A 72,089-nucleotide genomic window follows, 5' to 3' on the forward strand; every position below is an offset into this window, starting at 1 on the left:
CGTACGAATATATATACATGCATGGAGTGAGACACATGAGTGTGTACAGTACTACAGGGTAGAGAGAGAGGGAGAGAAAACTCATAAAAAGGTCGATGACGAAACATGGAAAAAGGAAAGAGAAAAGCATATGTACCTGTATATGCATACAGGGAAATGGAAATGGAAGGAAGTTCAAAAATCTAATCTATACAACAGAACAAATAAGAAATATGATATATATATTATTGATAATTATACTTATATAAACATGTGTATACACACCCAAAGATTAGACCAGCATATGTGGAGATTTGCGAAGTCACCACAAGTGTCTACTCCCCCTCCCTCCCAAAATATAAGTATTTTTTAGAATTTGACACAGTCTTTGAGATGTTACTTTGATCAACAATATTTATAAAAATAAAATATTTTAAATAAAAAGAGTTGGTTATTATGATAGTCAATGACTTGAACTTGTGCGGGCGGGTTTTACCACCAGGAAGACAGAAAGCTAATTAACCAGTTTAGCTATTCTCACTTCACACATACTATTTTATTTTTACAAAGTGTACATTAAATTTGGGTTGGCATATTTGTAGATTGATATTGATCTTTTTAACAATTTTTATATCCTTTTAAAAATGAGGGGATGTACCCCTGGAAAGACATTTTCACATATGTAATAAATACTCACTTCGTCGCACATAAAAAAAAACTAACTTCTATTCTAATTAAGAAACTAACTTTTCTGTAGCTAGTAGTTGTTTTTTTAAGTTCATATGCATATACATACTCCTACATGTATGATGTAGAGAGAGGAGTGGTCAATACTGGAGAAATGATTTTTGCTCGGTGGTCCGAAAACCACAATAATCCTGATTCGAATAAGAACCGGACAAAAGATCATTTGTAGTCCCGGTTAAACGAGTACGTGTACTTCTTCCCTTCTATAAATACCAAATCTAATATAAAATATGATACATTTTTCTATTATATTTATAATACTATCATATTTTATGAGACGAAGGAAGTAGGTCATCGGGAGTCGTGCTGGCAAGGGTGGGGCCCAGCTGAGGGACGAGACCGGGGGAGGAGAGGGGGACAGGCAGGTGGGTCCCGACCCGGTGCCATTGCCATTGCCATGCGAAGGGACGCGTAGCTAGGTGTGTGGTCCCATGCATGTATGCGTTGCAAACGTTGCGTTGTCCCCTCCCTGCCCTAATGCCTCCAACGCCTACCTCCTGCGATGCTAGCTGCCTCTGCTCCCCCCCCCCCCCCCCCCTCTCTATCGCATTCGCATCGCATGCTACAGTACAGGCCTCATCTCCCTTTCGCAGCAGCAGCAGCGTCCATCCATCCGATCCATCTATCGACCATCACACTCTCGTCCATCCATGTCCTATGTACTCCCCGTAGTACATATAACCACCGGTCTATTAAGCTTCTTGCATTGGTCAATGTATACATATGCATATATAGTACTTCGGTTTTATAATGTAATAATCTGGTATCCGATGAGATATATCCCTAGTACTACGAATTTGGACGGAGAATCTGCCTAGATTTGTAATACTAGCTAGAATGTGTGCAATTCGGTGTACTAGATTACTACTACCTCCTTGCACAAATGTATGACGTTGATTAACCAACGTCAAAAAAAATATATGGAGGGAGTACTCCCTCCGTCCCATAAAAAATCAACCTAGTATCGGATGTGACACATCCTAGTACTACGAATATATATATATATATATATATATATATATATATATATACAGATTCATCATACTAGATTATGTCACATCCAGTTTTAGATTCGTTTTTTATAGAACAGAGGGAGTATATTTTAAGACGAAACTAGTATATATATAGCTGTATGTACTACCTTTGTGTTCTTAGCACACATACTAGATTCGTTCCCGAATATAAGCATTCCTACAATTCAAATTCTATATGCAATGTAAGTTTTTTTTTTACATTGGTTCCATTGCACATGAATAGGGGAATCCAAGAAATTAAAAAGGTTCAAAATTTAATCAATGAGGTGAATGAAAGAGAATATTTCCCTTTATCCTTAATCATTCTTAAACAACCTAAAAATCATCTATTTTGAACTATCTTTTGACAATTGGTTCTTCCCCATTCACCATGAACTTATATATCTTCATAAAATGCAGATATGTATGGTTTTACAATATTTGGAATCTAAATCATCTATTTTGCGTTAACTTGACACCAAATTAACAAGAGTTACCATGTAAGTTAAATATATATTAGATGTACATTGTAAAACAAAAAATAATACCATTATTATGTTGCCCTAAAATTGGGGGGTATTTGCATGAACTGGTTTTAACAGTTGAAGGTGAGTGCATAAAATGTATGGTTTGTAGCCAACGGTTGATTTATAGACTCAAAGAATGGTAACATAGACTTTGGCTCTGTTGGGGGGAGCTTCTAGCTATTGCAGCTTTCTCTAGTAGAAGCTCCAATTCTTCCAAACAATTTATATTGTCAGAAAATGAACTACAGCCAAAAACTGGGTTTTATAACTTCTCTAGATTCTTAGAAGCCATAGCAAACCGCAGCTTCTTAAAATTTTGAGCTCCCCAAACAAGACCTTTAAATGCACAAAAAAGGTACTCCTCCGTCCTAAAATATAAGCATTCTTGAACTTCGACACAGTCTTCGAGATACTACTTTGACCAACAATATCTATAAAAATAAAATATTTTAAATAAAAAGAGTTACATATACGATAGTTTGATTAATGATAATTCTAATAACATCAATTTTACATGATTGAATTTTTTAAATTTTTTTACTATTAATAGTCAAAGTTAAAAATGATTGACTCAGTACTATGCTAAAAATGCTTATATTTTGGTACGGAGGGAGTAGAACAATGCGCACTAAATAACACATATTCTTGTAACTTGCATTAACCCACCACATGATTGTTAGGGTATGTACGTAGCTACATAAAAATGTCATTGCACGTGCAAGCTCCCCCTACACTACACTACACTACATACCCCCACCCTACCAATCATTCAACTATACCTATATAATTTTCTCTCACTCCTCTCTCTAGCTATATATACCACCCTCTACCATGTCCATGGACACCCAACATTCACAGACATTCATAACATACTACATATCACCTAGAGTAGATCAAGCAAGGCCCCTCCATCTCCCCTCTTCCAACACTTGTTTTGCTCCCCCCCCCTCTCTCTCTCTCTCTCTTCCATTCAACCTTCCAAACTCTCTCACTCACTCATCTTAGAGAGAGAAAGAAGAGAGAGAGAGTGAAGAGAAGTGAAGCTATCTAGCTAGCTAGAGAGAGAGAATTGTAGAGTGAGAGTGAGGGAATTAATTATCAAGAAGAATGCATAGCAGCAGCAGCTACAGAGCCATGCACCCTCACCTGTACCAGAGCCACCACCACCACCACCAGCACGTTGCTCCTCCGACCAAGCATGGCGGCGGCGGCGGCGGCGCCGGCGGCGAGGAGGACGACCAGTCCATGCTTCTCCTCTCGCTCTGGCCTCCCGGCCACAGTAGCCACCACCACCAACACCACCACCATGGTGCGGCCTCGTCGTCGGCGTGCTCGTCTGCGTCCATCTCCGCCGCCGCCGTCGCCGCCGCTCACTCTGGTGGTGGTGGTGGTGGTGGCCATGGCGCCGCCGCCGCCGCGTCGTCATGGTTCAACCCGAGCCACTACCATGGCGGCGGCGGAGGCGGAGGTGGGTTCTTGTTCCAGGAGCAGCAGGAGCCCAACGTGAGCATATCGCTGTCCATAGCCCCTCCCTGCGGCGTCAGCGGCGGCAACGCGGCGGCGATGGCGGCGGCAGGCAGCTTCGCCACCTCGCCGTTGCCGCAGCAGCCGGTGGCGTCGTCGGCGGTGGCCACGGCGGCGGGCGGCGGGCAGGCTCCCAGCCAGTACTGGATCCCCTCCGCCGCCGAGATCCTCGTCGGCTCCACCCAGTTCTCCTGCGCCGTCTGCAACAAGACCTTCAACCGCTTCAACAACATGCAGGTAATCAATTAGCTTCTCCAATCGCCATGGACGCCGACCAACTCGAGCTCATGTAATTCTTGATGCAGATGCACATGTGGGGGCATGGGTCGCAGTACAGGAAAGGGTCGGAGTCGCTGAGGGGGGCGATCACGGTGGGCGGGGCGGCGCCGCCGGCGTCGCTGATGCGGCTGCCGTGCTACTGCTGCGCGGAGGGGTGCCGGAACAACGTGGAGCACCCGCGCGCCCGCCCGCTCAAGGACTTCCGGACGCTGCAGACGCACTACCGGCGGAAGCACGGCGCCCGCCCCTACGCCTGCCGCCGCTGCGGCAAGCGCTTCGCCGTGCGCGGCGACTGGCGCACCCACGAGAAGAACTGCGGCAAGCTCTGGTTCTGCGTCTGCGGCTCCGACTTCAAGCACAAGCGCTCCCTCAAGGACCACGTCCGCTCCTTCGGCGGCGGCCACGCCCCCCACATCGTCGAGTCTTCCTCCACCGGCGCCGGCGGTGGCGGCGGATGCGGCGGCGCCGGCGCTGATGACGATGACGATGAGTACTACGACGACGACGACGACACCGTCTCGCTCTCCCGCGCCACCAGCGCGCACGACGACGCCGACATGATCGTCGTCTAGCTTAATTATTTTGTGTTTAATTAATTACTACTTTGGATCGAGTTAGTTTGTTGTTGTTGTTGTGGAGGAGGAAGATGACCGTACAGTCTAGCTAGGTATAGGCTACTAGTAGTAGTAGACTACTCCTAGATGGCTAGGCTAGGCAGCCATGGGTGTACGGCCAGGGAGTAGCAGAGCTAGGGTTAGAGAGAGAGAGAATGAGAGAGAGGGAGACAGAGATGTGTACGGTTTGGTGTCATGGTCATTTCTTGTACCTGTCAGTTTGGTCTTTATCTGCGTCCAAAGTTCTACCACTGTTTCATTGTGTCTCGTGCTCTCTCTCTCTCTCTCTCTAGCCACGCTTGCTTCCTGCTTCTCCTTCAATTCCCTTGTCAAAGACACATCCAAGATCAGCGAAAAAGCTACACCTTAATTAGAGAGAGAATCATACACATACTTCCTCCGTTTTAAAATAAACCAACCTAGATTATCTAAATTCATTCTAGTATATAAGATGACATACATTATAGGTTGGTTTATTTTATGATAAAAGGAGTATAGAGTAGCATAGACGGGAAATTATTTTTAGACCCTCAAGGGGATGTCCCCTAATTGTCTAAAAACCATTCAAGTAGTTATGAAAAAAATTGAAAATTGATGACAATGTTCATATAACATATATATATATATATATATATATATATACACGACTCCAAAAAGTTTAGATCCAAACTCAACTCACATATTGAAATATAAAAAAATACAAATTCGGGTATGATTAGTACTGGTACTATATATACCCAAATTTATCTATTTTATAACTATTAGAAAAAAATACATTTTTATATAACTATTTGCATTGAATTTAAAAGAAAAAGGTATACAAGAGCACATCCACTCGAGGGATTAAAATCCGCTCCCAAGTATATACTGCTACATGATCAACGTACATGCATGTAGAGAGAGAGAGAGAGAGATTGAGATGTTGATGTGGTGGATATGCATAGCATATATATGCATGGAAAGAAGGAAGAAGAAGAAGAAGAGAGTGACAAATATGCTTGTGTTTTGTGGTTTGCTGGGGGGAGACGACTTGTCATGTCGACTGGAGGCAGGCCGGGGGTGTGTGTGTGTCTAGCTGCATGCAGTCCGTTTTGGTGTTTCAGTCACAGGGTCCTTTTTCCAGCTTGTCTTTTCGCACGTATTTGTGCAACCTCGCTAGCTCTCTCGGTCGACGACGACTACTAGTACTACTACTGATACTGATAGATCATATATATGCAAGATCCAAGACAAGAGTGGTAAGTGGTAACAAAAGAATCTCCTCTCTTTCTCTCTCTCTCTTTCTCTCGACCAGAATGTGGTGTGTCATGTATACATACATGATTGATGATTGGGACTACTGACCATATGACTTTAGTGAGCAAATTTTGATCATGGTTTTTTTTCTTTACATATTTTAGAATGTTGGGTCACAATCCAATGGGGGTGCAATCTAATCCCTATATATCTACATCTTCTAGCTCTGATCCACGGGATGGAAATGGTACGGAAATTTTTCTACCGTATTGATACTGTTTCTGTAAAAAAAGATAATAAAAAAATGATATAGCTTAATTTAGCTAGGTATATAAAAGGAAGCAATATGTATATATAAATGTGTGTTTAGCAAACACATAGAAATAGCAAAATTGATGCATGCGCTATATATACACCAACTAATGCAACTCACAAATTCTACTAGCTAGTCTTGAGGAATATGTACACATATGTGAATATATATACAGATGCAAGACACAGAGAGAGATGCTGGATTCATATAGAGTATATGCTTGTTTGTGTTATATATACTCCTATGTGAGAGAGTAGCGATCGAGAGATGCACATTTATGCAAGAGAGGCAATATATGGGAGAGGGAGGTGCACAATGCATGGAATGGAGATGGAAGAAGCCAAAGTCGTGAGTTAGATAGCCAGCTTTTGGCTGTGGCACTCACTTGGCGACTTCTCACTCCTCTCTCTCTCTCATCTTTCACACACACACAGACACACACATAGTAGAAGGCAGAGAGAGAGAGAGAGAGAGCTGGAAATAGGTAGCTAGGCGTTCGTCACGGCCTCCCATTCCCCTCCTTTCTTTACCCAGCCAGCCACAGCCTTCTCCCTAGCTTTTTTCTCTCTCTCTCTCTCTGAACTGGGCTAGCTCTCTCTTCTGCCAAAGCTAGCTACACACTCCCTAGCTAGCTCAGAATTGCTGCAGCTGCTGCATGCTCGCTCATCTACAATCTCTGTCTGTGTGTACATGTGTGTGTGTCTAGAGAGAGAGAAGATGGAATTGGATGGAGAGATGCAGATGATGCACATGGAGATAGCTGCAGATGAATGCATGGGTCTGTCTGCAGCATGCTGCAGTTCATCAGGCAGCAGCAGCAGCCAGTTGCTCTGCTTTGCAAGCCATGTGTGTGTATGCGAGGCTGGCTGGCTTGTTCAAAGTTGAAATGAGCAGGCATGCATGCAGATGCAGCCATGAGCTAGGTAGCTACTAGACTGTACATGTAGCTAGCTCGCCATGCCAATGCCATGCCATTCGATCGATGGTGGTCGTCGTCGTCATGGCCTCATCTGCACGTAGCAGGAGGCAGTTCGGGCCGGTGAGAGAGACGACGACGACGAGGTTGGGGGGTGCCGGCGAGGGCGACAGGGAGGCCTCAAAGTGAGCGCCGGCGCCTCGCACGCTCCGCAGCGAATCATGCTCTCTCTGCGCGCCTCTACTATCTCCTTCCATGTCGTCTCGTCAATTCCATGCAACAATGATTTTACTGCCCTTGCCGGCTTGAATATTAATGCATATATGCATGGGATGGAGACGGACAGGAGCGTGGCGGGGGCTCAAGCATTCACTACTAGCGTGAGAACTATAGGAGCCTCGTCCGCGATCCTTCCACTGAATCTTTTTACAATATGTAGATGTGAAGGGAGCTGTAGCTTTGTCTAGTTTGTTCCCTCTCGCTATTTCTTCCTAGATATCTACCGGCCGCTAGAGACGGATTTATTGCTAACCAAACTTACACCTACCTGCTGGCTTTGCATGTATGGTACACCTTGCACAAATAACTACATTTCTGTATATATAGATGGATGTGTATGTATGCGCCTTCTTTATATCACTACTACACAAACCCTAAATGGTACCGGTTGGAAAACCCCCTTAGGTACCGGTTTTCCCAACCGGCACCACGAAGACCACAGATAACGGAACTGATCTGTGCCGGGTTCCAGAACCGGCACCTTTGAAGTCTGGAATGCAAAAAAAAATGCCGGCTCGATGCAAGCAATTCCCCCCTCCCGTTCAACCCCATTCTTGTTCACACAAGAACCAAAGAACCCCCCCTCTCCCGAGCACAAGAACACAACATGAACAACTTCTTCAAGGAGAACACAACATGAACAACTTCAAGGGGGACACAACATGAGCTTCTCCCTGGCGTTGTTGACTCCCCTACTGGCTAGATCTGGCGGAGGAGAGGGAGCCGCCCGCCGCCTCCCACTGCCACCGCAGCCGCCTCCCCTCCTGCCGGATCTGGCGGAGGGGAGGGCTCCGCCCGCCGCCTGTGAGGAGAGAGAGAGAGAGAAAGAGAGGCACGAATGACTGGATAAGAGCAAGAGAGAGAAGCAAGAGTCACGTGCGCGATGAGACCGAGAGAGAGGGGCTCAACGACTCGGTCTTATCCGCTCCTCGGCTTATAGGTGCCAGTTTTTAATATTAAAGGTTCCTAAAAAAACCGGCACAAAATATATAATAGGTGTTGGTTTTTATTTAGAACCGACACTTATAATTACTTAAAGGTGCCGGTTTTTTGCGATTTTAACTCGCGGAGGTGGAAAAAGACTTATAGGTGCCGGTATTAGCACTACCGGCACATGTAGTGGCGACACCTATTTGATGTTTTGTAGTAGTGTATATACATGATTGACCACACATCTCGTGCGATATTTCAAGTTTTGGTGTATCTTCTTCTTTTCTATCGTTCTTATGTACTCCTATTTTGTCTGTATATTGTTTTAAGTTTATAAGAAAGTAGATTTTAAACCCTTGAGGAGACATCAATCCAGTCGTTTGTTTGTATGTTATCAAAATAGTTATAAAAAAAGATATATTAATATATAAGTTAAAACCCGACTTGTACAGCTTGCAACAGAAAGAACAAAATAAACTCACAGTCAAATTTATTAAATTTCTTTTGTAATAGCTTGTAGGAGTTAAATTATCAATTGCATGCTTATGGAGTGATCAATTTATTATCACAAATTTATCAATGTAATTGGATTCTTTTCATAACCATTTAAGCAAAATGTAAATTAACAAAACAAAATATCAACTCGAGAATCGTTTCGAATGCATGGGTGCAGTAGTCGTGCAGCTGAGACGTAGTACGTACGTGCATGGGAACCAATAGGAGGCGCGGCCTCACGGGATATATATACGTGATGTGATAATACTACATGCAGTAGTAGGCGTTGTTCGACCCATCACACATCCATGCACGCATGCATACATGTATATCCGTGTACAATACGTACTCAAAACTCACTGTTGATGCATGCATGCAACCCAGCGTACACTAGGCACACGTACGCACAGTAACACACACACACACGAGAGAAAACTCTATCTATTTTTTAATAGATTTTTAATAGATGATGTGCGTTGTTGACTTTTGAACACATGTTTAACCATTCGTCTTATTTTAAAAAATTATGTAAATATATAAAATATAAATCATGCTTAATTAAAGTATGATAAGTTATAATTACATAATTTTTTTTGTTAAATGTGTGATAAAAAAATTAATAGCTTCATCTATTAAAAAGGATGATGTAGTATATACTCTTCTTGTCGATGGGTGAAAGGTACTAACATGCATGCATGCATGGTTCCATTGAATGAACAGTGTGTGATCATACTGTTGCAATGCATGCATGCATGACACTGCAGCAGCAAAGCCAGCATGCAAGAGCATATATACACACACAATCACAATGCATGCATGCATATATATGGCTCGATCTCTCTCTCTTTCTGCCTGCACTTGTTGTTGGGCGTCGTCGTCGCTGCACGATTTCATCGGTCGGAATTCATGCATGCATGCATCGTACACAGTGCACGTTTGCCGGCCGGTTTTGCTTTATGCATGCACACATTGACACATGCATGTATACATACACGGTCGATGTAGCATGAAGCATGCATGCATGCATGCTGCAGATGCTAGCTAGCTTGTTACTAGTGGATAGATGCATGCATGCTTCTATACGTACGTATATGTAGGAATATATGTGTAGGCTGAGTTTAGTTCTAAATTTTTTCTTTAAACTTCCAACTTTTCTATCACATCGTTCTAATTTTAACCAAACATATAATTTTAATTTTAACGTGAACTTAACACATCCATAGTACTTATGATCGATAGACATACATGGTTTCATATATGCATGCAATGCATGGACCATGTACCGTGCAACTATATATCTCTGTACATGTTCCTACCTATCACATCCATCCTTACTATGTGCTAGCTCACTGTTCCTACTACCTCTCTCTTGTTCTACTTCTACTCATCACTTTCTCTCTCTGTCACTAGCTACTGTGTAGTCTGGTGTGTGTGTGATTGATTGGTACAGTGTGTGTGAGAGAGAGAGGGGACTAGTCTGTGAGTAACGTGTGCAGCGTAGTCATGTCACCGATGCGTGGTGTGGGCCCACCTGCCATGCATTTCGAACCCAAAACTGTCACTGTCCTCTAGGCCGATATGCAAATCACACTAATAACTAGTTACACTGATGATGGAGCTAGCTAGCTAGGACAACAACAATAGAAATCTCCTTAATTTAATCACCTAGCTATCTCCTCTTTGCATGCAATGTTGGAGTAATCGTTTATCTTTTAATTTAGACCTCTATTTATATATGTACTCCCTCAATCCATAAATATAAGGGATTATGCTATCTAAATTTGTCCAGAAATATAAGAGATATTTTTTATCCCGAGACAAGAAGTGCAACGTCAATCAGTAAATAATAAATAGAGAATAGTACATGTAGACCGAGTTTAGTTCCAAACTTTTTCTTCAAACTTCCAACTTTTCCATCACATCAAAACTTTTCTACACGCATAAACTTTCAACTTTCTTCAAACTTCCAATTTTAGTCAAACTTTCAATTTTAGCGTGTAACTAAACACACCCGTAGTACTATTCTGCAGCTCCCAACCTGCTAAACTTATCTAGTTTATTTTTAAATGTGTACTTTCTGCACTTCATTCATTCTGCTAATGAGTGTCAATCTTTTTCACACTACGAGATGGATAACATACATTTCTTACTCTTTTTAATTCGGACTATATTGGGCATAATACTCTATATTACTGGATGGAGGGAGTATTGGTTAATATATATATATATATATATATATATATATATATATATATATATATATATATATGAAAATGATTCTATACTCCCAGGAGTACGTACATCTACTCCCATCCACCGTTGATCAGTAGCCACCCACGATCAACCTTGTTAGCGGATGCACTCACCGGACCCGTTACCATTTTTTTTAAAGAATATTCTCCTAATGTTTAATTATCCCGCACTAATCGGTTCTGAACAGGTCGTATAAATCCCTTGGTTCCCATCCCATCCGCGACGGCAACAGCTCGCTCTCTCCGCTGTATTCGGATCGAGCGCTAGCTACTGGCGACTCGAAGCGGAGTACGGCACGATCCATTGGGGATCGAGCAACCACGCTGGCGGCAACATCCATCGGTGATTTGCTAGGATGCGGCGACAATATTCATCTGCAGCAACACGGCGTTCCCAGGCGGCGCCGGCCCTTGTGGCGACGGTATCACGGCATCGATCCATCGGCTCTTCCTATCTAGCCATCTGCCCGTGCGGTGACGCTGTCTACGCGGAGGGGGCGGTGGCTTCACCTTGGCTGACTGATCGAAGCTAGCGCCGGTGACCTTAGCGCTCGTGCAACGATCAAGGCAAGCCCTTTCTTCCTTCTTCCGGTTTTGTTTGATTAATTTTTTCCTGTAGAACGATAATACATAATCTTCCTTTTTCTATTGGGTATATCTCTGTTATTGTTTGCAGACGAGGATGCAGACATGCATGAAGTATGACGTTGATATATAGAATGATTAAGCCTCTGATGAATGCATTTGTTTGGTGCATGCAGATGCGAGACACATCTATCGTGGGCATAGATGGTGCTGACAACAGAACACTCCAGCATGTATGGTCGTTTGGCGACGGCGCTGAGTCCATGATTCCGTTGATCCAGTAAGCTGGCACATTAATACTTGTTTCCCTCTCCGGCGCGTGTTTGGCGTGATCCCATCGATGCTAACCGATTTGTTAGCCTGCATGTAGAATTGTCTATTCAGAATTCAGTGCACTTTTAGCGTATTTCATTCATTTAGCTTTATTCAGAATGCAGCAACCCGATACTTTGCCAGTGATTGACGACACTTCTTTATCAATCATTGACTGATACAGTTTATTCAAAATTAGCAATCCTACACATACCAAATTTACGTATTGTTCTATTCTATAAGACAAAAATGGTACGTACTATTACGTGGAAAAAATTACCTGTACTACTCCCTTCATTTCATATTATAAGTTGTTTTGATTTTTTTCCTTATCAAACATCTTTATGTTTGTTCAAAAAATATACTCATCAAAAACTATATACTGGTACTAACTTGAAAAAAAGGTATGTACTGTTACTAAGTTAAAAAAGGTATATACTGCTACTAAGTTTAAAAACAGTGTGCACTCCTACTAATTAACTTACTATAAAAAATTATATACGGCTACTAATTAAGTTTATGAATAGTATATACTCATAAAAAGTATATACTGGTAATTGAAAAGTATGTAGCATATACTGGTACTAATTAAAAGAAGTTATATACTTATACTAAGTTAAAACAAGTATATACTTCAACTAAGTTTAAAAACAGTATGTACTCTTACTGACTTACTAAAATAAAATAGTATGCACTACTACTTAAAGACTACTACTCTCCCTGAAAAAAGGAAGAGCTATCGTACCTAAAAAAAAGTATTTGGTCTAGTATATACTGAATCCTACAAAGAAATTAAAGCGGTACGTGGTACCTACAACCAACCAGTACATGATCTAGTCCAGTATATACCGGATTAAAAAAAGTATATACTGCTCTCCTAATTTAAAAAGGTATATACTGTTACTAACATAAAAAAGTATATGCCATACTAAAAAAGATCAAGTATGTACATACTGGATATTAAAAAAATGCATACAGTCCAACAACAAAAAATGTAATACGGTGTACATACTAAATCATACACATAAACACACAGTATATACCGGATACTAAAAAAGAAAAGGCATTTTCAACGTTGGTTCTGGTACATATATATATACCGAATATTATGAAGCAAAAAAAAGGTGCACTGCAAACATAACTACTTTGCATGCAACAGGCGAACTAATTTTCAAATTATTAGTTGCATGCATGCATCCCCGATTGTTAATTACATCATTTATTTATTAATCATTTTTTTTCAATCCGGTAAATTGGATCCTATTGGATATATATATATATAAGGCACAACCAACAAGTCTTCTCATCTATATCTAATTTACTATTCATATCAAATGTCTAATATTTATCTTTGTCCAAAGGAGAAGATTACTACATGCATACTACTCCTAGCTCATCGTTTTCATGCAAACATTGAAGTGGCAGGTAAAACACAAAAAGCTATACTCATAGCTTAGCTAGGAGGAGCTAGGTTGATCTTATCATGAAACCAAGGTGGTTCCCATGTTTGCAAATAGGTTAGCATTTAGATATATGTTGTCCTTTGTTGTGCAAAAGGGGTCAGCAGCAGGTCATGGCTGATGTACACTGCATGGTTTTCTTTTTTAGTTTTGGACCGGTGGGCCCACTGGCCAGGCTGACATGGGTAGCAGCCAGGGCACCATTTCTGGAGAAGAACAAGCACAAGAGTCTGGTTGCATGGATGCAAAGCTCCAAGCTCTATATATGCATGGCCATGCACAGCCTGATGCTGATGCAGAGACACAACACACACAGAGAAAGAAAGAGAGAGAGAGAGAGAGAGACCATGCAGAGGCCGGCATGGCAGAGGCTTGCATGCATTGGCACTGTACCTCCAGCTTCTTTAAACCGCAGATAGCCTGTCTCTCTGCACTGCATGGTCCCTATGGATGGCATTGGCTGCTGCCAAGGCAACAGAGATAACTCTAGAGGATCAACCTATAGCTCCTCTGAATCCCCATATGCATCGCATATGTAGGATTTATGCATTTAAATAACATGAGCTGATCTCTGGTTTGGACTTGGGCATGCATATGCTCTCTCTCCTACCTCTAGTCATCTCTCTCTCCCCCCCCCCAATTTTGCCTTTCTCTCTCTCTCTCTCTCTCTCTCTTGTCTCTTTTACTTTGCTTTTCTTTTTTTTTTCCTTGTGTGAAACTTGTGTTTTCCCTCAGTAATTTCTATCTATGATGGGTTAGATTTTTATTTTTTTGTTGTAAATTGATATACAGTAGATGCTAGTACATATAGTACATCAAAAGAATTCAGACAATGCATGACATGTAGTTTGGCAAAGTTATGCATAGTAAATATACTTTATGGCAATTCAAAGCATACCGTTCTGTGTGAGAAAACTAAATACTTTTTGAGCTGAAATTGTGACTTTGGCATGCAGCGATGAAAATTCCTAATGGAAGTAGAAATAGCTAGGCAAATAGAACCTTATAGATTCCTTGTAATACCATTATATTGTGATATAATAAAACTTTTATGTTTACAAATCTACTACCTCTGTTGGTTGTATAAGGTGCTTTTTTAATTTTTACTAGTCCTTAGTTAATGTTAAACTCTGATAATTGATTTCTCATAAATATATTACAATAGCTACACAAAAAACCAATAATGTGTGTGCAAGGACTTAATTTGAAATGTGAATATTTAAATATTTTTATATACTGAATGTACTTGTAGTTTGACAAATTAATTGTCAGTCAAAAATAAGAAGTTTGACTTTAGGATTTTCAAAACATAATCTTTAAAATCAACGACGACTGGCCTGGGTACCTCTAATGTTTCCAAATGCATGAGTATATGTACATATGGTCGACTTGAGCAATTAAATAGCTTTCTTTGGAACTAATTAAATAGCTGTATGTATACTTTCTCATAATTAAAACAGTTAATAGTTCTAGAAAACAATTAATAGAATATTCATCTGGAAGGATTACTTGGCATTCAATTCATTCGCCCATGCATGTTGGTAGGAGTAATTCACAACATTATCATGGCCTCAGGGTAGTCCCAACCCTCCACCTAGGATGGTTTCTATGGCATTAACTACATTGTCATGTAGGACTTTTAGTTTATGTGGCACTATATTAATTAAGAGAGAGAGAGAGTGAAGAGAGGAAGAAACTGGGTCTCATGTAAGTCCCAGCTTCAACACGAGAACCTACGCACTAGACACTATCAAGTTTTGCATTAGGAGAGAATAGTGTCTTCATAATAGATGAAGAATAAATATGATTGGTAGAGAAGAGAGATGATGTATTTATTAATGACCCACTTTAAGAAATCATGGGTTGTGGAGTGTAGTTTCTATTGTGATGTCTTATTGACATGGCACCATAGACATTGCTTATGGACATTATGGATTGGGACTGCCCTCATGGGAGATTTCAGGCTGGGCCCATGCATGCCAATCATTGCTTTGGAAGGGTACAATAATGCATGGCATTCCAATAAAGTATGCATGCATGACATGTATGGGGACAACTGGAGATATAATTGAGGAGACAATCCTATATATATAGAGTATTAGATTATGCTTAGTTATATGTGTTTTTTATTTTCCTTAGGCATCTCCTGGAGGTGATACTTTTGTCTATCTAGGCGTCTCCTGGAAGCTTCCGATGTTTGTGGATAGCCCCGGGCCCGAAAAAGTTTAGAGCAGGTACAATAGCAGGCTATAAGACAGCTATAAACATGTTTTAAAGAGATAAAAGAAAAGAGAGAAGAGTAGCGGGCTACAGACTTGTAGCTAGCTGCAGCACGGACTCCAAGACGTAATGTGTGTATGGCATGTGGGACCAGGTATTAATAGTATAGTAAGCAACTATTGTATGAATTGGCTATTACATTGGCTATAGATGATTTGGAGCTAGTAGTGGACTATACTATTAAACTATAGTATAGCAAGCTTGCTCTTATGAAGATTTTACTTTGCCTCCAAAAGGAGAAAAAAGGGATAACTTTTGAGTGGATACGGAGCTCAATGAAGACGTAGGATAGTTGGGATTGGAACCTTGGTAAAAAAAATCATTTATCTCCCTCTCTCTTCTACCGCTTTGTGTATTTTCTTCCCATATCTATGCTATTCTATTCTATTCTATTGAGAGTTTTCTTACCTAATTGTTAGACCTAGTCATGAAAGTTATGTGCATTGAGGCATCTCGTGGGTGTGCTCATGATAGAACACCCGGTATCTTAGACCGAAGGTTTTGACCCAAAGACTAGGGGTTTTGACCCAATCTGATCTGCTATGTGAAGTTATTTTAGGAATTTAAAGAAAATCATATTTACCCCCTCTAGGCGACATTAAGGTCCTTTCAGTCTGGATTTGTCAGCCCGGATTACTATTGTCAACAACCCTCTTGATTGATTAGAAATCATAGAAAAAAGTGTGAAATGGACCTATGAAACTTGCAGAACGAATTAGATACTATTACATGATTGTAGATATATTATACAATAATCTATTGTCAGAATTTCTATAACTATTCCACCTTTGTTGCTCATCTCTTGACTGATGAATACCATTAGATCAAGATTCAATGGCCTGTCTATTGTCTTGCACCTATAGATAGAGGAGGCAGGAAGAGAGAAGGGAGGGAGATAACGGACTTAGTGGCGCCAATATGGGGTTGGGAGAGAGTGGCGGTAGTTGTAGATGACCCGGGGACGAGAGAAGTGGGGAGAGAGAGGGAGAGGTTTAAGGTTATAGATACATCATGAATCTTGAAGCTAGCGATCATGGCCATTGGAGAAACGACTTCTGTTTTCCAAATTTTTACTTGACAAATAGGCAATAGAAAGCCCCTAACTATTTGGATCACATGAAAAAAAAACAGAGACATGAGTGCACCACTCGAGACATTTTTGCCTACCTATAATAAGTGGAGTTTTAATTCTTCACCAGTACATGAAAAAAATTGATTGTCAAAAAACTGTCTATCTTCTAGATACACTCTTACCTATGATATGACTTCATGTAGCAAATGTAATAAGATGATATGGAGGGGAAAAAGAGCTACCTCTCATTATATTCAATAGTCCATCCTTGAAAGAAGGTGTAAGAAGAAAGTAGTGGATTGAAAGTAGTCCAACCGGGACTAAAGTCCCGGTTATTTCACCCGGGGGTATCTTTAGTCCCGGATTTAGGGTCTCGGTAGGTCGGTTTACAACCTGGGACTAAATGGGGTTGTAAATCAGGACTAAAAAGCAAATCCCCAACAGTGCAAGTGTATCAGGGCTAGTTTACTATATACATTATGCACGTTAGCTTTAAACCGATTAGAAGATGATACGGATAAAATTAGATATAGATAGCAGTCACCTCTCTTATCGAACTTGCTCTCATGTACATGTGCACAGATATCATGCCGATCGATCGTCCAGCCTGAAACGCTGCAAGATGAGTGCATGCATGCATGTGCCTGCCTGCACTTAATTAACTTTGTACTGATCAGTTTAGCGATAGGTAGCCTCGACATTAACGTATATGTGCCTAGCTAGCTTTTGCATGCATTGCTGATCGATCGATCGATGGATTGACGCTGCTAATTTTTGAAAGCTGGGTGATGATCATGATGATATATGGAGTAGCAAACAATATTATATAGTTCATGCTTGAAAAAGTGGCGAGGTGTGCTCGTAGAAAAGGCCGACAAGGTTCATCATTCTGATGAAAGTTCACGGCAGCCATTGTCGTCGTCGCTGCTGCTGCTGCAAATTAAATGGAGAGACTTTAGTACGTTTGTGATTTCAGAGCCATGTAAAGGCAGCTTGTAACTGTGTGCTTTTCATGCTTTGCCTCGGTAATGTAAACATACACTGCATATATATGCCTCTCATTTCAATCTTTTTTCGCGCGGCCGGCCTATCCATGGGGAGCAGCCGTGACGACATGTATTAATTAATTTCATATTAACGTGCCTTAATTCGAAAACTTAATCTATTTCTATAATTCAATATATAGATAATATATTGGGCATATTGAGCATATTGTAGCATGCCGCATATATATTATCTATATATTTAATTATAGAAATAAATTAAGTTTTCGTAGGCACGTTAATATGAAGAACTGATAGTGGCATGGCCATTGTGTACATGTATGTGTATATATGCACACAACTACTACTCATGCATTCTAAAAAAAAAAAAGGTGTGTTTAGTTCTTTGGGTGTAAAGTTTTTGAAATATATGGACATATATTTGAAGTATTAAACGCAGACTAATAACAAAACAAATTACAGATTTCGCCTGTAAACTGCGAGACGAATTTATTAAGCCTAATTAATCCGTCATTAGCAAATGTTTACTGTAGCATCACGTTGTCAAATCATAGCGTGATTCAAAAGATTCGTCTCGCAATTAACATGTAAACTGTGCAATTGGTTTTTTTTCCATATTAATACCCCATACATGTGTGTTTAAACATTTGATGTGACGTTTTTGACCAAAATTTTTTGGTATCTAAACAACACCAAATATCTTTGGAGAAACATGCGTACACTTGCAAATTAAGGCTGCGTCGTGCAGTATACCATGTGCAAGTTCTCATCAGTCATCAGCATGCATGCAGGCACGGCACAAATATCATATCATCAGTGCAAGTACATGTACAACAATTTATTAACAGAGACCTAGCTATATACTACTAGTAGCTAGCTAGCTGTACGTAGCATAACATGCAATGCAAGGTAAAACAGTAAATTAACTCACAGAAGAAATAACACCAACACCCTCCGTCAAAAACAAAATCTGAAGATATAAATCTGGAATAAATAAATAAAATTTTGAGATAAATGTGGACATATATACTCCCTCCATCCTAAAAAAAGACAAACCCTGAATTTTCGTGTCCAACGTTTGACTGTTATGAATTTTTTTATAATTAGTATTTTCATTGTTGTTAGATGATAAAACATGATTAATACTTTATGCGTGACTTATCTTTTTAATTTTTTTTTCATAATTTTTTCAAATAAGACGGATGGTCAAACGTTGGGCACGGAAATACAGGGTTTATCTTTTTTTGAGACGGAGGGAATATACCCTTATCATATCGATATTCATCCCAAAATAAAATAACTGAGCGAGTAAGAGCAAGTTTAATAGTATAGCCCACTATTATCTCCAATTTATCTATAGCCAATCTAATAGCTAATTCATACAGTAGTGCTTACTATACTATTAATATACGTTCCCACCTGTCATACACACATTACGTCTTGGAGTCCGTGCTGCAGCTGGCTACAGATTTGTAGCCCACTGCTCTTCTCTCTCATCGTTTATCTCATTAAAATATATTTATAGCTAACTAATAGTCTGCTATTGTACATGCTCTAACTAGCTACTTCATCCGTCCCAAAATATAGCTACCTAATATAGGATAGGACATTACCTAGTAATATGAATCTGGACAAGAGGCTGTCCAGATTTATAGTACTGGGTAATATCCTATTCTGTACTAGGTAGCTACATTTTAAGACGAAGGAAGTAACCGTTCGCAATATGCAAGGTGTGCATACTGCAAACAAAAGATGCAGCACTGATCATAAGTTGCCAGAAGTCAGAAGAGCTGAGCATGCATGATGGATGGATCGATTCGACCGATCATCGGCGTACGTCACCAAGGCTGTGTTTTTTATGTTGGGAATCCTTCCTCCTCGATACGTGAAACGTGAAACGGAGTCACGGATTAACGTATAATTAATTAAATATTAATTTTAAATAACTTAAAAATAGATTATAATGATTTCTAAAGCAATTTTTTTATAAAAAAAACGGTTTGGGTAATGTACGTATGCGTGAAAAAGAAAGGAGGAGATATTAGGAAAGTGTAGTGTAGAACACAACCTAGCTAACCTTTCAAACAGCACACACATTGATATATATATATATATATATATATATATATATATATATATATATATATATGCGCATAAACCCATGCATCTTTCTTTTTCGATTAGTTAAAGCAGACTTTAGGCTTGGTTTGGAAAGAAGAAATTCAAGAGGAATTGAATTAAGGGTCGTCACTTTGATTAATTGGTCCAAATGAATGGTAGATTATCTAATTTAATTTGTGATGATATTTTTGAGGTACAAATTAAAACGAATAAAATTAACTATTACAAAGTTAAACAAGTATTTTTTAAAAGTACCCTAAGCAATTTATGTATAAAAAGTTAGCTAAGAGTCATACGAATATAAGTAAGTGAGCCTATACGATAATAATTAATTTGTAAGAGAAAAAATAACTAAGAGAAATCTTGCAAAACTCCTATAAAATTCTTGGGTTCGTCCAAAATTAATGCCCTTAATTCATGTAATGAAATATGTAGACATCTAAAGATATTAATTCGATCGCGTATATGGTCGCGAGCAATATTGTCTCGCAGTAGCTAGTAGCTAATACATACATATGTTAATTTCTTTAGGATTTTCAAGCGCTGTAAAAACAGTGGACCTATCGCTATAGAATTGTACTTCCTTCATCCTAAAATATAGCTACCTAGTAAAAGATGAGATATTACTTAGTGCTTGTAGTACTAAGTAATATCCTATACTGTATTAGGTAGCTACATTTTAGAACGGAGGAAGTACTTCTTAGAGATGGACGGGCCATATACATAGGCAGGTACGGTGGGCCACCACATGCATTTGCTTTAGAAGGATCCATCTCCATCGCCGGCCTCTTCCCTACCCTTTGTGGGCCCACCCCAACATCAATTGGCTTTGGGGCCCACTGGCCCACGCCACATCATGCCACCCCTACACACAACACGCACTGTTTCACGTCCCCTTTTCTACTATCTTTTTCTTTGTTCTTAAAATTAATCTATCTCTATAGCTAATCTCTCCTTAATTTCACACATTATATATTAATTACAGATTGGATGGACATACCCCATTTACTTGCAAAACTCTCTGCTTTTTTTAGAGAGAGAAAGACTGGAATGTTCAGAGGGAGAGAGAGTGGTGGTCAGAGAGAGAGAGAGAGGAGATGGATGGATGCATATGTGTGTTTTGATGTTTTCAGATGTTGGTTTGGTGCAGGGAGAACATGGGGCTCAGATCATGCAGGGCGAGGCCATGCATCTTTGTCTAATGTGCAGAAGCCTACCTACTTTTCTGCTCTATCCATTTTATAATATAGCAACCTATATCTATATTTCTATATTTCTGAACTATGGGAGTATCTATGTTAGTATCCTAGCATACAAAGAGCCAATCTTGTGATCATAACTAATTCTACTTCCTCATCCCACAAATTTAGGATTAAAATTTGACCAATGATTTCCCGCGGAATATTTCATTGATATAGCTATAAGCCAATATATTCTATGTGCAGAAAAAGTATAATAAACTATGATTCTTTATGGTATATATACTTCTAAATAAAGTGAGTGTACTTGTATTTTGACTAGCTATTTGTTGGTCAGAATTCACAATCAAAACAGGTATTATTAATGGAGGAAGTGCTATTACAAAGGAAGAAAATTCAATATCTATACAAACGCGCCAAATTATTTAAAATATATATTATACTTTCTCTATAACTATTATTTATTTCTAAAATATAGTATTGCATTTCATATGCATTAATTTGTAGCCTATCATAATATGGCTCCACCACAATGGATAATGTAGATACTAACATGGTAATTAATGATGGAGAGCGAGATCGGCATTTTCTTTTAGCCTGGTTAAAAGGAGCCACCGATTAAATTGGAGGTAACAACTAGTCCTCTTAGTAAATTCGCTCTTATATTTGTTGACGGAGAGAGTACAATATCCTCTCCTAAAGAAAAAAAATCTTCGTTCTTAGTGTCATGTGCGCGTCTTCTTTATAATGGAGAAAAAAAAACTAAAACCCAGGAAAAAGGAAGATACAAAAAAGCCAGATAATTAGGGCCCCTTTAAATCACAGGAATGGAAAAATGGAGGAATAGGAAAAACATAGAATTCTGATAGGAATATAAGTGTAAAACAGAGGATTGCAAAACACAGGAAAAACGTAGGAATGATCGTTTGATTGGACCACAGGAAAAACACAGGAATTTGAGGAGAGATAAGGACTCAAAGGATTTAGGGTACATTCCTTTGATTCAAAGGACTTTGTAGGAAAAATTTCTATAGAAATAAAATCCTCTAAAATTCATATGAATTTCTTTTGAATCAAAGGGCCTTAAATGGACAGGGAGACAGAAGAGAGCGCGTGAATCGACTCAGCGACCGTTCCTGTAAACATATCATCAGTTTTGTCCCACTGAAATCTGCAGGCACTGTCAAAGGGAAAATTTCATATCGTTTTTTTTTTCCGTAGCAAACTTATCTTGTTCCACGTTTAGAATGTCGATGCAGGGGAGACAGGACTGCCGTGCAACTGATGGTACAGAAGATGGCTGATTTGAAACAGAAACAATTAGTAAAATTATCCAAAATTCTTATCAAACCACACAATTTAGCCAGAAATGCTAATGTTGCTAGAATTACTGACTGATTGCTGCATACGAGATTAGTTGTATTTCACACGTGCATGGAGGGTTGCAGCAGATAAGAGATCGGCAAGCTTAATTGATAACCTAAATGGCAAAATTAATCAGCAAAATTAACCAGTAGTAACCCAAAAGGCCAGGTGCCAACGGCAGACAGAGACAAGCCAGTAGTACACTGAAATTTGCATTGCTTGCTTAAGAGTACATGCCACTTGCTTCGACAATTAGCAGCATCTTACATGTTCCAAGTCAAGTCCCAGGTTTAGCACGAATAGAGTTCCAAGTCCTCGTTACAAATCTAAGAGCAGACATACGAAATATCTTATGTTTCAAGTAGCTCTCAGTACAAGCATAACTACATGGTATAACAGCATAAACTAAACTAATAAACTATCACCATCGCACGTTACAACAACGATTGTAAACTCACCCAGCCAACAATTTTTACAAGCATCACAAGATGCACTTCGATGGATACAAACCTGAAAAAAATTAATGAACATTCAACAATTGAAAAAAGCTTTTTACAGTTTAGGAGGACAGTATCATGTTGGGTACACGCTCTGAAGAATTGATTTGTGGGTGGATGATTGCAGCTAAACACTTCCACATGTTAAATCCCAACAGTAGAATCATCCGATTGACACAGTTGCGATGACATCCTCATATGAAGCTGTTCATACAGAGAACCACAAGGACATGGGAATGATTAGCTTGAAATATTTAGGAGTGTCAATTCACATGCTATTGCAGAATTAAGTTATATTGTTTGTCTAGGCACGCAAATGATACAGGAGACAATCTACATGAATGTAAATAATATGCAACTGCCATGAATACTAAAGAAAAAACAGAAAGGAAATTTCAAATAACTCCTTTAGGAAATGGAAAAGGAAATTTCAAATTAACCTTTAGAAAATGGAAAAGGGGTACACGAACCACTGATGCAGAAAATAAACCCCTACCGGATGCTCTATCTGATGATGGTAAAGGCCAATGTTCTGCTTAAGTAGTACAGTAATATGTTCCTACTCCTAGCATAACCAACCTCAACAAATAATATAAACAGAAAAATAAAATGCCTGGGTATGCACACTATTTTTGCCAATACCTTCAGATCGCTCACACTTCCTCAGGACCATCTGGATCCTGAAAATAACATATAAGGTTAAGTTACTTTGCCAGAAGCAAATGATAAGGTTCGGTTATTTAAGTCAGGCTTCATAAACAGCAAGTTCAGGTAAACAGTCAGGAAACATCAAGTAAACTAGGCCCAAGCTCAGATAGTGAGCATTATTTACTTCTACACTGTAAGCTACAAACCAAGGAATGATGGTGCGATAGATGCATCAAAGTTATTCCAAGAGCAATGGAGGATGAGGTTCAATCAATTGTTATCATATTTCAAGATTCCAGTGAATTTTAGAGGAGGGTAAATTGTCTAATTGCTAAGGATTCCTGCATAACATATTGCTGCTAACAGAGGTATATACTAGTTCAGTTACAACTCCTTTTACAGTGAGAATGAGTGCAGGTGCTCATAGGTTCACAAAAACATTTCCTAAGCTCTTGGTCCTCAACTAGAATCGTAAACAAGCACATTAAATCCTAAATATTATGCAAGTTAAACCTTCAATAAAAGAACATCTTAGACATAATCCTGCTAAGAGCCCAGATCAGGAGGTTATACGCAGCCCAATCAGTAAAAACAAAAAAGTTTGCGGTTGACACACTCAATGGGGAGCACAAGCGATGTTGCTGACAAGAAGAAAAGACAGGTCCATCCGAACATGTGCTATAATGATGTGGAAAGCTACATTCGGCCAAAAGTTTGTATAGAATGTTGTTCTCCATTACACTTAATGCTACCACCAGGATACAGAAGTACTATTATCCTTTTTTTACATAAAAAAAATCAAAGACGGCAATGCTAAACACTATTTTTTATATAAAGTAGAGGAAAGACCTACTGAAATAATAAATATATTTATGATAAAATTGGATTATACAAAAGGTCTGCATGACGTAGAGGATAAAGTGGACAACATCATGGAAACTTCAGGCTATGGTTGCTAGAAATATAGAGAACTAGATGATACCCCGCATGTTGCCACGGTAGATCCAAATGTTAAATAAGAAAAATAGGACATATTTATAACTTGGTTAATGCTAAGAACATCATACCGGTAAGAAGTCCCAATCTTCCTCTGTCAAATCAAATTCTTCAATAGTTGCATCGGTAAACAACAACTACAACAATACAAAACATATAAAATTGTTTTTCCCGAAATTACACACCCTACACTATGCAAGCCATATGTTGACAAACTCACTGTATGTATTCCATTGCGCTCATTGAAGTCATATATACTTGCTGCGAGATACCTGAACAATGAGATAAATAATCAAGTGGTTATAATGGATCTAATCTCAAAAAGTTAAAAAAGAAAGAAAGAAAGAAAGGGAAATCAACTTCCTCAATCAGATGTACTAAAACATCTTGGAAGTTAAAATAAACTGTGCATCTACTCTCAATGGTTTTGTTAGATGAAGTCAAAACTAGTGATATACATAACCACTTGGAGCCAAAATGTTACTCATAGGCAGCCATGAAAAACTAACCCCATTTCCAACCTTAACACCGAGTTTATCAATCCAGTAGAGAGCAGGTGTTGAATTGGACAACTTATCACATTTTCCCAAATAGTATATGATAACTAGATAGGTAGATTCTCAGATTATAGGAAAAATACATCATCCGATGGTTAGAAGAATCTACAGTTACCAAAGCTTACATGCTGTGACGTCGATGCCACAAACGGACAATCTCCCCAATACAATTCTCCAAATATGTCTTTCTTTTCTTCCGGACATGCTGATCTTGTGACAGATTTCCATTATGAAGTACAATTGAGTTAACAGGCTTTGTGATGCCAAGCATTTTTCGACAGTTTGAAGATCCACAGTGACAATCTTGATCAGCTCCAAATTGGACAAACCTGTAGGTAAAGCCGAAAATTAAATACCAGGAGTAGTTCCATATACAGAAAATGATGAATCATTATGCCCGAGTGAAATGAAAAGAAGTCAAGGATAGAACTAGAACAAAAATACTTGTAATCATAGGTCAGCTCCTCCCCCGTTTTTATGTCACGAAGAGCAAAAATTCCAACTCTTGTCTCTCCCTCAACAGTCCTGAAACAATATAAATACTAGTCGTATATCAGGGTAATGTTAGAAGAACGGCATATATGAATGAGCTGACAAGAGTATAACTTACCATTTCTGCATCTCTGTGTTTGGCTCACAGCTATGATTTATGAAGCGCGACATGTTTCCTTTGTTGGTCGCGTCGATCACCATATTACTACTGACCTCACAAAGATAGAAATTAGTGTCACCCTGCCTCTTCATTTTCCATAGTCTCTGCTCACATGTTCTGTCATCAATAACTACAATATGTTTGCAAGATATGTGGATATTAGTTTTTAGCTCCAAGTTATTGTATATTGTAACAGTTTGAAAAAGATTTACTGGAGGATATGATAGTCCTCCAACCCACAATCTGGATTCTGGACTTTAGTTTGATTACCAATATGTTCAATGTGAGAACTCATATCAATAGATCGAATTATCGATCTATCTATACCTATACTAATCGGACACTCTGAGGAAAATCTCACGTTTAAGCACAGTAGTGGATAAAAATCTGGTCATTAATCTAGGTGGGACTAAACCATGACGACTTGAATTAAAAGAAGAGTCCAAGTGAAGTAAGTTACAACTTGCTTTTTAGTAATTTCTAAATCCATAACTAAATTAACAGGATACAAGGTTGAGATTCCAAGACAGATACAATATTTATGAATTCTGAGTTTTGGAATTACTAAATATAAAAAAACTCAAATTGCAACTCCAAGACAAGTACAACTTCTATATTAATTCCAAACTTAGAATTTGTTTCATCAAGAACAAATAAGATTAGAACTACGTACAAACAACAAATTTATACTCCCTGTCCCAAAACATAGCCTTGAACTACAAAGGTAGCTATATTTTGGGACAGAATACGACTTACCAAAATTGAATTTTGAGACTTAAACCAGTTACAGCTTTGTATGTAAAGCTTTTATTCATTACTTTCGAATCTCAGTACTACAATTCATATCTTGCAAAACAAAAAATCAAGGACAAACAAAAATTAAGACTCCGTGACAAGTAAACCATTGTATATATTAATTCTAATTGTTTAATTATTAAAAATGAAAAAAAATAGAAAGTAAAAAAATAAGTATTACTGTGGATTCTGTATACTCCCTCCATCCCATAATATAAGGGATTTTGGATGGCTGTAACACATCCTAGTACAATGAATCTGGACAGACCGTCTGTCCAGATTCATTGTACTATGATGTGTCACATCCACCCAATATCCCTTATATTATGGTAAGGAGGGAGTATACTTTTGTATAGAAGTAATAATAAAGTTGAATTGTTTTGATCCTTACGTACTTACAAATAAAGTTTACGTATGTGCACAGGATGTAGAAAACCATACCTTCTCCAACATATTCGATTACAAATTCTCCTTTTTTAATATCTTCCTCAGCTACCACCCCATTGCCACATTTCTCTGTCTAGAAGAAACTGTTAGTCATTTAGGGTATAGATAAAAAAGGATAAATCTGCACTAAATACTAAATACAGTATAGAAACATGGGAAAGTAGATTTGGAATGTCAATCATGAGATCACAAAGATATAAAGGAATTTGGATGGCTATGGTACAGGATATGCTGACGATAGAATATGCCTCTATATGAAGGCGATGTTGGAAGGTATACTACAAATTAGTTAATCGCGTATTGTACATAGACATAAGGCCAAACATACAGAAAATATAAAGGGATATGGATATAATGTTTCTAAAATGTCTGATTATTAAGCAAGTAAAAAGGCACTGTATTATGAGTTGTAAATGATAGAACGAGGATTTGAAAATTGTGAAACAAACAGGCCAGACAAATAAGGAGCATGGGCAGCAGAATGAAGAGAATTCCTGACCACACTGACCTAGCACTATTGGGTAAGAAATAACCCATCCCTGTCCTGGTCAAATCCAAAGAAGCATAACAGTGGATATTCACAGGACACCAAGGAATCATGCTATACTAGGAAGTAGGAATGTATTATGAAACTAGGAGAGCAGACAACCAGATTACATGGATGTTAAAATCATGAAAATCACCATTAAAATCAGGTTGGATTCTGCCTAGGGGGGGGGGGGGGGCGTTTTACCTGGTTACCGTACTTGAGGGGTATATAATAGACATTACTTAAGAAGGAATGCCCAAACAAGGAGGTTTATTCCCAATCGTATCGATATTATACCGAAAGTTCTGAAAGAAATTAATAATCTATTTTTTCTTCAAGCTACAGAGAAATGTACCTTAACTTTGCAGGAAAGATTTGTCAGAATACCATAATCTGATTGAGATCTATCCTACCATAACTGGATTCATAGTTTAAGTTTTTCTTCTCATTTATTTCATATGGCTAACATTTCCTTTATCATTCACAGCGTCCTATACTCGTATACTACTTTATAGTTTCCACGAGAAAAGCTGACATTTTTAACAAGTGTCCTATACTCCTATATTACTTTACAGTTTACACTTTACACAAGAAAAGCTGACATTTTTAACAAGGAACACATAGTTGAAAGACTATATTTCTATAACATTTATTGCATCAACTTTATTAGCATCAGCTACAGCAATGGCATATTTATCCACAGTCGGCTTAAATGGTAATCTGCCAACTCAACAATGGTAGAAAATTGATTCAATCATACCTTAATTAATTTGGTTTTCCTCAAAGTCCTATGCTGGAACGGTTTGTTAGCACATTTATTCTCACATTTACAGGTCGACGAACAACAAGAGAACAACATCCTGCATCACAAAAATACAGTATTTTAGAATGCCTCAACACTCAATACCAATAAAGTTTACAGGTTATTCTAATAAGAAATTTACCATTTTATTAATGAGGTTAGGTTCAAGACAAAAAAAAAAAAAAGAGCAGACTCAAACACTCTAGGTTGTATCAGTTAGGAATATAAAGTCTTTTGCATATATGGGTTATCCCTTTACATGCTATAGGTTAGAGTCCTAACGCTATATGCACTCTATATATTGCCTCCTTGAGGCTATTATTCAATACGAGCTATATTCATAATAGTATCATGGCTATATGATGGATGCAAGTTGGAGCAGAGAGGGGGGAGAGAGAGATTACCCGCATTGGCAATCTTTGTCACAAGTTGCGGATGATCCAGAAGGGGTACAGGAACAAAAAATGCCATCATCCTCAACGCGTTTCCGAGTCATATAAGCATCTTACGTAGAATTAAGGACAACCGTAATGCTAAATAAAATTTTAGACAAACAGAAAATTTTACAGCAGTAAAAGGCAAGTCCTCTGTTTACATTGTGAAGTTAAGATGTTCCAGCCATGCAATTGTAAACGAGTAATTGGATGGCTATGTTATAAAAAATGAGATTCAACAGATTGGAATATTGAAGATACCATCTTAAGCAATTTTGAAATACAACCCCATGTGAAAACACGTTGTTGAAGCCGTTGTTAAATGCATCCCCGTGACAAGACACATTATTGAAAAAACAAACCACTGACTTTCCTATGCTATATTATACTTTGTAGTACATTAGGATTTAGTAAATTTTCGGATATACAACCAATCTAGAATGCTACAGCAGAGACTGATAAATATACACTCAAGTTTGTAGAACGATTGCTCCAAGGAATGAAATTTTAACCAGAGACATTGCAAGTATAAATGAGGAGGACGCAAATCATTGCTGCTCCGAGAAAGGAAACAGATTAAATGCAATGGTGGGTAAGGATACTCCGCTTAATTGGCACATAGTAATTTGATTTCCATTCTTTCAATACAGGCGGCAGATCAAAGTCCACAGGAGCTTTTATCGCCTTGATCAATTGATCAAACACATTTTCATGTTTTTTCTGCAGCATAGAGACATGAAGATAAATAAGCATATAGAATTATGAGTTAACCAACAAAAAATGAGGTAACAAACATATAAAACAAAGATCGAGATAGTAACAGAATCAGTCTACTCAGATATGGTGTAGCCTCTTTTCTGTCATGCACGCGTATGCAACAACGGAGAAATAAAAGCAACGAAGTAATGGGTGTAGAGTATTGGCCGTGCCATGTTATAATCCCATCGAATATAAGATATGTTTGGTCAATAAGAGTCCAGTCATGTGTTCACTCATCTCAACGGATTAATCCAACAGTCCTGGTCAACACTAGCAGTCCCAACAAAGCTTCACTCACTTAGGCCATCGTATTCCAATTCAAAATACTCGCCCCGTTTCCTGCAGGTTAGAGACCTAACACCACATCGCTCCTGTAATTTCCACTGTAGCATCCCAAGTCTGATCAACAACTTTTCCCCGCAAAAAAAAAAAAGAAAAAAAATCTAATGAACAAAATACTCCTTCCAAGGTAGCACAAGAACGCATCTGAGACCCTGAACCCCTAATCCATATACTCCATAACTCCCCTTGCTGCTTCTCTCGAAGGGGAGACAAACCTCTGCAAGGCACAACAAAAACGGTAGAGATGCGGTTCCCTAGCGAAGATTCGACCAAAAAATTTTAAAAAAAAAATTGCAGGAAATTTCGGGTTTAGGGTTTACGCGGAAAGGGGAAGAGGTGCAAGCGTGGGAGGAAGTGTACCCTGATTTTCGCCGGCCGAGGCATGGGGGGCAGGCAGAGGTCGCGGCGGTGGCGGGGATCGGCGACGAGCTCAAGGCCGTAGGCGAGGCTGCAATGGCGGAGGGGAGGGAGTCGGCGGAGGAAGGAGGCGAGGTGAGGTCGGAGCAGAAGAAGAGGATTTGGGGGATGTCCGTACCTACCTATCATGGGAAGGAGGAGAACAAGGCCCAGTCCGCCCCGGCCCAGACGAATCCCAAATATTAGGACAGGAGAGATGGAGTTGGACTCCTAATTCGCGCGTAGGAATAAGTCCATTTTACCTCCCTCATCTCTTGTGCTTGTGTGAATAACATCCCTCAATCGGAAAACCAGGTATAACGCCTCCTTCTTCTCTGAAAACCAGAGCAAATCACCTCCCTCGGCGGTTTCGGAGACGGTTTTATCCTACGTGGCACTTACGTGGCGGGTTGACTTCCTATATGGCATCGATGTGGCGCTTATGTGGCACTAAATTAAAAACAAATGTAAATGGGACCCACATGTCAGTGAGTAAAACAATAAAATAAATAATTGAGCCCATAGGTCAGTTACCTTTCTCCTTCCTCTTTATCCTCACGAGGCACGGCGAGCGAGATGGAGAGAGCTCCGTGAGCCCAGCGGCGGTGAGACGGCGGGGCGGTGGGACTGCGGGAGCAGCGGGGCGGCGAGACCGTGGGAGCGGCGGGAGCGGCGGGGCGGCGAGACCGTGGGAGCGGCGGGAGCCCGGCGGGAGCGGCGAAGCGACGGGAGGAACGGCGAAGCGACGGGAGCTCGGTAGAGTGGCGGGACGGCGGGAGCAGAGAGAGAGAGAGAGAGCAGAGGTGAGGAAGCCTCGCCGCCTCCTCTCCTCCCTCTCTGTCGCTGCCTCCCCTCCCATGCCCCTCCTCCGCCGCCTCATCCCTAATCAATTATTATCATTCGCGGCCAGTTCAATCTCATGTCCGATTGAAGGACAAGTTGGCACCATTTCCTCTCGAGCTGTTCGTCGTTGTACCAGCCAGTGGCGAGAAATCACAGTTGCATTTGCATCAATCAATCACAAGCTAGCCGAGCGTGGCGCTGTGTGGCTGGTCAACGGCGTACTGCTGCACGCCGCGTTGGTCGCCGACGCGCAGGCGCTGGTGTACAAGTACTACGCCCAGAAGTGCCCCGCCGCCGAGTCCATCGTGTTCGACGAGGTCCAGAAGGCGTGGAACGCCCACCGGAGCATGCCGGCCAGCCTCCTCCGCCTCCACTTCTTCCACGACTGCTTCGTCAACGGCGGGACCGCGGGATGGCGGGGCGGCAGGGGCGGCAAAGCGACGGGAGCTCAGCGGAGTGGCGGAACGGCGGGAGCAGAGAGAGCAGAGGTGAGGAAGCCTCCTCCTCTCCTCCCTCCCCGTCGCTGCCTCCCCTCCCACGCTCCTCCTCCGCTGCTTCATCCCTATCCTTGCCTCCTCGACCTCGCCGCCGCCTCTTCTTCTCCCTCCCCACTGGTGGACGATCCCGGCGGGTGGGGCGTTGGTCGGCGGCACATGTCCCCGGTGTCCCTGGCATCCCGCCGGTCCGCCGGGCTCCCGCCGCTTCCGCGGTCCCGCCGAGCTCCCACTGTCCCACCGCTCCCGCCGTCCTGTCGCCGCTGGGCTCACGGAGCTCTCTCCATCTCGCTCGCCGTGAGGATAAAGAGGAAGGAGAAAGGTGACTGGCATGTGGGCCCAATAATTTATTTTATTGTTTAACTCACTGACATGTGGGGCCCATTTACATTTGTTTTTATTTTAGTGCCACGTAAGCGCTACGTGGAAGTCAACCCGCCACGTAAGTGCCACGTAGGACAAAACCGCCTTCGAAACCGCTGAGGGAGGTGATTTGCTCTGGTTTTTAGAGAAGAAGGAGGCGTTATACCCGGTTTTCTGGTTGAGGGATGTTATTCACACAAGCGCAAGGGATGAGGGAGGCAAAATGGACTTATTGCTTCACGCGTACGCGCCTCGGGCGCGCACTTCGGCCCACACGGCCCACGACGTACGCGTGGTGCCGCCGCGCTGTTAGATCGAGAATTTTTTTTATAACGTGTTTAACGATTGTTAGTTAAGAATAATGACAGTAATTAAGGAAATATTTTTCTTTTTTTTGAGATATTTTTACTAATAGATTGAAAATTTTTAAGTTACATTTGAAAACTTTGGAGTTAAGATTTAAACTTTGAAGTTAAATTTTGAAAACTTTCAACTCAAGATTTGAAAACTTTCAACTCAAATTTGAAACTTTTGACTCAAGATTTGAAAACTTTCAACTTGAGATTTAAAATTTTTTTACTCATATTTGAAAACTTTCAACTCAGATTTGAAACTTTCAACTCGACATTTGAAAACTTTTAACTCAAATTTTAAAAATTTTCAACTCAAAATTGAAAACTTTTCATATTAAAATCGAAAACTTTTCAACTCATATTTGAAAACTTTCAAGTCTATATTTTGGAAACTTTCAAATCGTATTTTCAACATTTTTAAGTCAATATTTGAAAACTTTTAACTTAAAATTTCAAAATCAATTGTTTTTATTTTTATTGAGAAATTACTGTAGCATTTTCGCTAATCACCATTGCTGTAGCACCACACGTGCTGTTTTGTTTCAAGAAAAGCGCTAAGCGCTACTACTGAGGCGGAGGCCCACGTGCTCGTTGACTTAACATCCTCGCGCGTGCGCGCGAGCTATCCACCCTGAGATGGAGACCGCGCGCCATCGGGGGAGGGCGTACAACGCTGTGGCGCTAGGAGCATTGGCGTTGGGAGAGACCGAGAATCGGTGCGGTGGGTATTAGGTTAGGGTTTTCATGGGCTTAATGGGCCATGTGATGTTTTGTGATGGTTGGCACAATAATTAGAAGTCTAGTCGGAGCTCCGCGGGTGAAATACCTCCCCCGTCCCCTCACCCACCCAATTGCGGGGCCCCGTCCCTGACTCCCCACGGGGCATAAACTTCACCCGGCCCCACCGGGGAAATTGCCACCCCTACTTTAGCGTTTTTTTTCCTGTTCGGGGCAATTTTTAGAAGAAAATTTATCGACAAACATTTGGGAGTAATTATTAATTCTTTTCCTATTATTTGATTCATTGTCGACAAATTTTCTTCTAAAAATTTGACAGATGTAACTGCACTACAATCCTAGTGTAATTACAATGTAACTTGCATGTAACTTTCACATAATTTTGAACCATTGGATTTGTTTCAAGATTTGTGCAAGTTAAGAAGAAAAAAAGTCACTGCGCGCACATATGTGAGAGGATTCATTCCCACGACCTCCGTTTCACCGAAATAGCATGTTATGAAGAGATTTTTGAAAGTTACATACAAGTTACATGTAAGTTATAGTGTAATTACATTACGATTGTACTATACTTACATCACGATTATACTATAATTACATCTGTTAATTTTTTAGAAGAAAATTTGTGGACAAATGTATAGGTGATCCCGTTCGAGGAGTTTAAGAGCAGGTACAATAGCAGATTATAAGCGAGCTATAAACATATTTTAAGGAGATAAAAGAGGAGAGAGAAGAGTAGCGGGCTACAGGTTTATAGCTAGCATAGCCTCCAAGACACAATGTGTATATGACAGGTGGGATTAGGTATTAATAATGTAGTATATTTTTGTAAGTAACTATTGTATGAATTGGCTATTAAATTATCTATGGATGATTTGGAGCAGTAGTTGGCTATACTATTAAACTTGCTCTAAGATTACAAGAAGCAAACTGGTTGGTAGCTCCGTTTCTCAGACTTCTAGTTCAGTTTTTGGATTTTACAAATACATCTTCTCAGAATCTGGACCAAAAGTTAGACAGTTTGGGCGAGAGTTTCTGATTTTGAGAGAAGCTAAAAGCTCTCTCAAACAGGCTCTTTACATCGTCCACTAGGGATCACCACTTAAGCACCGATTCCTTAAGAAAGGAATATTGACTCATCTGTATTCCTAATCCATAGAACCAGGTATATTGACTCATCTATTATGTTTTTCAGAATGGGCTTTATATGATTGAAGCACAGATCAAAATGGATAATCGTTCGCAGCTTCCAAACAACTTTGAATGATGCCCATGCCCTTTCTATATGAATAATTCCAAACAACTATTAGACTTAGATGTTTAGTTGATCAAACATGGACATGTGTTTCAGAAACTATATATGTTTTTGTTTCAGACATTCAGATGTGTTTCTACATAATTGGGAACATTGCTGGTATCTTTGTGCGATTATAAATGAATTGATCAACATATAATTAGTTGACCAATGTTTACCAATCGCTTTGACTTATATTTGTATATTATAATAGGATAGGAAATTCTTCTCTAGTCTATAGTTTATTGCCATGAAAAGTATGTGTGGCAATACCATAGCAATGTACATAAAGTGCTTGCGACAATAGACTATTACTTCAAAAAATGTGCGTGTGACAATAACGTATTGCAATGGATAGTTGTGCATTGCAAAATCTTATCACCATACAGCACAAGCCATATTGCAATACATGTTTTTTGCAACATTATTAGTTGTTCTCATAGCATGGTGAAATCGTTGCAATATCACCTTTTTATGCGACGGGGTCAAAATTTGTTGCAATAGCCCTATTACCACGGGTTTTATTGCATCGGTTGCAAACGAATTCGATTTATATTGCAACGAATTTAAGCCTATTGCACTAGTATTTTTTGTTGCCATAGGCTTTGGTTTATTTTGCAGAAAGTAAGTTTACAAGTATTTCAGAAGTCCTATTATCTAGAAGTAGCATTTTTCTATTATCTAGTAGTAGTATTTTGGACTAGAATAAAACAAGAATTCAAATTGTCATGAAAAAGTTGATATGTAATTAAAAATGTTATGAGAACAATTTTCACTTACATCTTAACTAACTAAAAGATTCGTAATTTTCCTATCGTCATAGTTCGTTTCATCCGTCCGCGCAATTTTTCCAGTCCGATTTAGTCCATCAGCGCGATTTTCCCACTTCACCCCCAAAAAATCAACCACTCTTCGCCCTGAAAATCAACCACAATCAACACAAAATCACATACTAATAAACATCAAAGAACAACAAACATCACATCATTCACATTCACATCCAAGAACAACAACATAATCACAGAACTTTCACGCCCCTACCACGGACTGCCGCTGGATCTGCCCTCGGCCGCCGCCGAGGCCACCGCTGCCACCGGAGGGAGAAGCGAGGTGATGGAGCCGCCGTTGCCGGATCCACCCTCAGCATACGCCACCGCCGCCGGATCCGCTCGTGGCTGCGGCCGGCGCCGCCAGATCTGCCATGGGAGGGACATGAAGAAGGGCGGAGGGAGCCGCTGCCGTCGGATCCGTCCACGATCGCCGCCACTGCCGCCGGATCTGGCACGGGAGGGAGGCAAGAGAGGGTAGAGGGAGCCGCTGCCACCACTGCCGGATCCGCCGGCGGCCGCGCCGAGGGAGAGGAGAAGGGGGCAAGGGAGGCGAGACGGGGTGGAGGAAGCCACCGCTGGTGAGGAAGTTGAGATGGGGCAGATCGAAGGAAAGGAGGGGGAGAGGCTGAGAGGAGAGCGAGAGTTTTGTGGAGGAGGGGAGGGGCGGAGATGGAGGGCGATGCTGGCGAGTGTGGAAAGGAGGGTGAGGGGGGCGGAAGTGCGAACGGAAGATAGAAGAAGATAAGATGAGGCGGAAGAAATGAGGCGCGCGCGCGGTCGAAGCGGACCAGAGAGTGAGAGGGCCGGAGAGCGAGAAGGAGGATGGATAGGCGATTGCTAATCGGCGTGTGCGCGCCGGTGGCACGCGTTTCTGGCCCATAAGGCCCAACGCCGGCGCGCGCGCCTCCCACTCTTTTTTTTTCGTTTTCCTTTACCCATTTTTTTTCGCTTTTTCCTTTTTTCTGATTATTTTTTTAATCTTTAGCATGTTTTGAGTTTGAAAGTTTTAAATTTTGAGTTGAAAATTTTCTAATTTGAACTTGAAAGTTTTTAAATCTTGACTTGAAAGTTTTCAAATCTCGAGTTGAAAGTTTTCAAATCTCGATTTGAAAGTTTTCAAAATTTTCAAATCTGGACTTGAAAGTTTTTGAATCTCGAGTTGAAAGTTTTCGAATTTGAGTTGAAAGTTTTTAAATCTGAGTTGAAAGTTTTCAAAATTTGACTTTAAAATTTAAAATTTAAATCGAAAGTTTTCAAATCTAACTTAAAAAATTTTCAATCTGTTAGTAAAAAAATATCCAGAATCTTTCCTAATTAATTACTATCATTAGTGTTAAGTATATTAACTAATAGAAGTAGTTCAGTATATTAACTAATAGTGTTAATAGAGGTAGTTAACAGGGGAGGGGTGCTCACTAGCAGCGAGCACGTGCTAGCTAGGAGTCCCCGGATGGATAGGGGTGGATAGGATCGGCCGGCATCTGTTTTTTTATTCGTTTTTTTTATTCGCCTCGCTGGACATTGGAGCCAGAGGAAAAATAACCAGATGGATTAGATAGGATCGACTCCAGTTAATTAATTCGTTGTTTTTTTAAAAAATAATTTATTTATTTATTAATCAATGATAGGTACTTAATTAATTAATCAATGATAGTTAAGAAAAAATTAATTGTATCAATGCCACTACAAATACATCATGAAATTGGATGGATGTCACTACAGTTTTTCTAAAATTAGAATAATATGGCACTCCGTCATGATTTCTGTTATCTCCATCACATCGTCGTCTATGTCTCCATGATAGTTTGACAATGTGCCTCCGGTCAGCTTGCCATGCTAATCGCTCGTCCGACGACGAGAACACTCAGCTTTTCCTAGTAGCTTAGAAGGCATCCATTTGCATGCGATGTCACAATGATGGCCGTGGCACAAGCCGTCGGAGATGCGGAGCTTGAAAGGGGTACATCCACGACATGCCACTGCAGTTCATGACGACATCCTACGTAACTGCCATGAGTGGTACCGGTACTAGTGATTCAACATGTGCGTGTACCATAGCAAAGGTGGCCTCGGCAAGTCGGTGGACAACACGAACACTGACAAGGGCTGGTACACCACAAAGGCACAAACCACTTCAGCTTCAATGACATCTTTCATGGTAGGATCAAGCAATACGAGTGTTGGTTTCGACGACGCGCAGCACCTGTGGAGCACCTGTGCACATGCGTCCAGCTTATGCAACTTGGTCAGTTGGTCCAATGTTGGAAGGGTGAGAAAACGTGCCTCGTCCCAAGCACCCGCATGCACGTGTTCACCGGCTTCCACCATAGGGACTCAAGTCAGCGCAGGCAGTGACGTTCCTCGACGTGTGGAGCTCGCAGAATCCGCCTTAGCCTCGAGGTCCCCGATCCACTGAAGTCAACGGCAACAGATGGTGGGGAACGGGTAGAGGGATGCACGAGGGATGGAAACAGAGGGAGTCGTGTGGCGGCATAAGTCGGGGAGTAGTGGGAGGGAGGCAGGAGGGACAGGGAAGGAGGAGCTGACCGTCAGCGAGGGAGGAGAGATTGTAGCCAACAATGATGGATGCAACAATTGAGGGGATAGGGACGGGGATGAAGACGACGATGTGACGGAGTGGTATAGTTCTAATTTTAGAAGATTGTAGTGGCATCCATCCGATTTCATTAATAGTAGTAGTATTTTTTCAATACTATATATTTACAATGGCATGGATTCAATTAACCCTATAAAAAACCGGGACAAATGTATACTGACATGAGATCATCAGTGCCGATTTTTTTTTCTCCCATATTTATTTGAGACACCAAATCCTTCGTGTTTCCAAATATATTATATTGCACGTAACTCATAATTGGCCTGAAATTTTAGTTAAGGCTTTGTTTTGTATTACGAGAGTAAACTCCGCTTGCATATCAAACTATCGGGTCTTCCATGCCAACACCTAACTACAACGATCTCTATATTCTTAACTTATTTGTTGTTTTGTCCCGTTGTTACGCACGGACATATTTGCTAGTTAATTTTCAATTGCTTGTTCTTATATATAATTATAGAACTAAATGATAAAACATAAAAGAGTAAGTTTCAGAAAACTGCAACTTTAATGACAAAACTATCAGTTTGCTGCAATATTAGCGACATGTGACAACTGTAGCAGCATATAACGTAAAAATTGCAGTTTTATGATAACTAGGAAGGAAGCCCGTGTAGATGCGCGGGCAATTTTTTTTATACTTATATAAAAAATACTGAAAAAAGTCATATATGATCATATTAACTATAAAAACAGTAGATTACCTTGTAACCTTACCATAAAAGAAGGAAATATTTATACCGTGAAATAGACCCTATAATTTGATAAGGTAAATGATAGTGTCTATCATATTCAAACAAAAATCACTTTGTTTCGGTTATATGTAAACTTACTTATCATCATCCTTTGCAAACATAATATGCGTTTTGATGTTTTTTTCATTTATTTTACATCTAATTCACCTACGCATGTTCATGGGTAATGTACAAAGAAATACTCTATATTGTCAAAATTATTTGTACTAATTGTTAACACAATTTATATGAGAACGACATAATTAAAAAGGATAAAATATCATTCCATATGACATTTTTTATTGTACGTATGTACGTAAGTTTTTTTTTCGAATGGTAGTCTCTCATATGTTCATTCTTTTTCATGTTTTTTTTTGACAAATATTTCTCTCTCATAGGAGGTAGGGTGTGCGTATGTGTATTCATAGGGTGGGTGTGCACACGTTTAAATGACCGCCTATGATTGTGTTTTACATTGTTAGTCAAAAAAATGCTTTCAAGAAAATTGGCGAGGGTAGCATGAAGCGGCGCCATGGCAGCGTGGCTTCTTCGACAACCTCGCAAAGAGTGGTTGTTACATATATGCATAATTTGAGAAAAACCTTATGGCTACAAAGAAAGAAATAGAAAACTACCAGCCGGGGTGGACCATATACACACACTTCTTTTTTATTTTTGACATCTCTTGTATATGTACGTGTATAGAGAGGGATTAGATGTTTTGTTTAATGGTTGAAAATAATGGATTCACTGATTTAAGTGCAAATCAATGGCTAGATGTTTTGTTTTTTCCTTATATTTCCTCCTATTTATTAGAGCATCACATGACATCTTACAAGTGTTTGTAGAAGTAGAGGAACACTATTGCTCATACTCACAGTTTACTTGTAGTCAACTATTGTTTGTTGTGATTTTGTGTCATCCTCTACTTATCTATCATTTTTTTTTGTTAATGGGTTCCCACTAAGTACCATTATATACCTTAGGTGCTTGATGATGCACGTGCTTACTGGATGTCAACTAATTATTAAGTGCATTGTGCATGGATGTATCATAAACAATATAACTTGACGATTGTTGACACTGGTTTGTATATAGAACTTATTACATAGAATTTATCGGGGACATACGATTGATATATTATACTATTCTAGATTCACAAAGTATATTATATACTACATATTTAGTTTTATTGCATAAGTAATAAATTTATGGTTATGTTCTAAAGTGCTTATCGGAGTGGCTACTTCATTATTTATCATGACCACGTTTACCAAATTGCTAAATGGTACGTATTTTACAAAATATTTTTTATTATAGAAGTTTTCTAAATATACAAATTAATCCATTTTCAAGCTTTTAATATTTAATACTCAATTAATCTTATGCTAATGACTTGTGTCTTTTCGTGTGCCCTGGATACGCTAAGTCAATGAGCTAGATCAAACGAAGGCTAATTAGGAGAAAAAGGATATTGACATGTTGTCAAATGAATATATTTGATCTTCAATTTTCTAATGATGTATGAATAGAGTAAACACATAATACATAAAAAATATTTATGATAAATTTAGTAACATCCTTTTGTAATTTTTACAACAGAGAGTGAATAATTTTTGAAATTCTACACACACTTGAAGTTGTTTTTATTTTGGAAAATGTAAATCTAATCTAACTATCACATAATCTATACTTTTAATTTATTTATATTTTTATAGGTGTTTCGATGACATGCGTGAATACAACTCGAAATAGCATATATTTTTACAACTTAAAGCATAGTTAATATTAGTTTGAATTATTAGTTTGGTTTTCCATCTAATCCAAATGATGAGATGAAAAAAATAAGGATGTGGGACCGGGCGTGTTTACGTACTGTACATAGGAAATAGCTGTGTACATACTCTATGTAGGTACATGCTTTTCTTAAGAAGGAATTCCTACATACCTACGTGCATGTATATTGGCCGGTCATGCCATTACGACATGGGCCTTTTCTACAAATAAATTTAATTTGTAGATTTAAGATAGATCTAATAGTTGAAAATAATGGGTCTACCAGATTAAATGAAATTTTTTTTTCTTCTTTTATATATACAATTTCTATGATTTATTAGAGTGCCACATGGCGGTCTATGTGCATTTATAGGGTACTATGTATGGATTAAAAGCGTTTGCAGGAAGTTTATCCTCTTGGTTACTTTTTCTCCCTTTTTCTCTTTATAAAAATATTTGCAACAATAATTTTTAAATAATCACAACCTTCTAAATTATATATTTATTTGTAACAATATATTTTAACTCGTTATAATTTTTAAATTTTAAATCATATGTTCATTTTTTTATCTACTTGGACCATTGTGTTATTTATGATAAAAATCACAATTAGAATTTATACGCAAGTTATCTACTTCTCTCGTAAAATGTATATTCTTCCAAGTTCTATATACTATCCTATGCATGTCATTCAAACGTATATGAGAAATTATAAAAAGAAAGTGACTATATATTGTTAGATCGACTTTTTAAAGCCTCACCAATGAGAAGAATGCACGCGTAGCTGAAAACATATATTTTTATTGTATGTTTCTTTACCATATTTGTGGAGTAATAAATATTGTTTTTCTACTATAGAAAATTGTATTTTAAGAAACCATCTTTTTTTTGTCTACGCATACTACATCTTTTTCTAGTGAACCGTACCTTTTAAATAGTTTTTTTATCGTATGTACGTTCGTTTTTTTAAATAAACAGTACCTAAAATGTTTTTTTCCATTGTGCATACGTACGTAAATTTTCCGGTATAAACGATTTCACTCGTATGCACATGATTTTCCGGTATATACGGTTTCAATGTACAGTGTAGTACTTTTTTTTTTGGCTTTGTAGCTGCTCGTATGTTTGTTTTTTTTTCTAAGCGAGCAGTACGTATGGGTTTATATCCGATCGGAATATACGTTATTCTTTTTCGTAAAAATTTCTCATGTATTAAGCTTATACGTTATATTAAGAGTGTATCAATGACTTTTCAAATAAATCTAATCTAATGATGTAAAATAATGGGCCTACCAATTTAAGTGAAAATCGACGGTTAGATTGAAAAATGCCAGGTGGCGATTTAGGAGTGTTTATAGGAACGCCACATGGCGGCCTAGGAGCGTTTGTAGGGAGATTAATGGACTTTTAGTATATAATAGATAGATAGATTTTTCACGCTATCGTTGTAGCAAACTGAAACATGTCGCTAATGTTGCATCGAACTGATAGTTTTGTCATTAAAGTTGCAGTTTTCTGAAATTTTCTCAGCATAAAAGGATGTATTTGCTATGATCCAAAATAACAAGTAAAAGAGCATTAGAGAGTAAAAAAAAAGTAACTAGCATGCATGGTATGCCGAATAATTTGCTAGGCAATCAACACTATAACACCGAACATCGCAATCTGATTAAAGAAAAAAAAACACACACATACTCGATCGATGAACTTAACAACCTGCATGCGCGTAGTACATATACTAGCAAATGCATAAATATAATTAGTTAATTAATTAATTAATTTCCAGCTGAAACCACCTACTAATTGTAATTAACAGTAACGGCTGCTCTCGATGATTTGCCAATTGTCGTCGTACCGAGCCGCCGCCGGCGGCGGCGACGGCGACGGCGACGGCGACGGCGGGGCAGCCACCTCGTGGTTCTTGTGTGGCACGTAGTGACGAGCAGGCACCGCTCTTGCCGCCACCGCCACGGGATGCTTCTCCCCGTAGCCGCCGCCGTTCGGGACGCCCGCCGCGAACTGATCATGAGCTGGTGGCTGCCCCGGCGGCGGCGGGGGCTTCTCACAGCAAGGCAACGGCAGCGGCGTCTCCGGCGCAGAAGGAGGACGAGCTGCGGACGACCGGCGTGGCGGCGGCGCCACGTGATGGCTGTCGTCGTCGTCGACGCCTTCTCTGTTGCTGTACGGCGTCGCTGCAGGACGACGTGGCGGCGGCGGCTCAGGCGGCAGCACGGCTGGGTAGAACGAGGGCGGCGGGTGCACTAATATGACCGGCATCGTCGTCGTCGTCGTCGTCGGCGGCTTGAGCGGTGGTTCATCTGGCGGCGGTGGCTGTGCGGTTATGAACTGCTGCTGCGGCGGCGGCTTGAGGGGTGGGTCATCGTGTGGCGGCGGCGGCGGCGGTTTGGTGGCGGCGGCGTGGGGTGCCGGTGGTGGTTCGTGTTGTTTGGGGTGGCAGCAGAAGAGGTTGCAGGAAGTGTTGTCGCAGGAGAGGTTAAGGGATGGGCATCCAGACATGCTTTGCTTTCCTTTGCTTGCTTGTCTCTTCCCCCGCTGGCTTAAGGTCGACACTTGGGTTGGGTTTATATACAGGGACTAGATGATGCTCTGCGGTTTGTTACGAAATATGTCATATGTGGATGAATGTACGATAGATATTAGTATAAAGAAACGATGATGGTGTGATCTGTTTGCGTGTTGAGTTACAGATTACATGTAGCGGGTTATAACTTATAAAATGAAGTATACGGGCGGGCAACTAGTGCTGATGTGTCATCTAGGTCTTGAAACTCTTAAATTATATTTTAAGGTCTCAAACTTATCTTGGGTATTATAAAATTTCAAATGGACCCTAACCTGCTCCACGCACTGACCTAGTCTGTGGTGCCTATGTACATATCAGTCACATAGAAAAGAATAAATTAAAAACATATTTTCCTTGATGATACTACTTGAAAAATGGTGTTTATTTTTTTTACGTTTTAATTTTTTTCTATATATGTGACTCACATGTGAGTCCCACTAATACGAAGGCACCAGCGTGGCATTGCCATGTCAACGCACGAATCAGGTTGGAGCCTGTTTGGATTCGTGTGTTACTAAAGCCAAGTTCAGAAGTCTAAAAATATATTTTAGAGATCAAGCATCTAGATGACGCACACGCGTAAGTTTATATAGAGACCGCCCGTGCACTTTACTATAACTTAGATACTTCGATCCTCCGTCTCAAAATAAGTAAATTAGTATTGATAAGCATCAGGCTCATTGCGATGCTCATCACCTGCCATTGCCATTGGTATTTTAGCTGGAGGTAGGCGCTTGGCGGAGATGTTCTCTTCTCCTCAGATCTGCGTTGGGCAGAGGCGGGGAGGGTCAAAGCTCCCAACATGCATGGAGATCGGAAATCTAACCACCAAATCTAGGCAGTGGACAGCTTGGTGGGGGACTAGCGGTCACATCTCGTCATCGCTTGCCAAAAGAACACCGATGGTGTCTCTATTCCCCTTTTCCCTCTATTAATTTCATTCTGATGTAACTAGTAGGAAGATGGATGTGGAAAATCACAATACGAGTATATACAAATTCATAATATAAGTATACAATATTGTGATTTGGTTGCTGCAAACATCGTAGTACTTGAGAAATTAAAGTCAAATATTAGTTTTAAATAATGTGCCGTGTTTGATTGCGTCTTAATTAGTGGGACAGAGGGAGTATATTAGTAACAAGTTTTGATGTGGTATTGGTTCAGATACTAGATTGGGTTGAAACAATGTTTGCCACACCTTTGTTGAAATGAACCTCTGCCCTCCCCCCAACTTCCCCTCCAAAAGTGGAGTTTCTATTTTCACTTTCTTTTGTATCTTCTTTCTACAAATGAAATTAAATCTTTATGTACTGACTCCTAAGCGAATTATTTGGGAAGGCTTTATGCATCTCACTGTCCTAAACTTATCCATACATCTTTTCCATTTAGGTGATTTCCCGTGCTTCGCTACATGAATTATTAAGCAATTTTCAGTATTCTTTTTTTTTTGACAATCAAGCTAGGAGTAAATAGAAAATAAATGAAACATTAGAGTTCATCACTACTTATCATGAAATAAACAAATGATACCCGTGCTTTAATGTGAAAATATTGATAAGTATATGTTAAATATTATAAAAATAATAGATAGATTTGTCAAAATATTATGGAAATGTAACTTTATATATAGAAACTATAGATTTTGGAAACATCATTAAAGTTTAGTTAAAAAGTTGTTATATGTATTGGAAAGGAGAGAGATCTGCTTGACTCAAAGCATTCTTCTCAAGTATCTGACTAGCGTGATAATTAAGTATTTGTTTTAAGTCCTTTTTACAGCGCTCGGAAGGTACCTTGTGTACCTCCCATACCTACGAGAGTATCTACGCTTTATTCTTGAAGGGTAGTAATAGTCTAATAGATAATTTTTTTTACAGAGGGAGTAGCTTCCAAGAGACAGCAAAAGGATCTTGGAGTGTCCCGCTCATTATAGTTGCACCCATGCCATTGTTTGTTACATCCTAGCACACATCAAATAAAAAATTAGAGAGCTAACCATCTCATATAGCTTAGTTCGATTAAGGCTGTGTTTAGTTCAGCGCAAAGTTTGAATTTTGATTAAAATTGGAGATGATGTGACTGAAAAGTTGTGTGTGTATGACAGATTGATGTGATGAAAAAGGACTGAAGTTTGGATCTAAACTTTGGATCTAAACACAGCCTAAGCCCCAAGAAAGAAAAAACAAAACTAGGACTCCTAATCCAGGTGTGGATAGGTTCTCACTAAAACGACCCAAACCAGTCAATTTATGCTTAGCTCGCTTACATTGACGTACTACTTGACCTGAAATTAATGCCAAGATATAGATGGTCGGTCGTCCGTGTCACTTTTAATGAAGGTATCAGATTCAGTCTCCATCCCCACTCTTTAACCTGCAGGTTTGGCCAAATCATTCAATGTTTATCGGACCACGAAACCGTGTATATATATGTATCTACTGCGCCATCTCAATGTATAATCTGAGGCATAAACTACACATGATTCTTGTAACCAATGATTCATTGCTTTGTTCTATTAGAGATATTCCATTATATTGGTCGGCCCAGTAAAAGGGAAGGTATAAGTTCCATGCACAAGTGAGGATGCTGCCACCACGACTCTTGCTTGGTAATATTCTTCCCAATAGAATGGGGCTGTAGAGTTTAGTTAAGTGATGCCTACCTTGGTTAATTATTTAGGATGGGGAGACAAATATCCACATATTTATCCATATGATCTGATAAGCTAAATTAAACACATTTATGTGGACAAATATCACCTAGTATGATGAAATAAAGACGCCAAAGAGTAGTGGAGCCGGCAACAAACTTAGTGTGTAGCAGTTATTGGTGATGGTAAATAGGTGAATAGAACAAGCTGTTTACACTGTTAGAGTTAGCCTTATCTCATGTAACAGAAATTGGTTTAGATAAGGATTGGCTGGTAATCTAGATAGCAAGATAATAGTTGGTTGTTAGCCCTTATCAGCCGAACCTATCTATTCCATATATATGTATTGATGTGCACCGTTTTGAGTGCTAAGAAATCAACACGCAGCCGCTACCCTAGCGTGAAGGGTAGCGTTCCATCTCATACTTCCACATGGTATCAGAGCCTTGAACCTAGATCCAATCTACCATGGCGAGCTCTTCCTCCACCTCCTCCACAGCAAATCCCCTATTTGGCTTTCAGGTTTCTGAAAAGCTTACCAAGCAGAATCACCAAATCTGGTGTGCACAAGTGCTCACGGCGATTCGCGGGGCACGTCTCGAGGGACATCTGAACGGCAAGACCGTCGCTCCCTCTCCTCAGATCGAGCAGAAGACAGAAGATGGCAAGGCGGCTGTCAAGATCGCCAACCCAGCGCATGAGGAATGGTTGGTTTGCTGCGGACCAACAGGTCCTCGGTTTCCTTTTCTCATCGCTGTCAAGAGATATCCTGTCCTAGGTGGCCTTGGTGACCACGGCGGCAGAAGGATGGACGATGATCCAGGACATGTTCAACTCAAGAAGGGAACCTTGACGATCTCCGAGTTCTTCGCCAAGATGAAGGCCCTCGGTTGATGAGTTTGCAGCGTCAGGAAAGCAACTTGATGCTGAGGAACTAATTGCATTTATTCTTAATGGATTAGATGATGATTATGATTATGTGGTATCTACCCTAGCGGCAAAGTCTGAACCTCTCACTTTGTCAGAAACCTATGCACAATTGTTGAACTTTGAGAACAGGTTAAACATGAGGCGTGAAAGCAATCTGGCAACAGCCAATGCAGCAGGGCGCGGACGTGGAAGCTATCCAAGCAACCGCGGCGGCAATGGTGGGAACCGCGGCCGTGGCAATCGGGGTGGCAACGCCAACTCCGGCTTTGGGCGAGGAGGATGACCCCCCGGACAGCAGCGCACCGGTACACGCACTGTGTGTCAGGTGTGCTACAAACGAGGGCATGTAGCGGCAGACTGCTGGCATAGGTATGACGATTCCTATGTTCCAGATGAACGCCACATTGCCGCTGCTGCATCCTATGCCTATGGAGTCGACTCCAATTGGTATATGGACTCGGGAGCAACGGATCACATCACCGGCGAGCTGGATAAGCTGACCATCCGCGACAAGTACAAGGGAAATGATCAAGTGCACACGGCCAATGGAGCAGGTATGAAAATTGAGCACATTGGTCACTCTACAGTTCAAACCCCTATGCGCAATCTTTTACTTATAAACGTGTTACATGTTCCACAAGCTACAAAAAATCTTGTCTCTATATCAAAACTTGCCCTAGATAATTCTGTCTTTGTTGAACTTCATGGGAAACATTTTTTGATTAAGGATCAGGCCACGAGAGCAACTCTTCTTGAGGGGAGGCGACGCAATGGCCTTTATCCACTTCCATCTTCTCCATCAAAGGCGGTCTATGGTGTGGCGCCATCCTTTGCAAGGTGGCACAGTCGTCTAGGGCATCATAGTTTCCAAAGTCATTAGCACAAATAATTTGCCTTGTCTTGATAAGGCTAGTAATGAGTCTGTATGTGATGCTTGTCAGATGGCCAAGAGTCATCAGTTACCTTATAATAATTCTACTAGTATTTCTGTTTTTCTGATGGAAATTATTTATTCAGATGTTTGGGGGCCAGCGTGCACCTCAGTTGGTAGGAAGAAATACTATGTAAGCTTTGTGGATGATTATAGTAAATTCACTTGGGTTTATCTTCTCAAGTCCAAATTAGATGTGTTTGAAATATTCCATGAGTTTCAAGCCTTAGTTGAACGAAGATTCAATCGTAAAATATTATAACTATGCAAACCGATTGGGGTGGTGAATATGAAAAACTCAATTCCTTTTTTTAAAAAATAGGAATCTCTCATCATGTATCATGTCCCCACACTCACCAGCAAAATGGAGCAGCTGAAAGAAAGCATAGACACATAGTAGAAGTCGGTCTTTCTCTTCTTGCTCATGCATCCATGCCCTTGAAATATTGGGACGAAGCCTTCCTAGTTGCAGCATATCTTATAAACCGTGTTCCTAGCAGGGTAATTCGTTTTGAAACCCCCCTAGAATGCTTGTTCCATCAAAAGACCGATTATACTGCTCTTAGAACCTTTGGGTGCGCCTGTTGGCCTCACTTGCGTCCCTACAACAATCACAAACTCCAATTTCGATCTAAACAGTGTGTGTCCTTGGCTATAGTTCGATGCATAAAGGTTTTTAATGCCTTGATATCTCTTCCGGGAGAGTCTATGTTTTACGGGATGTTATTTTTGATGAAACAGTGTTTCCTTTTTCTCAACTCAAGCCAAATGCAGGTGCCCAACTAAGAGCAGAAATATCCCTTTTTCCATCAGATCTTGTAGCGCATGATCATGGGGGAGAACAATATATGAGTGATCATTTGCTTGATTTTCATAATACCGCTAACCCTGCTAATGATTCTGCTGGAGAAAATGGAAATTGTGGTGCAGATGATTGTGTGGACATAGCACAGCAGGAGGATGCGTCGGAATCCACAGAATGGGCGGGAGAATCAGCATCGGGATCACCGCCCAGACAAGACCGGCGCTCAGCACAGCAGCAGGTGCAAGACGAGGAGGTTGCTGTCACCCTCTCCAGCGGCGACACGTCTCCTGGCAGCATAATGGTGCCATCTGAACTGCGCCAACACACGTCGTCAACAGGTACGGGTGCAGGGACAGCAGCAGGCAGCAGTCATGATGAGGTTCAGTTGTCACATCCATCGGGTGTTGAAGAAACAGAAGCAATTAGACCCAGAACAAGGCTCTAGGGAGGTATTAGCAAGCCAAAAATCTACATAGATGGTACAGTAAGGTACTCTTGCTTTACTTCTACTGGTGAACCGTGACCCAAGTAATTTAGAGGAAGCTTTAGGCAATAAGCATTGGAAAGATGCAATGAATTTAGAGTATTCGGCTCTAATGGATAACAAAACATATCACCTTGTTCCTCCTCAGAAAGGCAAAAATATTATTGATTGCAAATGGGTGTATAAAATTAAAAGAAAGGCTGATGGAAGTTTAGATAGATATAAAGCTAGACTAGTGGCTAAAGGCTTTAAGCAGAGATATGGTATAAGACTATGAGGACACCTTTAGTCCGGTTGTTAAAGCCGCTACTATTAGAACTGTGTTATCTATAGCTATTTAATTTCCAGGGGTTGGAGCTTACAACAACTGGATGTCCAGAATGCCTTTCTACATGGAGTTCTTGAGGAGGAGGTGTACATGAGACAACCAACAGGGTATGAAAATCCTTCTAAACCAGAGTTCATTTGTAAGTTGGATAAATCTCTATACGGTCTAAAACAGGCCCCTAGAGCCTGGTATGCAAGATTAAGTGGAAAATTGCAGCAATTGGGGTTTAAACCATCAAAGGCTAACACCTCTCTATTTTATTTTAACAAAGGGAATGTAACCATGTTTATCTTGATATATGTGGATGATATTATTGTTGCTAGTTCTACACCAAGTGCAGTGCCAGCATTGTTACAAGATCTCAAGGAAGACTTTGCTTTGAAGGATCTTGGAGAACTTCATTATTTCCTTGGGATTGAGGTAAACAAGATAAACAATGGTTTGATGTTGTCACAAGGTAAATATATATCAGACTTGCTGAAAAGAACAAATATGAGTGATTGTAAACCAGTGAATACTCCCTTGTCAACCACAGAAAAGTTGTTAGTTCATGAGGGAGATTTGTTGGGTCCTCATGATGCTACGCATTATAGAAGTATAATAGGGGCATTACAGTACCTGACTTTGACTAGGCCAGATATAGCTTATTCTGTGAATAAAGTTTGTCAGTTTCTACATGCTCCTACAACAGTTCACTGGGCTGCAGTAAAAAGGGTCTTACGGTATCTAAAGTATACAACAAGTCTAGGCTTAAAATTTAGTAGATCTTCATCTCTGTTTGTTAGTGCTTTTATAGATGCAGATTGGGCTGGATGTCTAGATGACAGGCGGTCTACTGGAGGTTTTGCAGTTTATCTTGGCTCTAACCTTGTGTCATGGAGTGCAAGAAAACAAGCAACGGTGTCCAGTTCTAGCACTGAGGCTGAATACAAAGCACTGGCAAATGCAACAGCAGAGGTAATGTGGATTCAGACCTTGTTACAAGAACTTGGTGTTAAGGCGCCAAGGTCAGCAAAAATCTGGTGTGATAATATTGGAGCTAAACATTTGTCAGCAAATCCAGTGTTTCATGCTCGTACAAAACATATTGAAGTGGATTATCATTTTGTTCGAGAGCGTGTTCTGAATAAGTTACTTGAAGTGGAATATATTTCCTCAGAAGATCAAGTGGCTGATGGGTTCACCAAACCTCTTCCTGTTAAATAGCTCGAGATGTTCAGAAGCAATCTTAACTTAGGAAGTTTAGATTGAGGGGGAGTGTTAGAGTTAGCCTTATCTCATGTAACAGAAATTGGTTTAGATAAGGATTGGCCGGTAATCTAGATAGCAAGATAATAGTTGGTTGTTAGCCCTTATCAGCTGAACCTATCTATTCCATATATATGTATTGATGTGCACCGTTTTGAGTGCTAAGAAATCAACACGCAGCAGCTACCCTAGCGTGAAGGGTAGTGTTCCATCTCATACTTCCACATACACTACTAAGAAAAGCACATAGAGATCTGCACTATAGGTCCCGGAACATCTAAACCTGTACTTATAGTGCTTTTCCCTCTGCCGCGGACTAAAAACATATAAAACTGACACCTTTAAGCAACTATAGGTGCTGGTTCTTAAAAAAAAAGAGCACCTATACTATAGTTGTTGGTTTTTTAAAAAATCGGCACCTATACAAAACCGAGCCTAGCCGGCGAGCCGATCGAGCGCCGGCCTTATCCATTTTTTTTACGGACGGCTTATCCATATTAACACCCTCCTGTCCTTATCCTTCAATTCTCTCTCTCTCTCCCCCCCTCTCCCGGCAGCGGCCCAACAGGAGTAGAAGCAGTGGCGGTTGTGCCCTCCCATCCGCCAGATCTGGCGGGAGGGGAGGCGGCGGGATGGGAGGTCGGCGGTGGCCTCCAGTGATGCTGGCGGCGGCGCTCGCACCCTCCTCTCCGCCAGATCTGGCGGGAGTGTAGGCGGCGGACCTCGGCGGCAGCGGCGGCCGCTGCGCCCTCCCCATGCGGCGACGGCGGCAGTGGTGGAGAAGGATGTCGGCGGCAAGGGTGGAGAACCCATGTTTTGATTTAATTTTTCTGATGTTCTTTTTGATGCCGTCATGTTTATGGATGAATGATGATGTTATTGATGCTATGTGTTAATGATGTTGTTGATGCTATGTGTTCATGTGTTCATTAATCTTAAATCTTGTATGTGTTCTTTGGGAAGAAGTGATGTTGCTCGATGGATTGGCTCAAATCGAGCCGATGCATCAAGTCGCTTTTTTTTCGTTCCTAGAGCCTTAAAGGTGCCGATTCCTAAACCAACACCTTTGAATCAGCACCTTTGAGAACACCTAATAGTTGCCGACTAATAGGTGCCGGTTGGGAAACCGGCACCCATAGGGATTTCCCAACCGGCACCTATAACAATTTCTGTAGTAGTGTTAATTATTACACCAAGTAAAAATAATATTTGACATTGAGAGAACGAAACTCAGTTCTCTCAACATCAAATAAATTTGACTGGAGGGAGTATGCGTGAAGTTTTTATTAGATAATTAATGAAGTACTTCCTTCGTTTCAGGTTATAAGATTTTCTAGCATTGCTCACATTCATATATATGTTAATGAACCTTTAACACATATTATAAGACTTTCTAGCATTGCCCACATTTATATATATGTTAATGAATCTTGACACATATTTGTGAAGTGACAATAATGCTCCTAGGGTGAAGGGACCAAGAAGCAGCTAATTAACATAGAGGTGGAACTTCCGGGGGTAATGATGAAAGTAAGGAAACCATTACAAAATACTGTACATTGTACAATATGAGAAGGATTTCAAAAGGTGGAAATGAAACCGAAAGTTTACCAAGGTCCATGTCATATGAAAAGTACACCCAAATCCTTGCATGTACTAGCATAGATGCATTGGTTAATTATTGGCTGTTGGAGAGTGCCAAGGTCGTGCTGGCCTGGTCCAAGTCATTTTTATGTTCAAAAGATTGAGCAGGATTTGAAGGAAGACTTCAAAACAGCATATCCATAGTCATGGCCCAACTATATTCTTTAGATAAGATAGCATCAACTAATAATATATATAATTTGTACTTCTAACAACATTAATGTTGTAATTAAGCTGTAATATTACAGCTTAATTACATTTTCTTTTTCACCTTAAGGTACCCTCTAAATTTAGAAAACAGTTCTCCAGTACACTGTATTCTAAAACAGCGCTTGGGAAAGTTTGATGTTATGTTACAAAGCATAATTTCTTTTTGTAAAAAGCTTTTACTACAAAATATTGGAACTAACAAAGAAGGTGAGTATACCTGATTATCTATCGGCCAGGGAATATATATATGTAAGTTGTTGATTCCTTTTTGAAAATATTTTCTTATATCGGTACATCACAAACCCAGTAGGATTATTAAATACTGATTGAGTTTAGCATACATGTATTTGTTACATCAAAATAGTTGTGGAGTATATATTGTCATTTTCTAATATATATCTTTACCTTTGGTGAACAAGCGGATGGTTCTATAATTAATATTCCTTGCTAGATTAATTTTTAAATATGGCATTCTCGGTTGGCTTGCGTAAGAGTAGATTATCATGAGAGCATCTAATCCTCGTTCCTCTTTTTAGGCTATATTGCTTTCAGAATATGTTACAAGCTAAATAAATTAAAACAGTATTTGTGGAGATTATGGGTACCCTATATCCACACGGCATGGTTATCCGACTAGTCATAGAGGATAGCTTATATCTATGGAATATGTAATAGATCATGACTTAGGTATTACGTTTCCTTTTATATTATGGAGCGGCCTAAAGTCCTAATTTGATAATATTGTAAAATAGATTTAGGAAACCAATACCGTATTGGTTAAGGTTTCTATGTTGTAATCCTGCCCCCCATCCTATATAAGGTGGGCAGGAGGCCCTCTAGGGGCATGAGACAACTAGATCGTTAGATCTATACTATACCCGGCGGATTCAAATCCCCAAACAGGAGTAGGGTATTACCTCTCATTGAGAGGGCCTGAACCTATCTAAATCCTTGTCTCCGCATCCATCTACTTTTAGGTCTCGTGCGCTACCCCTTTTATTATTGCCGACTTCATGTTTCGACAGTTGGCGCGCCAGGTAGGGGTGTGCCGAGTTGCTTGTCAAGAAGTGCGATGGAATCATGCAATATGTGTATTAGCACGTCATCCAAAATCCCCGGTTTGTTTGTTCTAATCTGATTTGTTGTTATTAGATTGATTAATCACAGATTAAACTTTGGGTATTTTTTGTATACATGATGCATGACTGTCACGAGATCAACTGCTGCCGCCGGTTTAGCTTTATGTCTAGTCCGCGCGGCGTTGTTCGCATCGTCATGATCGATCCCCAGGAAGCAGGAAAGCAAGAGCTCCTTTTGAGCACCATGCATGCCTGGACGAACATGCATTATGTTTATACTTCGTCGACATGCGCGGCGCCACCAAAAATATGGCTGGATTAAACCAGTCGGCCAATATTCCCCGGCTGATCAAATCAATCTACAACAAGATATCGGCATCGTCAGCTGCTGTGTCGAAATCTCGATCAACCGATCATCTGGCCGGTTACAGCGGAGTTTTTTCCCTGATAATCAAGATCTCTTAGCTATTATATTAGTTAATCTATTTTATTATTTTTCACTAATCACAAGTTAATTTGTGATATGTCTTTTTGCATGTCTAATGACCGGTTGAGTCCGATTTATAAAAGGACAAGCTTCCTGACCAGATGGATTGCACGAGCATGCATTAGTCGGGTGATGTGTGGATGCATCTAGCGTTCATGCTACAGGAGATTAATTGGCCAATCAATATATGCGAGCTGCATATATGCACGGATATATGCTAACATACACACACAAGATTTTCTATACCCATATTTATTTTGTGTGGTACTAAACAGATTAATCTGTTAATTGATTTATTTTGCATGTACCCACACCAATTGCCTCTGTCGCCACTGCTGGGCGTTTGCATCTTCACCGAACAGCCGCCTCGTCTGCCGCCGACTGGTGTTTCCGCCTACACGGTTGATTGGTCACACCACCGTTGTTGGGCATTTACGTCTTCACCGACCGGCCGCCTCATCTGCCATCGACTGGTGTTTCCGCCTACACGGTTGGTTGGTCACACCACCGTTGTTGGGCATCTACGTCTTCACCGACCGGCTGGCCGCCTCATCTGCCACCGACTGGTGTTTTCGCCTATACGATTGGTTGGTCACACCACCATTGTTGGGCGTCTACGTCTTCACCGACCAGCCGCCTCATCTGCCACCGACTGGTGTTTCCGCCCACACGGTTGGTTGGTCACACCACCGTTGTTGGGCGTCTACGTCTTCACCAACCAGTTGGCCTTCGCCGCTGCCGACTGGTGTTTCCGCCTACACGGCTGGCCTATTATGCCGCCGTTGGTGGGCGTCTACGACTTCACTGTCGACCGTATTCGTTGCCGCCGACTGGTGTGTTCATTGTTATTGATGGACGACTTTGTTCCCACATTAGCCACCTCTGCCATCACCAAGGGAATATTACAAAGCTAAGTCATCATTAATTTTCTTTATATGATATTTTCCTTTTCCTCTGCCTCACTACGTCAACTGGTTCGCCGTTGACTAGTGAGTCGGGGGCTACAGATGTTATATCATATTTTTTAAACAATTTTCATAATATTTATCTTGATTGCTTGCGACATAATCTGAGTACAATAGTGCCTATCGAGTTATGGAGTTCCATCTTCCTATGCTTTCTGTTTGGTTTGTCCATGGATAGTTGCCTTTAGGCCGATTCCTAGCACACAGGGGCTCGTTGGATGGACCGAGTAACGCAAGGTGCTAAGTATTATTCGGTATAAATCAAAAGCATAGAGATAAGATGATTTATTTTTTGCCCTTAACAATTGCAAAAGTACCCGAGTAGTAAATTCTGATTCGTGAAACTTTATTCCATTAATGACGAACTCATGTCACTTATATGCATGTTTGGGAAGTGCCTAGGCCGACTCCCGATGCTTGGGGGCTATGACTAGTCGGACAGAGTGTTTAAACGTAAGGAGTCATCTGTTTGGGGAAATCAAAATTGACAAGAGAAGAAATAAATATTCATAAACATTTTAAAATGCTTGAATTTTCCTCGAGTATTATGTTTACATCAGATACTACTCATCCTATATGTTTATTCTGCAGGATCCAGATCCAGATATGTATAAAAAGGATTCATGGCTTTAAGCTTATCTCTTACGCTCCAGGAATGGATCAGTCAGAACATCACCGACCGGCTGTCTCGTCCGTCGCCGACTGGTGTTTTCGCCTATACGGTTGGTTGGTCACACCAACCGCCGACTAGTGTTTCCGCCTGCACGGCTGGCCTATTATGCCGCCGTTGTTGGGCGTCTACGTCTTCACCGACCGGCCGCCTCGTCCGCCGCCGACTGGTGTTTCCGCCTGCACAGCTAGCCTATTATGCCGCCGTTGTTGGGCGTCTACGTCTTCACCGACCGGCCGCCTCGTCCGCCACCGACTGGTGTTTCCGCCTACACGGCTGGCCTATTATGCCGCTATTGTTGGGCGTTTACGTCTTCACCGACCGGCCGCCTCGTCTGCCGTCGACTGGTGTTTCCGCCTGCACGGCTGGCCTATTATGCCACCGTTGTTGGGTGTCTACGTCTTCACCGACCGGCCGCCTCATATGACGCCAACTGATGCTATCTTCTTCACGGCTCGCTACGTCGCCGTCACCGCTAATAGGCGTCATCATCTTCATAGCAAGCTGTCTACGTCTGCTGCCGACTGGTTTATTCACTTCCATGGCTGCATGATTCTGCCACTGGTTATTGGCCTTATCGTCTTCACCGTCGGTCGTCTCATCTGCTGTTGACTGGTGTCCTCGCCTCTACGGCTGGTTTATGCCGCTACCACTACTGATGGACGTCATCGTTTTTATTGCTGGTCGCCTTGTCTGACGCCGACTGGTTTGTTCGCCTCCACGGCTGCGCGTCTTCGCTACCGGTTTGCTTCTGTTGCTGTCGACTCGTGTTCACTTCATCACGGCTGTGCAACTTTGTCACCATGGTGGAGCTACTTCATCTTCATTATTTTCGGTACCGGCAAACTCTATAGCCTCTACTTCGCATGATTTGCCACTTCACCAACCACGACGTGTACAAGAGCCTTGACATCTTGGCATGTGTCATGAAATATGATGCCGTGTTATTTTACTACAACAAGTGATGTTCCAATCTTCAATATTTCTACTCGGACATCTTCAACACATATCTTCACTAAAGCAATGGCTACTCGACGACAAGAAGCTACAGTCCTCGACTCTATGTTCAGTTGTTTCCCAACTAATCAAAGAGTTGGGGGCTACGCAAATACAAGGCTCAAAATTTGACAAATTTTATGTCAAGCTGAAGAAATCAATTAATCAGCCAACGAGTCAACTCCAGGAGTCATTATCTTCATCTTTGCTTCAGAGCAGACATTTTGCTTCAGCGACTCCAATTATTTCACCGGCAATTTTGGTTTCTGGACGCTGCCATAATCTACTCCAAGTTTCTTAAAGTATCAAGTTCAATATATTAATCTACATGTTTGGGAGTTTGGAGTTATCAACCAATCAACTCAGATTCGATGAGTTGGACAACAACATCTACTTTCCTCCAAGTGAAGCTTCTGCAACAACTATAACACCAAGTTCTACTGACATCTTCATAAATCAAGAGGTGTTACATCAATCTTCATCAAGCACAAATCAAAGATTTAGAGTTCTTCACTGTGACATACGTCGACCCTCCACGCCGCACGTCCCGCCGCCAGGATCACATATCAATGAATCCAATCTACAAGTTTGTGTTGAATTGTGATCCAAATTCATTTGCACTTAATAAAGGCCAGCTTCTGCCGTAGTGGAGTGGAGGCCCGTCGCCGGTAGGCTTGGGCCGGAGCGTAGCGGATATAGTGAAGATATTTTGCTGGCTGGTGCCCGTGGTTTTTTCTCTCCTGTTTTGGGAGGGTTTTCCACATTAAATCTCGTATCTTCTGTGATTGATCTATTGTTCTTTATCGTTTGTTCGCCTATCGTTTCCTAACAAGTGGTATCAGAGCGTGTTCTCACATTAGGGTTTCGCGATGGCGTTGATGAAGTATGATCTACCGCTGCTAGACTACAAGACGAGATTCTCGCTATGGCAAGTCAAGATGCGGGCTGTTCTGGTGCAAACTTCGGATCTTGATGAGGCGCTGGAAAGCTTCGGGAAGAAGAAAACGACTGAGTGGACCGTTGAGGAGAAGCGGAAAGATCATAAGGCTCTATCGCTGATCCAACTTCATCTATCTAATGATATTTTGCAAGAAGTGTTGTAGGAAAAGACTGCTGCAGAACTTTGGCTCAAACTGGAATCGATCTGCATGTCTAAAGATATAACCAGTAAGATGAACATCAAGATGAAGTTGTTCTCGCACAAGTTGCAGGAGAGTGGTTCTGTGTTGAACCACATATCGGTCTTCAAGGAGATCGTTGCCGACCTAGTGTCGATGGAGATACAGTTTGATGATGAGGATTTAGGTCTTTTACTGTTATGCTCACTGCTTAGTTCATATGCAAATTTTCGTGACACCATACTTTTAAGCCGTGATGAACTAACCCTAGCGGAAGTTTATGAGGCGCTCCAAAACAGGGAGAAGATGAAAGGTATGGTTCAGTCTGATGCGTCGTCCTCTAAGGGCGAAGCATTGCAGGTCAGAGGCAGATCTGAGCAGAGAACCTACAACGACAGTAATGATCGTGACAAGAGTCAGAGTAGAGGCTGTTCTAAGTCCAGAAGTAAAAAGTTCTGTAAGTATTGCAAAAAGAAAAATCACTTCATTGATGAATGTTGGAAGCTGCAAAATAAGGAGAAAAGGAAATATGATGGTAAGGCCTCTGTTGTTACCAGTGCTGAAAACTCTGATTCAGGAGATTGTCTTGTCATTTTTGCTGGTTGTATTGCTAGTCATGATGAATGGATACTTGATACTGCATGTTCGTTTCATATCTGCATTAACAGAGATTGGTTTAGTTCTTACAAGTCTGTGCAGAATGAAGATGTTGTGCGCATGGGAGATGATAACCCACGTGAGATCGTGGGCATTGGCTCCGTTCAGATCAAGACGTATGATGGCATGACACGCACGCTGAAAGATGTGAGACACATACCAGGGATAGCTAGAAATCTCATCTCTCTCAGCACACTTGATGCAGAAGGATACAAATACTCCGGTTCAGGTGGAGTTGTAAAGGTATCGAAAGGATCTCTCGTTTATATGATTGGTGATATGAATTTTGCAAACTTATATGTCCTTAGAGCAAGTACATTACATGGTTCTGTTACCACTGCTGCTGTTTCTAAAGATGAACCTAGTAAGACTAACCTGTGGCACATGCGTCTTGCACATATGAGTGAACTTGGTATGGCAGAATTGATGAAGAGGAACCTGCTGGATGGCTGCACTCAGGGTAACATGAAGTTCTGTGAGCACTGTGTTTTTGGTAAGCACAAGAGGGTAAAATTCAATACCTCAGTTCATCGCACCCAAGGTATACTTGATTATGTACATGCTGATTTGTGGGGGCCTTCTCGTAAGCCCTCTCTTGGTGGTGCTCTTATATGCTTACCATTATTGATGATTACTCTAGAAAAGTGTGGCCTTATTTCCTGAAATATAAAGATGATACATTTGCTACTTTTAAGGAGTAGAAAGTTATGATAGAAAGGCAAACTGAAAAGGAGGTAAAAGTACTTCGCACTGACAATGCTAGTGAATTTTCTTCGGATGCTTTTGATGATTACTGCAGGAAGGAAGGCATCGTTAGGCATCATACCATCTCGTACACTCCACAGCAGAATGGTGTGGCTGAGCGCATGAACAGAACCATCATCTCCAAGGCTCGTTGCATGCTGTCCAACGCTCGCATGAACAAGTGTTTTTGGGCAGAGGCTGCTAACACCGCCTGCTACTTGATCAACAGGTCGCCTTCTATCCCACTTAATGAGAAAACTCCCATTGAGGTATGGTCTGGTATGCCTGCTGATTATTCACAATTGAGAGTTTTTGGATGCACTGCTTATGCTCATGTTTATAATGGAAAATTAGAGCCTAGAGCTATTAAGTGTCTATTTCTTGGTTATGGTTCAGGAGTAAAAGGATATAAGTTATGGAATCCTGAAACTAATAAGACCTTCATGAGAAGGAGTGTTGTTTTCATTGAATCTGTTATGTTTAATGACAGCTTGCCCACATATGTCATACCAGGTGGTTCAGATGAGGGGTAGCAATATGTTAGCGTGCAGGTGGAGCACATGGATGATTAGGAAACTGAAATTGTTGGTAATGATGTTAATGATATTGTTCAGCACTCACCTCCTGTTTTGCAGCCACAAGATGAACCTATTGCACTTCGCAGAACAAAGAGGAGTTGTGGAGCTCCAGTCCGCCTTATTGAGGAATGTGATATGGTTTATTATGCTTTTAGTTGTGCTGAACAGGTGGAGAATAGTCTTGAGCCAGCCACATACACTGAAGCTGTTGTTTCTGGAGATCGTGAGAAGTGGATCTCAGCTATGCAGGAGGAGATGCAGTCTCTTGAGAAGAATGGCACATGGGAGCTTGTGCACTTGCCAAAACAGAAGAAGCCTGTTCGTTGTAAATGGATCTTCAAGAGAAAGGAGGGTTTATCTCCTAGCAAGCCTCCGAGGTTTAAGGCAAGGTTAGTTGCAAAAGGTTTCAGTCAAATTGCTGGTGTTGATTATAATGATGTGTTCTCTCCAGTTGTAAAGCATAGTTCAATTCGCACATTCTTTAGTATTGTTGCTATGCATGATCTTGAGCTTGAGCAGTTAGATGTGAAGACAACATTTTTACATGGAGAGCTTGAGGAGGAGATATACATGGACCAGCCAGAAGGGTTCATAGTACCTGGTAAGGAGGATTATGTTTGCAAGTTGAAAAGATCTTTGTATGGTTTGAAGCAGTCTCCTCGTCAATGGTATAAAAGGTTTGATTCATTTATGTTGTGACATGGCTTTAAGAGGTCTGAATTTGATAGCTGTGTGTATATTAAATTTGTTAATGGATCACCTATATACTTGTTGTTATATGTTGATGATATGCTGATTGCTGCCAAGAGCAAGGAACAAATCACTACATTGAAGAAACAGTTGAGTAGTGAGTTTGATATAAAGGATCTTGGTGCTGCTAAGAAAATTCTAGGTATGGAAATCACTAGAGACAGAAATTCTGGGTTGTTATTTCTTAGTCAGCAAAGCTACATTAGGAAGGTTCTTCAGCGTTTTAACATGCATGATGCAAAGCCTATTAGTACTCGTATTGCACCTTATTTTAAATTATCAGCTTTACAATGTGCTAGTACTGATGAGGATGTAGAATACATGTCTAGAGTTCCATATTCTAGTGCTGTTGGTTCTTTGATGTATGCCATGGTTTGCTCCCGTCCAGATTTATCTCATGCTATGAGTTTGGTTAGTAGATACATGGCTAATCCTGGTAAAGAACACTGGAAAGCTGTTAAGTAGATTTTCAGGTACCTTAGAGGCACAGCTGATGCTTGCTTGAAGTTTGGCAGGACTGATAAGAGGCTTGTTGGATACGTGGATTCTGATTTTGTTGCAGATTTAGATAAGAGAAGGTCACTCACAAGTTATGTGTTTACCATTGGTAGTTGTGCTGTGAGTTGAAAGGCAACATTGCAGCCTGTTGTTGCCCAGTCTACCACTGAAGCAGAATACATGGCTATTGCTGAAGCATGTAAAGAATCAGTTTGGCTGAAAGGATTGTTTGCTGAGCTTTGTGGAGTTGATTCTTGCATTAACTTGTTTTGTGACAGTCAAAGTGCTATATGCCTCACCAAAGATCAGATGTTTTATGAGAGGACAAAGCACATTGATATCAAGTACCATTATGTTAGCGATGTAGTCGCGCAAGGTAAGCTAAAGGTATGCAAGATAAGTACTCATGATAATCCTACTGATATGATGACAAAGTCTGTTCCTGTTGCTAAGTTTGAGCTTTGCTCAAGCTTAGTTGGTATAGTGGTTTAGCCCGAGAGGCTATTTGGCGACGAAAGTGTTGTTGTCTTTGTTGTGTTCAGGGTGAAGAATTGATTCATGCTACAAGAAGAAATTTGTCTCAAGGTGGAGTTTGTTGAGTTGTGATCCAAATTCATTTGCACTTAATAAAGGCCAGCTTCTGCCGTAGTGGAGCGGAGGCCCGTCGCCGGTAGGCTTGGGCCGGAGCGTAGCGGATCATCATCCCTTTCAGGGTTCCACCATATATATACCTCTTGTAAGCCGCCGTGCGGTGATGTAACCTCACCTCAGATATAGTGAAGATATTTTGCTGGCTGGCGCCCGTGGTTTTTTCTCTCCTGTTTTGGGAGGGTTTTCCACGTTAAATCTCGTGTCTTCTGTGATTGATCTATTGTTTTTTATCGTTTGTTCGCCTATCGTTTCCTAACAGTTTGTTGATTGGCATCATTATATCGTCATCAGCTTTGCTGCCAAATTCTACTGCTGCCGATATATATATATAGATATATATGAGGAATTGGGGATGAATTGTCTTTGGCAAGTTCGATCGTCTGTCAGCATATTGTCTATTCGGCCGTATTCCTACGTCGAAATATTCACAAGCCAAAAGCAGTGCAACGGCAGGCTACACGGCCGGGATACACATACAGCATGGTCAACAATTTCTTTTTCCCTGGACATGCTCAGGAAGGACACGTTATGCATATACGGAACATGCATCAACACAAAGCATAGATGCTGCATGCCCATGATTATTTAACAGAAGCAACTATTCACGGCTTTGCTCCACGTTCAAATCAACTAAGGAAATTATTCGACCTTGGAAGTTTTGGGAGCTTGCTGGATTTCATCATTGATGAGACGATCAAGTCGTTAGCTTCACCGGCAACCTCTGTGAATCAATTCTCTTAGGAGAACGTTCTCCTACACCATGGAGCTGCCGACCCCATCGCCAACTGCCCTCGGCACTGCCAACTGGTGTTTTCGACTATACGGTTGGACTCCGCCACCGCTGTTGGGCGTCTATGTCTTTACCATCAGCCAGCCGACCCCATCGCCGTTATCATCGCCGACTGGTGTTCTCGCCTATACGCTTTGATGGGCGATATTATCCCCATGTTCATCATCTTGCCTTCATGTCGACTGCATCAGCTATTGCCAATGGACAATTTTGACTATGGCAGAAGGACAAGCTATATATGCTCAGGGGCTTATCAAACACAAGGATCATACCTTCAATTTGGACTTGTTCCGGATACATTCAACATGAATTTATGGTCATGAGTTGATTTCTTATGCTCAACGACTGGACTATTCATTATTCCCTGTAAGAAGAAAACAATGAGATGTCAGCACAAACATGTACATTGGCCCCAGTATCAACCCACCAATTAGTAGATTGATTAACTGAAAAAACAGTAGGTAAATTACCATACCCGCTTCCATCTCTAGTGTTGCCAATGGTCACATTAGCAGACTTATAAGTCTGCCCTACAGGTGCCTTCATCCCCTTGCGCTGTGGACACTTCCTAGCTAGATGACCAGGTTGCCCACACACAAAGCAAGTCCTCTCATCCTGGTTAGGATTGTTGTTGTTCTTCCTCTGCTTCTTGAAGTTGGTGGTCTGTTGAGCTTTGTATTTTCCCTTGCTCTTGTTCTGGGCCTTGTGCACAACATTGGCACTGGACTGCCCACCATCGCCCTTAGACGCGGCGTCTTTTTCCCGAGCTTTCTCCTCAACATCAAGAGACGCTATCAACCCCTCAACGGAGTATTCCTGTCTCTTGTGTTTGAGTGCAGTACCGAAACTTCTCCATGATGGAGGTAGTTTCGCAATAATGCACCCGGCCACAAATTTTTCGGGTAAGACACACTTAAGGAGTTCGAGTTCCTTAGCCATGGTTTGTATCTCATGAGCCTGTTCGACTACAGAACGGTTGTCAGCCATCTTGTAGTCATGAAACTGCTCCATGATATACAGATCATTGCTAGCATCAGTAACACCGAATTTAGTATTCAGTGCATCCCACAACTCCTTAGCGTCGGTCATATGCATATACATCTCGACCAGACGATCGCCAAGAACGCTAAGAATGCATCCCACAAAGAGAGTAGTGGCTTCCTCGAATTGCTTCTGCTGATCAGCAGTAAGAATTCCTTCAGGTTTGCCAGTACTCACCCAGAAGCATTTCATAGCCGTCAGGCACAGAGTGACCCTGATATGCCATCTCTTAAAGTGCACACCGGTGAATTTATTCGGCCTCAGTGCATCGGCAAAACCAGCCATAGTAAAATCACAGCGCCTATAATAAGGTTTTTGGATTGTTGAAATTATAAGCACATAATGATTTAATTTATTCCATAAATAAATCATGACATTGCAGATGTAAACTAGATTGAACGCATCATTAGATCTACACATGTAAACTAAGCAGTAAAACATGAACAGATCAAATATGCGCAACATGTCGAACACGTACCAAGGTGGTGGAAAGACCGGTCGCTCGGCAGGAACTACTCGCGGTTGCGAGCTTCGACGAAGGCGCAAAGCACGCGAGCGGAGAGGAAGGCGAGCCGTCGTGGACGAACAGGGAGCAGTCGCGTGAAGCGCTTCCCAAAAACCTTATTGCCGCCTTCTTCTGGTGCAGGACGTCGAAGGCAGAGGTTCCGGAGACCTGCTCTCCCGATCGCCGGTTGTCACAACCGGAAATAACCCAACGGGCGTTCCTTATGTGCGTGTATTATTCCTTGTCCCAGGAGGCAAGGTACACCAAAAGTTGATACAATACAGAGTTTAACAAGCGGAAGCGTAAATAGTTAATTTATTAGATGGACGGCGAAGGCCCAGCACACATGAAGACAAACGAAAAACAGCGGAAGACTAGGGCGACGACCACAGGCGCTTGACGGCTGGCACGAGCTAGACACCAAAGTCTTCATCATCCAGGAACTCCTCTTCTGGGTTTGGGAAAAATTGAGCAAGACTGAGTACAACCACCGTACTCAACAAGACACACCCACAAGTGCAGAATAAATGCAAAGGAGTACAATGGAGTTATAATATAGGGGGTTAGGGTTTGTAGTAAACAGCATTATAAGACACTTAGTTGCTCAAAGCTACTTTAAAAAAAACACGATCCTACAGCTATACAAAATTATTAAACAAGGCCATGAACCCACATGAACCTGCCTTAACCCAAGGCCTACGATGATTCAGACCGAACTGGCAACCCGACCCTGGGTCCCAGCTCGTCCCAAGCCAACCCAGGCCAACCATTCCACATTTTAGTTGTTAAGCAGGTTTTAAGAATTTAAAACACTAACTTGGGTACATTGCTAGGCTTGCCCATAACCGAGGGCGCGGCTATTCGAATAGGTTGTACTCTGATTAGAGGTGTACATCTTTACCCACAAGACACATCTTCCTCACGTATAACCACGTGCCACATACCACCACGGCATACGGACGAAAGACGTGACATAGTTTCCAACCCACCCTAGCCATAGACAAGAGTACCGACCCAACCCCACCTACGGCCGGAACCTCCGGGACAGGTAGGCAGGACCGAGCCCCTAGCAGCAGGACACCAGCCCTGTGCCATGACATCTCGACTACCGGGCCGCAGCTCGTGTAGACTTCATTTGTTCTAGAGATGTCCATTGACCCCCCGACTTCGTCCATCTCCATCCGTGTACTTTTGTTTATAACCAGACTGAGCCACAAACTCAGCCTTACCCACTAGACATGTGGAAGTACAGTAGTGCTTTGCAACAGAGGCCTGAAGACCGGTCCTTATATGGCCGAGGTGCTACTATCAAAACCATGCACCCCGAGCCCAGCCTAAAACCATTTTGAGAGTTTTGAATAGAGGGGGAGGTGTGCATCTAATTCCACAATAATCCAACCATTCCATGATGTCCAAGTGATATGAATATTCCCAAAGTCTAGAGTTATAAAACCACCTAATGTTGCCTAATTAAACAGCGAAGCATCTACCTAAATTCATACTAGTGGTACCATGAGTAGAGTACCCACTAGTTGGGGTTTTGTTTATTCTAGGGTGAACAAGGTAATAATAACAATAGCAATAATAATAAGGTCATAACTAAGGTAAATAGGCATGGCTAAATAAAACAGTGATAACGCGGGAATTTAAGTAAAGCGGTAATGCAATAATTTAAATCAAAATAATTTTATAAACTGGGATTCAATATGCTCAAGGATGATGTGACTTGCCTTGCTCGCTTTCCCAAACGTCGGCTTCAACCTCCACGTAGAGCGGATCTTCTGAAGCTGCAGCGTCTACACGACCAACGGAAAGGAAAAAGGCTTTTACTCTAATAAACTCCATATAACAAGCAGGAACGAAGCACAAAAATGGGTTCTTGACTTCTTAAGGAAAAATTAGAGACTTTAACGGTCCAATTTCGAGTTCAAACGGCCAAGTTATGGCCATTTGAAGTTTATATGCTCTTTAAGTGAATATTTGCGAATTTCTTCATTTAAATTTTAAGAAGTGGGATTCAATATGCTCAAGGATGATGTGACTTGCCTTGCTCGCTTTCCCAAACGTCGGCTTCAACCTCCACGTAGAGCGGATCTTCTGAAGCTGCAGCGTCTACACGACCAACGGAAAGGAAAAAGGCTTTTACTCTAATAAACTCCATATAACAAGCAGGAACGAAGCACAAAAATGGGTTCTTGACTTCTTAAGGAAAAATTAGAGACTTTAACGGTCCAATTTCGAGTTCAAACGGCCAAGTTATGGCCATTTGAAGTTTATATGCTCTTTAAGTGAATATTTGCGAATTTCTTCATTTAAATTTTAATTTAAAAAGGATTTATTGCGTTAGCCGAGGGGAGGGGGCGCGCAGACCGGGTCGACGGGAGTGGGGCCCACGCGGCAGCCTCACGGTCCTCGATGGACCGGGCGCACCCGGGCTCACACCGGCCGGCGCCGTGGGCCCCACGCGTCAGCCGCACCTGAGGGCACGGGCGGCTGACGGCCGGGCCCCACGCGGCGGCCACACGGCGCGCCTGGAGGCGGCCACGTCGGCGCGACCGGCGGGAGGCGGCGCCCGCGCCCCTATGGTTGCCGGCGGCGGCCAAGAGAGGGGAAGGGGAAGGGAGAGGAGGTGGTGGTCCACGACTAAACCCGGGTCAACGGTGACGACGAGAGAGGCGGCCGGAGCGGAGGCAGGCGGTGGCGCGGCTCGGGTGGACGGGGACGACGGCGCTCCGGCGGTCGGCGAGCTCGGCGAGGTGGTGGACGGGGTCGGCGGCGGTGCGGCGAAGCCGGAGGAGACGATGCCGAGGCGGGAGATGGTCCCGGCGAGCGGAGAAGGCCGGCCGGAGGTCGTCGGCGACGGAGGAGAGAGAGGGCGACGGCGCGACCTCGAATCCGGCGGGGAGAAGGTGCGGCAAGTGGCGGAAACGGGCGAGGGAGGTGCGGGGAGGGTTTAAATAGGGCCGGGAGGGAGAGAGGGCGGCCGGCGGGGAAGGAAACCGGCGCGGGGAATCCGGCCACCATCAATGGCGCCGGCGAGATTTGCGGCAGCAAATCCGGCCATTTGAACGCGGGAGAGAGAGGGAAAATGGGGGGAAAGGGAGAGGGAATCACGGGGAATATTTCCCCCCACTTAATTTTGAACGGGAGCGGCGGGATGCGGCGGATTCGGTGGCGGCGGCGGCGCTTGGCGCGGGCGGGGCGGCTGGAGCGGCGGGAGGAAGGGGATGACGGGTGGGCCCCACCCGTCAGCAAGGGTGGCGGGCGGGCCCGCCTGTCAGCGGCGCGTGCGCGGGGAGAGGCCGAGTGGGCCGCGGGGAGAGGAGAGAGAGGGGGAGGGAGGGGCCGAATTCGGCCCATCAGAGGGGAGGGGGATTTTTAGGGTTTTTCTTTTTATAAAACCTTTTCAACTTTGTTTATTTCTCAATAATTATTATTTGTGCTCTGAAAATTCCACTAAAATTTATTTACACGTTTTAGGCTTTTAGGAAATATACAAAAATCCTCCAAGCCCTATTTGACTTTTAACTTTGCACATTTTAATTTTTGGAGGCTTTCACAAGGATTTTAATTATTCTAGGCATAATTTAAAGGATATATTTTAGGGTCGTTTTGGGACGTGACACCGGTGCACGCCGGCGAGCGGGATGGAGTAGTCTACGAGCGACGGCGCAGTACAAAGTAGGAGGCAAATCCTAGATTGATTTCGCGTGTGTTGCGTGAAGGCGGCGGCTCGGTTTATATAAAGATAGATTGCCTGATCAGGGCGCCCGCGTAAACCGAACCGAGTAAGTCGCGCGTAACCTATCCGGACTCCACGCCGTTTTCACGCACCGGATTTTTCGGGATGTTTCCAAAACAAAATAAATCCAAACTTCTCGCAGCAAAACAAAACTGCAAAAGGAGGCTGCATCTGCGCAAGGGTGAGGAGCCAATTTTGCGAACCATTCGACGCGTACGTCGTGCACGCGCGCCGCCTGCCCTGGCAGGCCAGGCGAGGCCAGGCGAGCAAGCGCACGCGTGTGTTTCCCTTCTTTTCTCCACCACACATGCTTCAAGTGGCTAGGAGGGCATCCTCCCTTTTAAGGAGCTCCCCCTCTCCTAGAATAAGCAAGGTGGTACTAAACTCCACATGCATGTCATCCCATGTGGTGGGCTTTTGTGATTTTCCAAAGAATTAATCTTCGAATGGGCCTTAGCCTATCTATTAATTCCAACACATTCAACATGAATTTATGGTCATGAGTCGATTTCTTATACTCAACGACTGGACTATTCATTATTCCCCGTAAGGGCTATCAACCGAATACTTGCGCCAATCGGGATTCAATTTTTATATCTATTTTGGAGTATCCCTAAGGGATAATCACTCAGATCAGAAGCTATTTCATATGAGCTACGCTTGGTCTATATCACCTGGAAGATTTATTACTCGGGAGCATGTTACATGCATCATCTTTTAAAGGGTGTCGAAGGCATATTTTTTGGCCTAGGCCTAATGTATCTGCAGCCCATATTTTTAGGTGTGGCCTGTCACGTTCTTTTAGGGACTTAGGCACTTTTTGCTTAGGCCAAAGTGTGCGTGATCAAGTTCCCAATACCTTAAAATCCTTTTATACCGCAGTTACTCAACTTTTTAGGAGTTGGTACAATGCATCTTAAAAGGTGTCAAACAGTAAAGCTTTATATAGCTGCCCCGTTGACTTTTTTATATAAGTCAAGGTGTTGTTTGGGTTTTTAAGCAATTGATTGGATACAATATCATTGCTTTTTGCCATGTAAGTGCGCATTTTTATTGACCAATATTATGGCTTAGGCCGATTATATATTCTGGTCATTTTCCGGACGGTTGGTAAATCCTTATGAGTTTATTTACTCGGATGTTACACCACATATGCCATATATTTCCAGGTGTGGTGAAGCCATGTGTCTTTTAGGGACTTAAGCACATCTGTTAAAGCAGTGTGCACATGATGTGTGCCCAATACTTTAGAAATTTCTTTATTCACAGCATATAAGCTTCCTTATAGCTGTTTTGCTATGTGAATTTTCAATGATGTAGTCAACTTTAGGTTGCATGCATCATATTTTACAAAGCAGTCGGTATATCACTCGGATCATGTTATTCAGATATTTCCATCGCATATGCTATATATTGATATCAAGTCAATCTGTTGATTACAATTATCAAAACCACTCGGTTGGTTGGATTATTTACTCCTTAACTATATGTTTAGTTTGTTCAACTATCCACGTAGTCGGGGGCTACACCTATTAGGTGCATCTAGTCAATGCACCTAAGTCTACATTCAATTATTTTTCAGCCCTCCACAGTCTTCAGATTTGGTAAAAGTATTCGGGAGACCATGGCAAAGATGATTGAAGCACTCGGCTGTGGAGTAATCTAGTTCGAGAGAAGATTATCTTTTCAACTATGAAGGTCTCAGGGGCTACTGTGGAGATTATGGATACCCCATATCCACACGGCATGGTTATCCGACTAGTCATAGGAGATAGCTTATATCTATGGAATATGTAACAGATCATGACTGGGGTATTACGTTTCCTTTTATATTATGGAGCGGCCTAAAGTCCTGATTTTATAATATTGTAAAATAGATTTAGGAAACCGATACCGTATTGGTTAAGGTTTCTATCTTGTAATCATGCCCCCCATCCTATATAAGGTGGGCAGGAGGCCCTCTAGGGGGTATGGGACAACTAGATCGTCAGATCTATACTACACCCGACAGATTCAATTCCTCAAACAGGAGTAGGATATTACCTCTCATTGAGAGGGCCTGAACCTGTCTAAATCGTTGTCTCCGCATCCATCCACTTTTAGGTTTCGTGCGCTACCCCTTTTATTATTGCCGAATTCATGTTTCGACAGTGTTACCAAAAAAAGTTAAAGAAAACAGTAGTATACTTTTTGGTCGCTTTGCCTTTGCCACACCTAAATTGTTTGACAAAATTAACGAAAATTTTGAATCCGTTGTGGACCTTGTTCATGCATATCGGTTGACTCCGTTCTTGATCTATACTGTATTGAACATAAGGATTACCAGGATATGTTGTAACTACTGGAACCACACTTAATTGAATATTCAGGTTGCATTGTCTTCACCCCCTTGGATGGCATGCTACTTAACTATATGCTTAATTTTGTTTATAGCTTGATTTATTTTAGCTTCAGTACCTTATTTGTCATATTAAAATTAATGTATGGCTATGTGTATATATTAATATTGTGGTAGAGCACACGTAAATTTAGGTGGATCAGACACATTGGCTGCTTGCCGCTTGTCCTTGGCTGATGAGGGACACAACACGGTGGATGGGTGCTGCCTGATACTCGGGCCGTCGCTATAAGATTTTGAAGGCCATGTGTTAAAAGACAAAGATGAGGTGTTCTATTTAGAAATACTAAATAAAACAAAGTAAATTTTACTTTAATCCATACACATGGACAAATATTGCATGAATTTCATGTGATCAACGATATTTAGAGCTATACCAAAGAAGATCACCAATTGACAATTGACAACTAACTGGATCCCGACGGTTAGACCGATATCTGGCGAGTGGTCTAACCAACGGGTGGTCCAACCGATGATAGACACAAGCGGTCCAACCGGCGGTGTAGCGATGATCTAACCAACAGCAAGACACTAGTTTGACCGGTGGCATTATAGCGGCCTGTCCGGTAGCAAGAAATTGGTCTAACCGGCGTTGATCTGACTCAACCGGTATGTTTTCTTTAGGGTCTCCATCAGGTATATGAGGGTAATATTTTTATTTCACATAATGATTTGGTTTTCGGTTATTCTAACATTCAGACCTCGCGTAGGCTTGATTATTATATTCGATCCTACACACATTCTACTGAATAAGTGAAAGAGAAAAAGGGTAAACTTACAAAATGGAACCGGAAGTCCTTAAAACATGTTACAAATGCATTTGGCTTTAACTAAATCATAGTATTTAATTTATTTAGAGGTTTTTTTTGGACGTAGGGGCGCTCCGCCTCCTATGCAATGCAAGACCGGATAAGTACTTAACTTTCATCTCCCTTATTGCAAAGAGAGAGGGGGGGGGGGTGTGGTTCTGGTTGACATCAACATCGTCACTAGTTTGTAAATATGAGAAGTAATCGATAAAATTTTAGAAATTACTCCCTCCGTTTCGTTTTGTTTGTCGTTTCCGACAGCTTCGGCGAGATTAAGGTTGACGTGAATTTACCCTTTTGCCCTTCCTCTCCACTGATTCATTCCCCTTCCCTTCTACGCGTGATGGCGGCGGCGCCCCATCCCGATCCCGAGCGTCGTGGCAGGGCCGACGGTGGGGACGGCGGTGCTCTTCCCCACCACCCCTGTCGCGGCTTCCCCTTCCCACGGGCAGCGGCGCCGGCATCCTGCTTCCCCCCACCGGTGAGCACACCCTTCTCTTTCCCCTCTTCCCACACCTTCTCTCACCTCCCTCCCGTCTCTTCGTGAGCCCGCGCCCACCGCCGCCGGCGAAGTCGCCGGCCACCGCATCCCGCCGCCGCTCTCCGGCTACTAGGGGTATCTGGCCGACGCATCCTCTCCTCCGAAGCTGTAGAGTAGTGTAGTGGCTAAGTGGCAGGTGGCGTTCTTTGCGATTTGCCACCACCGGGCAGCGCCGCCTGCTCGCCATCGCCGGAGCCCAGCAAGAAGCTGGCGTACTGAGATTTTGGTCAGGGTAGTACTCACACTGCGGCACTGCCAAGTCCGGCGGCTCGTTGGAGGTTTAGCATATTGGGTTTAGATGATGCTGATCACGTTCAAGATGATGATGATGATGATAATGAATTGACGTTGGTTTAATAAGGTTTTAGTGGGTGGTGATTAAGGTTTGATCTTGAATTGTTCATGTGGCAGTAGCTTTTGATCTTTTGATTATTCGCAATATAACTTGTAGATTTGCTCTGAATTTTTGCAAGGTGTGTTGCAGATAATTCTTCATTTTGCAGGAACGATTTGCTTCTAATAAAATGCTTAGTGTGACAATGACCATCATGGCACCAATATTTCACTTGTAATTAGCAGTTTACCTAGGTAATCTGTGACTAATGCAATGCTGACACCACAGTTGAGCTAGATCAGTGGATAAAGTAGATATTATCTGAACATTATTTGTGCCTAATGTAATGCTGACACTATAGTTGAGCTACACCAGCAGAACTAAATTAAAATGATAAATTCTATCTGATTCCTGGACAACAGTGTATGGTTTACGGAGTAGTTTCTTTGAATTGATCGGTTGTTGTTTACCATGTGTTTCTTGTCTTCTGGTATTTTTTACCATGTTTATTTGGTTGTTCA

At 41.5% G+C, this 72,089-nt stretch overlaps 3 protein-coding genes and 1 non-coding gene across 4 annotated transcripts; 2 read left to right on the forward strand and 2 right to left on the reverse strand.

Moving 5' to 3' along the window:
- The first annotated feature begins 3,126 nt into the window (after nt 1-3,126).
- Nucleotides 3,127-4,988, forward strand: LOC127784897 (protein EARLY HEADING DATE 2-like). The gene is made up of 2 exons (XM_052312310.1): nt 3,127-4,027; nt 4,096-4,988. The coding sequence occupies exons 1-2, from the start codon at nt 3,374-3,376 to the stop codon at nt 4,639-4,641; spliced, it is 1,200 nt and encodes a 399-aa protein (XP_052168270.1). The 5' UTR covers nt 3,127-3,373; the 3' UTR covers nt 4,642-4,988.
- A 17,698-nt stretch (nt 4,989-22,686) lies between these two features.
- LOC127785249 (histone-lysine N-methyltransferase ASHH3-like) lies at nt 22,687-30,506 on the reverse strand. Its single transcript, XM_052312683.1, has 12 exons — nt 30,321-30,506; nt 29,462-29,579; nt 28,830-28,929; nt 28,384-28,483; nt 27,089-27,167; nt 25,811-25,982; nt 25,645-25,725; nt 25,326-25,529; nt 24,864-24,915; nt 24,715-24,780; nt 23,642-23,679; nt 22,687-23,203 (listed from the first exon to the last, which is right to left on the reverse strand). The coding sequence occupies exons 1-11, from the start codon at nt 30,504-30,506 to the stop codon at nt 23,653-23,655; spliced, it is 1,185 nt and encodes a 394-aa protein (XP_052168643.1). The 3' UTR covers nt 22,687-23,203; nt 23,642-23,652.
- An 11,516-nt stretch (nt 30,507-42,022) lies between these two features.
- Nucleotides 42,023-42,944, reverse strand: LOC127785390 (uncharacterized). The gene has a single exon (XM_052312824.1). The coding sequence runs from the start codon at nt 42,913-42,915 to the stop codon at nt 42,208-42,210; it is 708 nt and encodes a 235-aa protein (XP_052168784.1). The 5' UTR covers nt 42,916-42,944; the 3' UTR covers nt 42,023-42,207.
- Nucleotides 42,945-46,551: 3,607 nt separating this feature from the next.
- Nucleotides 46,552-46,690, forward strand: LOC127785518 (small nucleolar RNA Z247). Its single transcript, XR_008019769.1, has one exon. It is a non-coding gene; the product is annotated as a small nucleolar RNA Z247 (small nucleolar RNA).
- The last annotated feature ends 25,399 nt before the right edge of the window (nt 46,691-72,089 follow it).

The sequence above is a fragment of the Oryza glaberrima genome, chromosome 9 (assembly GCF_000147395.1).
Source record: "Oryza glaberrima chromosome 9, OglaRS2, whole genome shotgun sequence".
NCBI classification, from domain to species: Eukaryota; Viridiplantae; Streptophyta; class Magnoliopsida; order Poales; family Poaceae; genus Oryza; species Oryza glaberrima.

Excerpts from the sequence above, each read along its gene's own strand:
- LOC127785249 (XM_052312683.1), bottom strand. The coding sequence starts at position 30,506 with ATGATAGGTAGGTACGGACATCCCCCAAATCCTCTTCTTCTGCTCCGA. Across the intron at positions 27,168-28,383 it reads GGAAAACCAAATTAATTAAG|ACAGAGAAATGTGGCAATGG; the intron begins GTATGATTGAAT and ends AGTTTCTTCTAG. Across the intron at positions 25,530-25,644 it reads GAGCTGACCTATGATTACAA|GTTTGTCCAATTTGGAGCTG; the intron begins GTATTTTTGTTC and ends CTTTACCTACAG.
- LOC127785390 (XM_052312824.1), bottom strand. The coding sequence starts at position 42,915 with ATGTCTGGATGCCCATCCCTTAACCTCTCCTGCGACAACACTTCCTGC.
- LOC127784897 (XM_052312310.1), top strand. The coding sequence starts at position 3,374 with ATGCATAGCAGCAGCAGCTACAGAGCCATGCACCCTCACCTGTACCAG. Across the intron at positions 4,028-4,095 it reads ACCGCTTCAACAACATGCAG|ATGCACATGTGGGGGCATGG; the intron begins GTAATCAATTAG and ends TTCTTGATGCAG.